Below are 72,089 nucleotides of genomic sequence, written 5' to 3'. Positions count from 1 at the left end.
TCCAAACCACAGTTCCTCTAACAATAAAACCAAACACACCGTCTGCCTTCTTAACGACCTTATCAACTTGGATGGCCACTTTCAGGGATCGATGTGTATGGACTCCAAGATCTCACTGCTCATTGACAATTCCAAGAATCATAACATTAGCCCAGTACTCCTTATTCCTGTTGCTCCATCAAAAGTCAGTCACCTTACAATTTTTCTCATTAAACTCAATTTGCCACCTCTCAGACCAGCTCTTCAGCTCATCTATGCCCATCTGTAACCTGCAACATTCTTCAGCACTATCCACAACTCCACTGTCCTTAGTTCCATCCCCACAAATTTACTAACCCATCCTTCTACGCCCTCATCCAGGGCATTTATAAAAATGACAAACAGCATTGGCCCCAAAACAGATCGTTGTTGTACATCACTAGTAACTGAACTCCAGGATGAACATTTCCCGTTAACGACCACCCTCTGTCTTCTTCCAGCTAGCCAATTTCTTATCCAAACCACTAAATCACCGACAATCTCATGCCTCCGTATTTTGTGCAATAGCCTACCATGGGGAACCTTATCAAACATTTACAGAAATCCATATACACCATGTCAACCACTTTGCTCTCAACCACCTGTTTAGTCACCTTCTCAAAGAACGCAATAATGTTTGTGAGAGACGACCTACACTTCACAAAATTGTGTTGACTATCCCTAGTCGTCTGAACGTTGCAGCTAGCAATTCAATTAAAGGACAATTAGGGATGGAGAAGAATGGTAGTCTATGTAATGAATTAGAAATTATGGGAATGAGGAAATGGACAGAAAGTATATTGGTAGTCTGAGATTTTGCATTTGAATAACTTGGCCAACACAAAATGAAACTGCACATGATGAACGCAGAGGTTACCCGGAATGATGCCTGATATTCTGTAAGTGGTGATGGAAGGATGAATCAGAAATCTGACAGGGGGTCCGATCTCCATTCATTGTTAATGTAAATGAAAAGATTCTCTACAGCCACCTCAGACATCACTATTAACCAGAGAGTGCACAGAATCCCTAGCTTCCAATTGGGTTTATTTTAGAAAAATTCGACAGGACAAAAATGGAATGACTCCCAATATGTAACTGGTTCAAAACATATTACACAAAAACTATTCATGGACAAATTTATTGAAGAGAATTCCGAAGATAAAATATCGAACTTTAATGATAACTGTTTTTCACTCCTTAGTCTACCGAATATTTCCAGCCTTATTTCCAGATTTGTTGATTTAAGCTTCCATGATAATGAAAATGGGTTTAGAGAGACATGCAGCTTGTGTAAAAGGCGCCAGTCATAGACAATCGACAAATGATGGGCGGCATGGTGGCACAGTGGTTAGCACTGCTGCCTCACAGCGCCAGAGACCCGGGTTAAATTCCCGCCTCAGGCGACTGACTGTGTGGAGTTTGCACGTTCTCCCCGTGTCTGCGTGGGTTTCCTCCGGATGCTCCAGTTTCCTCCCACCATCCAAAGATGTGCAGGGTCAGGTGAATTGCCTTTAGTGTTAGGTAAGGGGTAAATGTAGGGGTATGGGTGGGTTTCACTTCGGCGGGTCGGTGTGGACTTGTTGGGCCGAAGGGCCTGTTTCCACACTGTAATCTAATCTAAATCTAATCTAAACGAGTATAATCCCATTTTTTACAGCAATTGATCCTTAGCCTTGTCTGCCTTATCATTGCATGTGCACATGGAAATCCTTCTTAAATGTCGTACGACTTTTTGTCTCTCTCATCCTCAGATTCAGAGTTCCAGATGTCCACCATCCTCTCGATGGCAAACGTTGTTCCTTACACCTTCTCTACACCTACGACAGCTTAATCTGTCCAATTTCACTTCACAACTGAAACTCCCTCGTCCATTCATACACTGGTACATCTCCTGTGCACCTTCCACAATGTTGTCACATCCACCATGTAATGTGGACTCCCAAACTACACGCAATGCTCTCACTTCAGCTGAACCAACATTTTAGACAGTTCTAGTGTAACCTCCCTGCTCTAAAACTAAATGCTTCCAATAATGAGGCAAGTATACACATATGCCTTCTTAAACACTTTATCCACCTACGTACATCCTGTCCACGTGTTCCCTGTTTTGCTCAGTGCTTCATCGGTCTTAACGTTCATCATCATCACCTTGCTTTGTTTGCCCTGCACAAGTGTATCGTTTCACATTTATTTTCGCATGAATTTTCGGCTGGATGCAGATGGATAGTGGTAACAAACAGAATGGAAGGTTAGAATACACGAGCATTGTAATTGGGTGTTGGCACTTTCAAGAAAGCTCAACAAAAATGCTTTGTTGATTGTACACCTTGGTACACACTCACCGGAAACACCAATAATTGCCAGGCTGGGATAGTAACATTTCTCCATAATTTTAAGCATTTGTTGAACCTGAAAAATTGCAGAATCGCTGTAATTCTCGCTTGAGAACTCCGAGTCCATTAATGTATAATTCCAACTGAGATCCATTTATGATACAAACTACTGCAAATCAATGCGTCACAAAAATAGAACATAGAACATAGAAAAATACAGCGCAGTACAGGCCCTTTGGCCCTCGATGTTGCGCCGATCCAAGCCCACCTAACCTACACTAGCCCACTATCCTCCAAATGCCAATCCAATGCCCGTTTAAATGCCCATAAAGAGGGAAAGTCCACCACTGCTACTGGCAGGGCATTCCATGAACACACCACTTGCTGAGTAAAGAATCTACCCCTAACATCTGTCCTATACCTACCACCCCTTAATTTAAAGCTATGCCCCCTCGTAATAGCTGACTCCATACGTGGAAAAAGGTTCTCATGGTCAACCCTATCTAAACCCCTAATCATCTTGTACACCTTTATCAAGTCACCCCTAAACCTTCTTTTCTCCAATGAAAACAGCCCCAAGTGCCTCAGCCTTTCCTTATACGATCTTCCTACCATACCAGGCAACATCCTGGTAAACCTCCTCTGCACCCGTTCCAGTGCGTCCACATCCTTCCTATAGTATGGCGACCAATACTGCACACAATACTCCAGATGCGGCTGCACCAGTCTTATACAACTGCAACATGACCTCAGGGCTCTGGAACTCAATTCCTCTACCAATAAAAGCCAGTACGCCATATGCCTTCTTCACAGCACTATTTACCTGGGTGGCAACTTTCAGCTCCTTGTCAAATTGTATCTGCGTCAATCGGCAAAGGTCTATCCAGTTTAATCCCTGCTTATACTATTACGTCAAGAGCCTTGTAGCTCACATTTTATTCAGGAAAAACTCGAGTACTATTTGAATTTGTCGAAATGGCTCACATATACTCTATCAGGAAGCTCACTGCGTCTCATTGCCTGAAACTATGATTCCTTTGTCTGAGGTTCCTCTGTTTGAAAATGATTTATCCACCTTTCGAATATATTCGAACAGTTCAATCGGGCATGACAGCTTAGCTCCAGAGGTATAACTAGCTTCTCTCCCCTGCCTTGCTGTGCCATCCAAACATTTTGTTCTCAAATCCCACAGTCCGAACATTGTAATATATTGCTTGCAAATTCCAGCCTCTTCCTGCTCCTATATATCCTCCCTCTTTCTGTGGAGTCACTGAATTCCGATCTTCTCAATAGCATTAAAGAATGAAGTTTTGCAAGGAGTCCCTTATCAACACAAGAGTGAAAATGTCAAGTGACACAATCAGGGTACTTAGACATTGATATTACTTCTGCCCATTGAATAAATATGTCGAGTTAACTCATGCCCATCCATTAATTTATCTACACTTGTAAAATACAGTAAATCGCTTCCTATAATACCAGTGAAAGACAATTGTTGCAGAGAAAGCAAAATATGAGTACTGCAGTGGAACAAACACGGGCTGTGTCCTGCAGTGGAACATGCACAGCAGTATCCTGTGGTGGAACAAACACGTGCTGAGATCTGTGGAGGAACAAAGAGGGGTTGAGTCCTGTGGTGGAACAAATACGGGCTGAGTCCTGTGGTGGAACAAACACGGGCTGAGACCTGTGGTGGAACAAAGGGGCTGAGTCCTGTGGTGGAACAAACACGGGCTGAGTCCTGTGGTGGAACAAACACGGGCTGAGACCTGTGGTGGAACAAAGGGGCTGAGTCCTGTGGTGGAACAAACACGGGCTGAGACCTGTGGTGGAACAAAGGGGCTGAGTCCTGTGGTGGAACAAACACGTGCTGAGTCCTGTGGTGGAACAAACACGAGCTGAGTCCTGTGGTGGAACAAACACGGGCTGAGACCTGTGGTAGAACTAACACGAGCTGAGACCTGCAGTGGAACAAAGGGGCTGAGTACTGTGGTGGAACAAACACGGGCTGAGACCTGTGGTGGAACAAAGGGGCTGAGTCCTGTGGTGGAACAAACACGGGCTGAGACCTGTGGTGGAACAAAGGGGCTGAGTCCTGTGGTGGAACAAACACGGGCTGAGATCTGTGGAGGAACAAACATGGGCTGAGACCTGTGGTGGAACAAACATGGACTGAGTCCTGTGGTGGAACAAACATGGGCTGAGACCTGTGGTGGATCAAACATGGACTGAGTCCTGTGGTGGAACAAACACGGGCTGAGTCCTGTGGTGGAACAAACATGGGCCGAGTCCTGCAACTGCAGTGTAGCGACTGGGCGATTCTCAGAACAGCGACGGTGTGAGTCCAGGAATGATGGCGGCAGATGGAGGCAGTGTGGCCTCCTGCTTGGTTTGGAACTTACATACTTAACGTCATTTGTTATAATAAGTTCTGAAACAGTATGATGTATAAAGCCAAAGATGTTGGATGTTTTGGTGGAATTTAACGTGGGCACGGCTTAATGCTGAATGAGGTATATACCAGGCTGGTAGGGGAGATGACGGATGAAATTATAGGGAACTTGTCCTGAATGTTTGAGACAATGCTGGCTACAGGTTATGTACCAGAGTTCTGGGGTACAGCTAACATGATTCACTTATAGGAATGGTGTGGAGATTGGCCAGAGAATTACAGGTTATGAGTCAATCATCCGTAGTAGGGATACACTTCAGAAAAACATCGAAGGAGGAAGTTAATCTCTGTTGCGGTGGAATGATCAACGTGATGCCACTGTTTAAGAAAGGTGCTAAGGACAAGCCAGGGAAATAAAGACAAGTGAGCCTGACGTCAGTGGTTGGCAAGTTGTTGGAGGGAGTCCTGAGGGACAGGATGTGCATGTATTTGGAAAGGCAAAGACTGATTAGGGATAGTCAACATAGCTTTGTGCATGGGAAGTCATGTCTCACAATATTCATTCAGTTTTTCGAATAAGTAGCAAAGAGGATTGATGAGGACAGAGTGGTGCACCGTGGTCTGCATGGACTTCAGTAAGGCGTTCGACAAGTTTCCCCACGGGAGACTGGTTAGCAGGGCTAGATCTCATGGAATACAGTGAGAAGTAACTGGGTAAATTATACTGGAAGCAAAGACTTTATGGTGGGACAGCTGACGAATGGTAGAGGGCTTTCAAAGCAATTTTTCAAAGTGTTCAGCAAAAATACAGGCCAGTGAAAACGAAGAACGGTAGGAAAAGGGGCAATTTGCCATAGATGCCTCAGGAAATAATGGAGGCTGTCAAATTGAAAGGAAAGGTATATAAAGTGGCAAAGACCAGCGGGAAGCTAGAAGATTGGAAAAACTTCAAAGGTCAACCGAAAGCCACAAAAAGCTATAAAGAAAAGTAAAGTAGATTGTGAGAGTAAACTAGCTCAGAATATAAAAAGACAGATAGCAAAGGTTTCTATAATATAAAATGAAAGCAGTGACTAAGGTCAGTATTTGTCTTTTCAAGGATGAGGATTGGGATTTAACAATGGGATATGAGGAAATGTCTGAAAATTTGAACTTTTTCTTCAGTCTTCACAGTGGAGTACAAGAATAACATAGCAGCAATTGACAAGGAGACTGAGGTAAGTGAGAACTTAGAACCTATCATTAGTATGAAGGAGGTAGTGTTGGACAAGCTAATGGAGCTAAAGGTAGACAAGTATCCTGGTCCTAATGGAATGCATCTCAGAATACTAAAAGTGATAGAGGGAGAAATAGCAAATAAATTTGAGGTTATTTTCCAAAATTCGCTGGACTTTAGGGCAGTTCTGGCAGCTTGGAAAACAGCAAATGGGTCACCACTGTTTACAAACGGGAGTGGACAAAAGGTGGGGAATTATAGGCAGGTTAACTTTTGTTGTGGGGAAAATACTTAAATCTATTATCAAGGAGGAACTAGCAAAACACTTGGATAGAAATTGTCCCATTGGATAAGATGCAGCATGGGTTCATGAAAAGGCAAGACATCCTTAACTAATTTACTGAAATTCTAAGAAGACATTACAAGCACCGTGGAGAGCAGGAACCCAGTAGATATGGTTCATAAAGATTTCCAAAAGGTATTTGACAAGATGCCACACAAAAGTCTGCTAAATGAGATAAAGATATGTGGCATTACAGGCATTAATAGCATGATCTATTAGCATGAATAGAGGATTGGTTAACTAACAGCAAGCGAAGAATGGGGATAAATGAGCTTTTTTTTTAGGTTGGTGACCAAGACTAGTGGTGTGCCTCAAGAATCAGTGTTGTGACTGCAATTATCAACAATTTACACGAATGATTTGGAGTTGGGGACCATGCATGGTGTGGGAAAGTTTGCAGATGACATTAAGATGCATGGTAGAGAAAAGTGTGCAGAGGACTGTGAAAGTTTGCAGAGGATCATAGATAGTCTAAGTGAGTGGGCAGAGGTCTGGCAAATGGAGTACAATGCTAAAAAATAAGAAGTTATCCATGTTGATAGGAGTAACAGTAAAAATGACTGCTATTTGAATGATTAAAATATTGCAACATGCTGCAGTGTATAGGGACCTGGGTGTCCTTCTGCATGATTCACAAAAGATTGGTTTGCAGGTACAATAAGTAATTAAGAATTTTGCCTTTCATTGCTAAAGGGATTAAGTTTAAAAGCAGGGAGGTAATGTTGCAGCTGTATGGGGTTCCGGTGAGGCCACACCTGGAGTACTGTGTGCAGTTTTGGCCTCCATACTTGAGAAAGGATACACTGGCACTAGGGGGACGCAGAGAAGGTTTATTGAGTTGATTCTGGAGTTGATGGGTTTGGATTATGATGAGAAACGTAGTTGACTGTGATTATATTCACTGAAATTTAGAAGATTGAGGAGGAATTTTATAGAAACTTATCAAATTATGTAGTGAAGAGATAAAAGTAGAGAGGATATTTGTACTGGCAGGTGAAATCGAACAAGAGGGCATCGCCTCAAAATTAGCAGATTTACGACTGAATTGAGAAGGAACTTTTTTCACTCAGATAGTTGTGAATCTGTGGAAGTCCCTGCCTAATAAAATAGCTGAGGTTTCCTCACTGAATATTTTTTAAACAAAGAAAAATAACATTTTGAACAGTGAAGGAATTAAGGCTTCTGGTGAGAGGGCAGGTTAGTGGGGCTGAGGCCATGAAAAGATCAGCCATAACCTTACTGAATGACAGAGCAAGCTCAAAGGGCCAGTTGGCCTACTCCTGATTCTTATGTTCTTATTGTGTTTTATACTGGATCTGAATATGGGAATGGAGCACATTCAAGGGAGGACCTCTGAGTGAAAACTCTTTGCGGAAGGAGCAGTTACACCATGAGACAATATCATATTCGATCTGGAAATGAGTATTTTGGGTCATAATCAAGTGCGTTTAACTTTCATAAGGAGAATTACAATGAAATGAGTTTCAGATCAGTGACGGTTAACCAGCCAGATTGATTTACAGGGAAGACAGCAACTGAGGGTCAATACTGAAGGAGTATTGCACTGTTGGAGGGTCAGTACTGAGGGAGTGTCACACTGTTGGAGGGTCAGTACCTGGGGAGTGCTGCTCTGTCATAAGGTCAGCACTGAAGGTGTGCTGCTCTGTTGGAAGGATCCCTACTGAGGGAGAGCCGCACTATCAGAGGTTAGTGCTGAGGTAATGCCATACTGTTTCCATTTTTGTCCAATTCCACTCCACAAGCTCCTGATTGAATTTGCTCTCACTGCTCTTTCAGGCAGTATGTTTCAGACCCTAATTCTTCCATCAAACCTGCTTCTCCTACCTTCTCAGGCAGCATGTTCAGACCTTAAATCCTCTATCAACCCTGCCTCCCCCACACTCTCAGGCATTGTGTTCAAGACACCAACCCATGCTCGACAACACTTAAAAAGCATTTGGACAAATACATGGGTCGGAAAAGTTTACAAAGATATCGGCTAAGTCCAGGGAAATATAGTGAGCATGGATGGCCATTTTGGTTGGCACAGATCAGTTTGGGCCAACGTCCCTGTCTCCATGCTGTAGGACTCTGTAAACCTGCTTCCCCTACATTCTCAGACACTATGTTCCTAATCCTAACCCCTCAATTGATCTTGCCTTCACCACACTCTCAGGCACAGTGTTCCTGTCCCTAACTCCAGTGGGAATGGAGTGTAAGGCAATGGAATGTTCCTCCGAACAATGTGGGAAGGGTCACCACTAGTGTCCCTGCTGACTACATCTGTGGGAAGTGCACCCAACACCACCTCCTTGAAAACCGTGTCAGGGAACTGGAGCTGGAGTTGGAAGAACTTTGGATCATTTGGGAGGCAGAGGGGGTAATTGACAGAACTTACAGAGAGGTAGTCACTCCCCAGATAAAAGAAAAAGACAGATGGGTGACAGTTAGGGGACAGAAAGGGAACAGGCAGGCAGTGCAGTGATCCCCTGTGGCCATTCCCCTCAACCATAAGTATACTGTTTTGGATACTGTTGGGGGGGATGACTTACCAGGGGAAATTGGTGAGGCACCTGCTGCATAAGGGAAGTGGGAAGAGGAGCAGAGCAGTCGATAGTTAGGGGGACGGATAGGAGGTTCTGTGGGGACGAGAGAGACTCACAGTTGGTGTGTTGCCTCCTGGGTGCCAGGGTCCGTGATGGGGACTTGAGGCAGAAATTCAGGGAGCTAGGATGGAAGCTTAGAGCTAGGACAAACAGAGTTGTTTTCTCTGGTTTGCTGCCCGTGCCATGTGCTCGTGAGGTGAGGAATAGGGAGAGAAAGGAGTTGAACATGTGGCTACAGGGATGGTGCAAGATGGAGGGTTTCGGTTTTTTTGATAATTGGAGCTCTTTCTGGGGTAGGTGGGACCTCTACAAGCAGGATGGTCTTCTATCTAAACCAGAGGGGTACCAATATCCTGGGTGGGAAACTCACTAAAGCTATTAAGGTGGATTTAAACTAATGCAGCAGGGGGACGGGAACCAAAATTGTAGGACAGGTACAGAAGAGGATGAGAGTAGGGAGTTCCCAAATCAAGTATTTGACACTCGCAAGCGAGAACCTGGCTTGAAGTGTGTGTACGTCAACTCGAGGAGCATCCAAAATAAAGTTGGTGAACTGGCAGCATGGGTTGGTACCTGGGACTTCGATGTTGTGGCCATTACGGAGACATGGATAGAACAGGGACAGGAATGGCTGTTGCAGGTCCCAGGATTCAGATGTTTCAATAAGAACAGAGAAGATGGTAAAAGACGGGGAGCTCTGGCATTGTTGATCAGGGGCAATATTACAGTTGGAGAAAGGATGTTTGGGAACTCGTTAACTGAGGTAGTATGGGCTGACGTTAGAAACAGGAAAGGAGAAGTCACCATTCTATAGACCTCCGAACAATCCCAGAGATGTATAGGAAAGGATAGCAAAGATGATTCTCGATAGGAGTGAGAGAGGCAGGGTAGTTGTCATGGGGGACTTCAACTATCCAAATATTGACTGGGATCACTACAGTACGAGTGATCAGTTTTTGTCTAGTGTGTGCAGGAGGGCTTCCTGACACAGTATGTGGACAGGCCTACAAGGGGCGAAGCCACTTCAGATTTAGTCCTGGGTAATGAGCCTGGCTTGGTGTTAGATTTGGAAGTAGGTGAGCACTTTGGAGACAGCAATCACAATTCTGTCAGGTTTACTTTAGTGATGGAAAGGGGTAGGTGTACTCCACCGAGCAAGAGTTACAGATGGGAGATGGGAAATTACGATGCAATTAGGAAAGATTTAGGAAGTGTAGAGTGGGGAAGGAAACTGCAGGGGATGAGCACATTAAAAATGTGGAGCTTATTCAAGGAAAAGCTCCTGTGTGTCCTGGATAAGTATGTACCTGTCAGGCAGAGAGGAAGATATAGAATGCGTGAGCCGTGGTTTACTAAGGAAGTGGAATCCCTGGTCAAGAAGAAGAAGGAAGCTTATGTTAGGACAAAATGTGAAAACTCAGTTAGGGCGCTTGAGGGTTACAAGTCAGGAAAGACCTAAAAAGAGAGCTCAGAAGAGCCAGGAGGGGACATGAGAAGTTGTTGGCGGATAGGTTCAGGGTTAACCCTAAGGCTTTCCATAGGTATGTCAGGAACAAAAGAATGACGAGAGTTAAAATAGGGCCAATCAAGGATAATAGTGGGAAATTGTGTGTGGAGTCAGAGGAGATAGGGGAAGCACTAAATAAATATTTTTCGACAGTGTTCACTATAGAAAATGAAAATGTTGGCGAGGAAGATACAGAGATACTTGCATCTAGACTAGAAGAGATTGAGGTTCACAAGGAAGAGGTATTAGAAATACTGCAGAGTGTGAAAATAGACAAGCCCCCTGGGCTGGATGGGATCTATCCTAGGATCCTCTGGGAAGCAATCTCTGTTTGTCATTTTTATAAATGACCTGGATGAGGGCTTAGAAGGGTGGGGTAGTAACTTTGCGGATGACACTAAGGTCGGTGAAGTTATGGATGTAGTAGGTTGCAGAGAGACATAGATACGATGCAGAGCTGGGCTGAGAGGTGGCAAATGGAGTTTAATGTGGGCAAGTGTGAGGTACACTTTGGACGGAGTAATTGGAATGCAAAGTACTATGCTAATGGTAGGATTCTTGGGAGTGCAGATGAGCAGAGAGATCTCGGTGTCCATGTACACAGATCCTTGAAAGTTGCCACCCAGATTGACAGGGTTGTTAAGAAGGCATACAGTGTTTTGGCCTTCAATAGAGGGATTGAGTTCCGGAACCAGGTTATGCTGCACCTGTACAAAGCTCTGGTAAGGCCACACTTGGAGTATTGTGTACAGTTCTGGTCACCGCATTATAAGAAGGATGTGGAAACTTTGGAAAGGGTGCAGAGGAGATTTACTAGAATGTTGCCTGGTATGGAAGGAATGTCTTACGAGGAAAGGCTGAGGGACTTGAAGCTGTTCTGATTAGAGAGAAGAAGGTTGAGAGGTGACTTAATAGAGACATACAAGATAATCAGAGGGTTAGATAGTGTGGACAGGGAGAGCCTTTTTCCAAGTATGGGGACGGCAAGCACGAGGGGACATAACTTTAAAGTGAGGGGAGATAAGTATAAGACAGATGTCAGAGGTAGTTTCTTTACTCAGAAAGTAGTAAGGGTATGGAATGCTTTGCCTGCAACGGTAGTAGATTCACCAAGTTTAAGTGCATTTAATTCATCATTGGACAGGAAAATGGACATACATGGAATAGTGTAGGTGGAATGGGTTTCAGATTAGTATGACGACGACGCAACATCGAGGGCCGAAGGGCCTGTACTGCACTGTAATGTTCTAATTCACCCTGCTTTCGCTACACTCTCAGGTAGCACATTCCAAACCTTAACCCCTACTTCCACCACACAAAATCAAGCTATTTTACTGAGACTTGGTGGGTGGCATTAGATTGTCTTCATATGGTTTTAACCTCTTTAATTCTGTTGCACAATGCTCTGACAGTCAGACACGTTTTAGTGACCATTCAAGTTTGGTAGAGGCTGAAGGATGAGAACAATGAGAGGATCGCAGGGACCCAGAGATAGAAAGCGGAAGGATGTCTGTGATTTTGCTCTTCAACATATCTAGGAGCTCTATCTTCCTGTGTTTAATCAACATTTTATATTTCTTACGATTTGTCATTCATGGATTTAATCTTGACGATTACCTGCCTATTCCATATGACTTCAGTGCAGTTGGTTTCTTGCTGCAAAACCTAAGTTGTTGCACAAACACATAATTGTTTAGGTATGCAGCAAATATCAGAAATGTAGTAAAATAACTGAATGCATGAATTTCTTGCATTATGAACAAATAAAACACCTCAGTGTAGCCCACAGGAGGGTGCCATTGTTCCCAGACGATGAAATTATTATTTTTTTTAATTCATTTGTGGGATGTCAGTATCACTGGCTGGGCCCAGCATTTATTACCCATCACTAGCTGCTTTTTGAGAACGTAGCAGTGAGCTGCCTTCTTGAACTGCTGTAGCCCATGTACTGTACATAGACCCACAATATTGTTAGGGAGAGAATTCCAGGATTTTGATGCAGCAACACAAAAGATGACATGATATATTTCCAAGTAAAAAGTGTGAGAGAGTTGGAAGGAAACTTGCTCCCACGTATCTGCTGCACCTGTCCTTCTAGAGGGAAATGGTTGTGGGTTTGGAAGGTGCTGACTGAAGAACTTGGGTGAATCTCTGCAGTGCATCATGTAGATGGTACACTACTGCTATTGATAGTCGGTGTTGGAAGGAACAAATGTATGTGGATGTGGTGTCAATCAAACAGGCTGGTATCAAGATTCGAGTGTTTGTTGTAGCTGCACTAATCCAGGCAAGTGTGGAATATTTCATCACATCCTGACACAGAGTCCTTATATCACTGCAAGGAGAGAGTTTAGCTTGGGAACCTGTTGATTCCCCCTCATGGACAATTCCTTTGGATTGTGCTTAAGAAATGGAATTTCCTGCTGGATAATTCCTCTCAGCTTGGAACCCTCCGTAAGTCTCCTTTAAAATCAAATTCTTCGGAGTGTTCTGACGAAATTAAATAGAATAGTTAATCAGAAAATGTTTCACTATTAATGTCTCACTTCTCAGTAACATATCATCAGACCCAATGCTTATGTCACAGTCATATCAACTGTTTCAACTTAAGAAATTGTGGCAGCCGATTACATGGCATTATCGTCACCCACTTACCAAATAAATAAGTGTCTGGGCTCCCTATTTTTCAGCATCAAACTTCCCAATTCCAATGGGCTGCTACTCCAATGTAGTCTTATCAGAAATTTTGTGTCATATGAAGAGTGAAAATAGTGCAACAAAACTCCCTTGTGTTGAAAGTGATATGCCCTCTGCTGGCTGCCCCACACCACTGCACATGTGTGTTGCAGGGTGAAAACCCTCAAGGATTCAGTCAGAGAGGGAGAGCAGCAGGTCACAGCACATCCAAACAATCAGCACAAACAATAAAGAAACACACTCAGAGACAAACACGGAGACATAGGCACAAGGCTGGCATTCAGAGGGTTGCAATTGGGCTTGAGGTCCCTTGTTGTGGAACATGCATATATGGAGAAATGTTGTGCTCCCTCTGCAATGTGGAAATGATTTGTCTTTGCACAATATTCCTGACATTATACACATTAAATAGAGTGCACCAGACCTGAAATGTTAACTCGAGTTTTCTTCACAAATGCTGCCAGACCTGCTGAGCTTTTCCAGCACCTTCTCTTTTTGCTTCTGATTGATAACATCGGCAATACTTTCAGTTTTTATTTTGCAATGTCAAAGAACACAGACTTTGATATTTCCTCCCAAACAAAATCTGCTGTTTGTGCAGTGATGTGGAGTGTCCAGTAGAGGGTGGCATTTCTTCACTTTAAACTCAAGGTTGATAGACAGAGAAAAAGTGAGAACAAACAGGATTCAGTCCCAAAACAACAGAGACAGAATTGCACAGAGATACTGATATGGAGATACACACAGATAAAGAAGAGAGAGGGAGAAAGGAAGAGTGTGAGAAAAAGACAGACAGGGAGAAAATGACACAAAGAGAAAGAGTGAGAGGATGGAGAAAGAGGGTCAGAGAGAGAAGGACAGACAAAGAGGAGAGAAAGACAGATAGAGAGAGAGGGAGAGAGGACAGAGACAAAGAGGGAGAGAACGATGGACAGGGTGGGAGAGAGGACAAGAGACTGGAAGAAAGAGGGACAGAAATTGAGAGAGACAGCGTAAGGGAAAACTCCAACAGATACAAATAGGAGTTAAGACATGGTCAGATTGAAGGGATAATACTCACTATTCCATTGTTCCCAGCTCTCTCGATAGTTTCTCACACGCATTCTCTCCTAAGGTTTGCTTCTGCCTGGAAATATATCAGCATGTCTCCATATTTGTCATAGAGTCATATTTGTACAGCACAGGAACAGACCCTTTAATCTAACTTGCCCATGGCGACCAGATATCCTAAATTAATCTTGTCCTATTGGCCAGCACTTGGGCGGCACGGTGGCACAGTGGTTAGCACTGCTGCCTCACAGCGCCAGAGACCCGGGTTCAATTCCCGACTCAGGCGACTGACTGTGTGGAGTTTGCACGTTCTCCCCGTGTCTGCGTGGGTTTCCTCCGGGTGCTCCGGTTTCCTCCCACAGTCCAAAGATGTGCAGGGTCAGGTGAATTGGCCACGCTAAATTGCCCATAGTGTTAGGTTAAAGGGGTAAATGTAGGGGTAGGGGTGGGTTGCGCTTCGGCGGGTCAGTGTGGACTTGTTGGGCCGAAGGGCCTGTTTCCACCCTGTAAGTAATCTAATCTAATCTAATCTATGTCCCTCCTAATCTTTCCTGTTCATATTCCCATCCAGATGCCTTTTAAATGTCATTTGTACCAGCCTCCATCACTTCCTCTGGTAGCTCGTTCCATACACACACCATCCTCTGCATGACAAAGCTGCCCCTTCGGTTCCTTATAAATCTTTCTTATTTCAACTTGAACCTGTGTCCTCGAGTTTGAACTACCCTGCCTTGGGGAAAGGACGTTTGTTATTCATCCTGTCCTTAGAAAATCACTCATGATTTTCTATACCATTATAAGGTCACCCATCAGCCTCCGATGCTCCAGGGAAAATTGCCCCAGCCTATTCAGCCTCCTGCCTACACCGCAAACATTCCAACCCTTGCAATATCCTTGTAAATCTTTTAAGAACCCTTTCATGTTTCACAACATCCGTTCCTATAGCAGAGAGATGAGAATTGCATGCAATGCTCAAATCAATTTCATATACAGCCACAAAATAACCTCCCAACTCCTTGTATTGGCAAAAATATCTGGCCCCAAATTTTCACACCCCTCCCAAAATCTATGCCCTTTTCTCAAAATATTTTGCACTCCCAAATATTTGCCTCACTATGTATGCCTCCCCCACCCCGTGAATGGTCTACTGCCACAAATATTAGATTAGATTACATTACAGTCTGGAAACAGGCCCTTCGGCCCAACAAGTCCACACCGACCCGCCGAAGCGAACCCACCCATACCCCTACCCCTACATTTACCCCTTACCTAACACTACGGGCAATTTAGCATGGCCAATTCACCTGTCCCTGCACATCTTTGGACTGTGGGAGGAAACCGGAGCACCCGGAGGAAACCCACGCAGACACGGGGAGAACGTGCAAACTCCACACAGTCAGTCGCCTGAGGCGGGAATTGAACCCGGGTCTCTGGCGCTGCGAGGCAACAGTGCTAACCACTGTTGCTGAGCCTAATTCCCTGGGGCCAGAGGTAAATGAGTCTGTGTGCACTGACTGGTTTAATGCACAGCAAGATCCCAGTGCCAGAATTACAGAAGCTTCACCTCACAATGGGTGTCCTTTTGGGCTCCTTATTAAATGATCCTGGTCCTGTCCATTTCCCCAGGATTTGCCACAGAATGGCCCCGAGTATTCTTCCTGTGGAGACCACTCCTCAGCCCTGTCTCACACTCTGCGTCCTGTGCTCTCTTCTTCCAATTGTCTCTCTCCCTCTTACAACAGCCCCTCCCTCTCACCTCCCCCCCACCCTCCCCCAAATGCCACCATTGAGTATCACTCCACTCAGTTTCTTCAGCCCAATCCCTGCTGACCACTCTCCCCCTCAGGAACTCAGGGGCATGGTAACTGCCCCCTCTCACCTTCCCCTCGAAGACTCACCACCCCTCAGCTGGAGGATGTGGTGCAGAGACTGACTGGCCATTTGACTGACCAAATTAATTCAAATCAAGATCCCTGTCTGCAGCCATCCTCGGCACACTCTCAAAGAGAAAGTTACTTTGTACCCCTTCTTCTTCACCGCCCCAGTTGGATAACAATGCGTGTAAAACCTGGGTGAGATTGGAGGGAAACGTGGATCCCACTGAATCAAGGTAAATGGATGGCTGGAAAATGGGAAGCCAAAAATGAGATAACAAGGTTCCAGATAAAGTATATTCCTGTTAGAGTGAAAGGAAAAGCTGGTAGACGTAGGGAATGCTGGATGACAAGAGAAATTGATGTTTTGGTTAAGAAAAAGAAGGAAACGTAGGTCAGGGATAGACAGGAGAAATTAGGTGAATCCTTAGAAGAGTGGAAAGGCAGTAGGAGTATACTCAAGAAGGAAATCAGGAGGACAAAAAGGGGACATGAGATAGCTTTGGCAAATAGTGTCAAGGATAAAGGGTTCTTATAAACACATTAAGGGCAAAAGAGTAAATGGGGAGATAATATGGCCCCTCAAAGATCAGCAAAGCAGCCTATGTGTGGAACCACAGGAGATGGCAGAAGATATTACACCTGTATTTTGCATCAGTTTTTACTGTGGAGAATGACATGGAAGAATGTGGGGGAATAGATGGTGACATCTTGAAAATTGCCCATATTAAAGAGGAGGAGGTGCTGGATGTCTTGAAATGTATAAAACTGGATAAATCCCAGGACCTGATCAGGTGAATCGCAGAACTCTGTGAAAAGCTGGGGAAGTAATTGCTGGGCCCCTTGCTGAGATATTTCTATCATCGATAGATACACGTGAGGTACCAGAAGACTGGAGGTTGGCTAACGTGGTGCCACTGTTTAAACAAGGTGGTAAGGAAAAGCCAGGGAACTATAGACCTGTGTGACTGACATCAGTGGTGGGCAAGTTGTTGTCCTAAGGGAAAGGACTTACATGCATTTGGAAAGGCAAGGACTGATTAGGGATAGTCGGCATGGCTTTGTGCATTGGAAATCATGTCTCATGAACTACATAAGAGTTTATTGAAGTAACAAAGAGGATTGATGAGGACAGAGCGGTGGACATGATCTATATGCACTTCTGTAAGGCGCTCAACAGGCTCCCCATGGGAGGCTGGTGAGCAAGGTTAGATCTCATGGAATACAATGAGAACTAATCATTTCAATACAGAACTGGCTCGAAGGTAGAAGAAAGAGGTTGTTGGTGGAGGATTGCTTTTCAGACTGGAGACCTGTAACTAGTGGAATGCCACATGGATCGTACTGAGTCCACTACTTTTTGTCATTTTTTATAAATGATTTGTATGTAAACATAGGAAGGGGGACAGTTAGTAAGTTTACAAATGAAACAAAAATTGGAGGTGTAATGGACAGCGAAGAAGGAAAACTCAGAGTACAACAGGATCATGTTCAAATGGGCCAATGGGTTGAGTGCTGGCAAAAGGAGTTTAATTTACATAAATGTGAGGTGCTGCATTTTGTAAAAGCAAATCATAGCAAGACTTATACACTTAATTTTAAGGACCGAGGGAGTGTTGTTGAACAAAGAGACCTTGGAATGCAGGTTCATAGTTCCTTGAAAGTAGAGTTACAGGTAGATAGGATAGTGAAGAATGCTTTCCTTTTATTATTTAGTATTGAGTATAGGAATTGGAGGGTCATGTTACAGCTGAACAAGACATTGATTAGGCCACTTTTCGAATATCATGTGCAATTCTGGTCTCCTTCCTGTTGGAAGGATGTTGTGAAACTTGAAATGGTTCAGAAAAGATGAACAAGGATTTTGCCACGGTTGGAGAATTTGAGCTAGCGGGAGAGGCAGAATAGACTGGCGATGTTTTCTCTGAAGCATCAGAGGCTGAGAGGTAACCTTATAGAAGTTTATGAAATCAGGAGGGGCATGGATAGGATAAATAAAGAAAGTCTTCTATCTAGGGAGCCCAGAACTAGCGAGCATAGGTTTAGAGTGAGAGCGGAAAAGATATAAAAGGGACCTAAGGGGCGACTTTTTCATGCATACGATTGCACATGTATGGAATGAGCTGCCAGAGAAAGTCGTGAAAGCTGGTACATTTAAAAGGCATCTAAATGGGTGTATGAATAGGAAGGGTTTAGTGGGACATGGGCCAGTACTGTCAAATGGGACTAGATGAGGTTTGGATATCTGGACGGCATGGATGAATTGGACCAAAGGGTCTGTTTCCATGCTGTACATCTCAATGACTCTATAACTGTATAGTACCCTGTGTCAATGAGTCCAAGATTTCCCAATGCTGCCTCCCCAGTCACTGGGACAGAGCAGAGGGCTCATGGAGGAAAAAAAGCAAGGGCAGCATGGTGGCTCAGTGGTTAGCACAGCTGCCTCACAGTACGAGAGACCCAGGTTAGATTCTAGCCTCAGGCGACTGTCTGTGTGGAGTTTGCACATTCTCCCTGTGTCTGCATGGCTTTCTTCCTACAATCCAAAGATGGGCAGGTCAGGTGAATTGGCATGCTAAATTACCCATAGTGTTTGATGCATTAGTTAGAGGGAAATGGGTTTGTGTGGGTTACTCTTCGGGGTTGGTGATGACTTGTTGGGCCGAGGGGTCTATTCCCACACTGTAGAGAATGGAATCTAATCTAAAATGCAAGGAGAAAACGATGGAAGGATAGAGAAAGGGAGGGAGAGAAAGGTAGACGGAGATCGCAAGATAGAGAGTGAAATCCTTAGGGATGAAACAGAATGTCAGCAGGTATGGGAAGAAAGTGGGGATAGAGGGATGGAAAACCCAGGAAAAGAAAGTAGGGAAGATGGAGAGAAATCCCAGGGACAGGCATAGGATAGAATCAGCGAGACATTTGCAAAAACAGAGAGGTAGAGCTGAGAGAGTGCTTGTACCACTGCAATGCAGATAAAATGGTCGACAGACAAGAACAGCAAGATTCTACAGAGCTGAGAGAAAGATGCAGAGAGAGATGAACAAAGATATTGGTTTTGGAAAAATTGAACGATTAAGCATTCCTGAAAAAAATGGTGGGGTGACAAACAAGCAGAGAAATGTAACAAGGGAATTCGCAGGGGAATGTGAACAGGATGGAGATGTGAAGGATGAGGAGAGGGAGATTGAAGGAAAGACGTGGGAGAGACAGCTGGGAACGTGGAAGTAAAGACAGAGGGAGTCAGTGAAATCTGTGGGGTTAGCCCCTTTACCATCTTTTTGCCCCTTTAACTCACCCTTTCCCAGAGCTTGTCCCTTGTGGTATAAATCCCAGAGACAGCCTGAACCCCACAATTGATTTCCCCTTGTGTTAATGAAGGACAAGGAGAAAGCTCTTGTCTGACAATTCCTCATGGCAGAATAATGTAATTCTCGCTATCGCTGTATTTGTCAGAGTTTCAGATCCCAATTCAAATGTTGAATCAGTCATGATCCTATTCAATGGCAGAGCAGGCTCGAGACGCTGAATGGCCTCTTCTATTCCTATTTTGGATGGTCGTATGTTCTCAGTGTAATCTTCCAGCTCTTGGCCGAAACACTGGAGTCTATGACTAGACAGGACTGATCTGAAGAGTGCTCCACTCTTCTGAGAGTTTCAGAGTGAATCAGCCTTTCTGGATTAGAGTTCCAGGCTCTGTGTGAGAAGTGAAATCCCCTTGAAGCTCCCCTTAGTCTCTCACTGCAAGGTGGAGCAGGCCAGTCACAGGGAAGCAAATAGCAGACCCGATGTTCTCTGTCCTCCAGCGCAGTTTGGGAAGGACACATGGAGAGACTATTTCCTTCAGTGGCTTCCCGTGGCCTCCCTTATGGCTCGAGCAGGCCAAATGGCCTTGCTCATGGTTCCTATTGAAGTGAAGACTGGCTATAACTGTGTTGTACACGGTGTGCCCCCTGAAGTGAGGTTGGTGAGCTCAGTTGGATGGAGAGTTAGTTTGCAATGGAGAGTGATGCCAACAGTGTGGGTTAGCACGTGGGAGATTAGAAATGTAGCTTCTGCAGGTGGGGGAGGGGGTGTTGTGGGGGGAGGTGAAGGGGAACATTAGACAAACAGTCGCGGGATTTTTGCAGCATACTTAAGGCTAAGATTTTAACGAATATAGAGGCTTTTGTTTAAGAAATAGTTTTAAACTAGGAAATAACTTTCAAGTGTTGTAGTTGACCACAAAAGAAGCAGTTGGGGCATTTCACAATAAAGCTTATAGTTTGATAAGAGAAACTGGATAAAAGAACAAGCTGTAACAAACAAGGAACAAAGAATGCAGACATACAAGGACAGCAGGATGGCCAGATAAGAAAATAATGAGAGAGAGAAAAAAACAAGTGAGGTAATCGGCTTATGATAGGATGGGAAAAGGGAGGCGCGATTCCGCAACTTGCAAACTGAATAAGAATGCTTACGTGCTTTGTTTTCGCGCGCATTTTTGCTTGATTGCAGAGGCGTCCAGTACTTGCAAGGCCGTAATAAATGGTTCTTGTTTCCAAGGCTTTGTCTCAGGCTGATTTGTGAGTGAGTTCTGTTTCTCACAATTGGTGACCTCGTTCCGGGATCCAAAACTCTGACCGCTCGACACTATTGGGACGACGAGGGAGGTGCACCTTGCCAATTTCGGTGATCTCCGACTCCCTTGCATGTCGATCACAGTTTGGGCAAGTACGACCCTGGAAACAAGGCGGGCAGACGCACCGGGTTCGGTCGGGCAACTCTTGTGCACAAGACCCGGGTAGGGAAAGGTCTTTAAGGATATATCCGGGCGACTGGGTGCAGTGGTATTTGCTGCAGGAATTGCCGCGGGACGGGGCACACTGAAATGACCAGGTAACTCTGTGCACAAACCAAGGTAAGAAAAGAGACCTTTAAGTATTGCCTTGGTGGTCGGGACATACACAAGTACAGGGCATTGGCCTAGGAACCCTCCAACCACAAGGGATGAACTCGGATTTCACCAGTTTCCTCATTTCCCCTCCCCCCACCCTGTCTCAGTCAAATCCATCGAATTCAGCACCGCCTTCCTAACCTGCAATCTTCTTCCCGACCTCTCCGCCCCCACCACAGTCTGACCTATCACCCTCACCTTGACCTCTTTCCACCTATCACATTTCCGACGCCACTCACCCAAGTCCCTCCTCCCTACCTTTTACCTTAGCCTGCTGGACAAACTTTCCTCATTCCTGAAGACGGGCTTATGCCCGAAACGTCGATTCTCCTGTTCCCTTGATGCTGCCTGATCTGCTGCGCTTTTCCAGCAACACATTTCCAGCTCTGATCTCCAGCAGCTGCAGACCTCACTTTCTCCTCCGTTATAAAAATAAAGCATATGTGAATGGAAAACAGCCTGTGTCAGAAGGGCTAGTAGCTGAAGGGCTGCTGAGGGTGCACTTCATAACTAACTTATGGCCAGACATCCAGAAAAATATTCAAAAGCTAGAGGAGTCGTTGTGGGAAGCTCAAAGTGTCTGTGAGACATGGTGTCTGTGTGTGTGTGTGTGTGTGTGTGAGTGTGAGTGAGAGTGAGAGTGAGAGAGAAAAGAACTGTACAGCTAGTAGAAAGCTTAACCCTTTGTGATTCGGTTTGAATGCACACTTGTTTGTTGGTGATTGAATGTTAACAATTAATTAAATTTGCAATAATGGGATGCAAGAGGAGTTGCCTGTGTAATGATCGATCTACAAATAACGTTAAAGAGGGATATATCCCGCCCAACAGTTCTTTGGGGAGAATGTTGGGTAATTGGGAACACAACTCCCGGATGCGGGAGAAAGATAAGCCTACAATGATAAACTATTGTTGTTTCATTTGGACTAGAGAAAGTATTAAGGCGTCTAGTATTTTTTGGCCCAAATATGGGTCTGATGAGGATTGGCTGTCAAGATCTTAATATATATGTCAATCAAAAAGAACCATACAATCAAAAAGAGTCCGATTATGCGGCTTGATGGATAGGGAGCGCGCGAGTAAAATTATGTCCAATGAATACGGAGGTATCTGGGAAAGAACAGAAAAAGAATGAACAAGGGAAGCCACAATGGGATCCTTTAACGTGTTTGCCGCCCCGATATACTACTCCCCGGAATGAGCCTACAGCTCCCGAAGTAAAACCGAATCCAGAGACAAAGGGGAATGGACTCTGAACTAAAAGATGCAGAACCTAGGGGACTCAGAATCACTGGAGCCACCACACGTAAAGACAGAAGGAAGAACTGTTACGTGAGGCACAGAAAGTGAATGTGAAAAGGGAAGACAAAAAGCAGAAAGAGAAAGCCAAAATGATGGTGGCGGCAATAGAAGAAATAACAAAAAGGAGAATGGGATCAAGGGATAACAGGAAGGGTAGGGGAGGACACGAAAGACAAGGGTCAGATACCCGGGAAAGGAGGCAACAGGCAGGGTGTTACCATTGCAGGAAAGTGGGGCATTTTAAATGGGAATGCCCGGAATTAGCATGAGAAAGGGAAGCTGTTTCCCGAATGACCCTAGATGAAGATTATGGGGGGTCAGGTGCACCTTCCTCTGAGACCCACCGGGTACCCTTGATAAATTTAAAGGTGGGACCTGAAGGGGAGGAGGCAGTAGTTTTGGTGGACACAGGAGCGGCACGGTCATCCCTAAGTTTTAGACCTACCAGCGTTAAATTGACTAAGGAGTATCTTAAGGTTTCCAGAGTAAAAGGCAAAGAATTCTTGGTGCCTATTTTTGAACCAACCCTAATTAGAAGAAGTGATGAGGAAGTGATAGGACAATTACTATATATTCCTGACATTGGAAGTAATCTATTAGGTAGGGATTTGATTATATTGCTGGGCTTAAAAATTGGGTGGAGGATAGTGCAGTAACTGTAACGATGGCTATGTTAACACCTAGTGAAGAAAAACAAATCAGCCGTGAGGTGTGGGCGAAAGCGGATAACACAGGGCATCTAAATATTACTCCGTTGGTGATTAACGTTGACTCGAGAAGATGAGACGGTTCGGGTTAGACAATACCTGATATCGTTGGAAGGCCATAGAGGTCTGCAACTAGTTATAGATTCTTTAGTTAAAAACTGGACTGTTAGAACCATGCATGTCGCCCTTTAATACCCCTATACTGCCCGTCCGCAAACCAGATCTTAGGGTGCAGGATCTTAGGGCATTGAACCGATTGGTTCGAACACGACACCCAGTGTTACCTAGTCCATATACTTTGCTCGGCAAAATACCGTGTAACCACCGCTGGTTTAGTGCAATAGATTTAAAAGATGCATTCTGGGCTTGTCCTCTGGCCCCAGAAAGCCGCGACATGTTTGCTTTTGAATGGCAAAACCCATACACTGGTAGAAAACAACAGTTCCGATGGACAGTACTTCCCCAGGGATTCACAGAATCACCTAATCTATTCGGGCAAGTACTGGAACAGGTCCTGGAACAACATAAAATGCCTCGGGGAACGTCATTGTTACAATATGTGGACGATTTACTTGTATCAGGACAAAAGAGAGATGACGTGAGTTTAACCACCAATAGACTGTTAAATCTCCTAGGGCAACAGGGTTTAAGAGTATCTAGGAATAAATTGCAATATGTAGAGAAAGAGGTGAAATACTTAGGACACCTTATTAGTGAGGGCACTAGGCGCATTAACCCTGAGAGAATTAAAGGGATAGGAGAACTGCCCCTTCCGACCACCAATTACGGACGTTCTTGGGGCTGGTGGGCTATTGTAGATTATGGATAGAAGCATCTGCCCAGAAAACGAAGGGGTTACATTACAAATTGACAGAATCTGAACATGAAAGACTGCACTGGACAGAAGAAGAAAAGGAAGGGTTACATGAGTTGAAGCGTAGTCTAATACGAGCTCCGGTGTTGGCCCTTCCCTCCCTAGATAAACCATTCCACTTTTTTGGGACAGTAAATGATGGAGCAGCCTTCGAAGTGTTAACCCAGAAAGGAGGGGGAAAGAGACAGCTCATAGCCTTCCTATCCAAGATCTTGGACCCTGTCTCGAGAGGATGGCCTGAATGTATACAGGCAGTAGCAGCCACTGCCATACTGGTAGACGAAAGCCGTAAATTTACTTTTGGAGGGGCACTAGTCGTTAGTACCCCCCATCAAGTTAGAACGGTGTTAAACCAAAAGGCGGGAGACGGTTGACAGACTCACGAATCTTAAAATATTAAGTCATCCTGATGGAGAGAGATGACTTTGTGTTAGCAACAGACACCTGTCTAAATCCAGCTACCTTCCTATGGAAAGGAGAACCTCTGGACAAACGAGAATTAGAACATGACTGTCTGGATATCATAGAGTATCAAACCAAAGTTAGACAGGACCTAAAGGATATCCCCTTACATGACGGGGAGAGTCTGTTTATAGACGGGTCATCAAGAATAGTACAAAGAAAAAGACACAATGGATTTGCGGTAGTGGACGGTAATGTGAATCGAAAGGTTGAGGCTGACCGGTTGCCTAACACATAGTCGGCCCAGACTTGTGAGTTGTATGCATTGAACCAAGCTTTAAAACAATTAGAGAACCAAAATGGGACAATTTACACTGACTCTCAGTATGCCTATGGGGTGGTACATACCTTCGTAAAAATATGGCAAGAACGTGGACTAATCAATAGCCGGGGAAAGGAATTGATACACAAAAGGTTGATAGGACAAGTGTTGAAAAATTTGGAATTACCCCGGGAAATAGCTATAGTCCATGTATCTGGGCATCAGAAGGGGAACACTCCAGAAGCAAGAGGGAATAGGCTAGCAGACGAGGCAGCCAAAGAGGCAGCTATGAACCATACAGTAACAAAAATACGGGTTCTCACGCCCATAGTGGAGTCCCCTTCCGTGAACCCCGTGTACACGGAAGAAGAGGAAAAGGAATTCCAGGAAATGGGGGCCACTAAGACAACCCAAGTAATATGGATCATCCCAGAAGGAAGGGAGTTACTAAGTAAACCAGTCATGAGAAACATCCTAACCACCTTGCACCAAGGCAGTCATTGGGACTCCCAAGCTATGTGTGATATAGTGTTAAGGAAGTATGGATATCAAGGGATATACATATTAGCCAAGGTATGCGCAGCATGCCCGACTTGCCAAAAGGTTGATAAGAAAGTAACGAGAGGGGGGGCCAAGAGGTGGAAGAAATCCTGAGGTAAGACCTTTTGAAAGAATACAGGTAGATTACACAGAATTACCCCCAGTAGGAAACAAAAGTACTTATTAGTCCTAATGGATCACCTAACTGGGTGGGTGGAGGCATTTCCAATGTCCTCAGCTACCTCGAAGGGAGTATTGAAAACTCTTTTAGAACATATAATTCCTCGATATGGAGTGGTGGAAAGTATAGATTCAGACCAAGGTAGCCATTTTACCTCTAAGATACTACAAGATGTAATGGCGGGATTAGAAATCTCTTGGGTATTCCACACTCCTTGGCACCCGCCATCCTCTGGATGGGTGAAACGAATGAATCAAACCTTAAAGAAGCAATTGTCTAGGCTAGTCCTACAGACTCGATTACCTTGGACAAAATGTTTACCTATGGCGTTACTACACATTAGGACTGCGCCTAGGCATGATATTGGCCTCTCTCCTTATGAGATGATGTTTGGATTACCTTTCTTGGGTGGAAAAGGGGAATTACCAACTGTAGAGTTCAATGATAAGTTTTTAAAGAACTATATTGTGGCGCTCGGCTGTTCTTTGTCTGTCCTTAGGAAGAAGGGTCTGTTGACCCAGACACCTCCACTTCAGTTTGCAGTACATCGGATACGACCGGGTGATTTGGTCCTGATCAAAACCTGGAAAGATACCAAACTGCACCCAAGCTGGGAGGGACGGTTCCTAACCCGCCTGACTACTGAAACAGCCATCCGAACTGCTGAAAAAGGGTGGACTCATCACACTCGTGTTAAGGGCCCCATGGACGCTCCTTCCCCTTCGGCAGGGTGGCAAGCTCATCCTACAGACAACCCTCTGAAAGTCAAGCTGAGCAAAAAGAATGGATTGAGATAAGAGACTATTAAGTATTGGTTAAAAAAACTGTATCCCAAAACAATTGTAAGTGTTGCATGGACTCACTACTCCCTGGTATTTAAAGCTTTAGGGAATAGACAGATAGGGTTGTGAGCTGAAATGAGTGTCCAGCTTTATATTGTCACGATAATATTGGCACTAGCTGCCAAGGGGGGTGGGAAAAATCATTTTACCACTTTATATCAGAATTATGCTAAATTAAAGGGGCATACCGACTGTTGGGTATGTGCGGAGATCCCACACCATTGGGAATCTGGAATTCCTCTCACGGTAATACCACTTACCAAAGAAGAAGTGTACGATGTACAACAATTTGACTCGGGCTCAAATGATACAATTTGGAGATTTGAAAGGGGTAATTATAACTTTGCGGGATGGTTCCCTCAACCAGCCCCAAAACCTCTGGGTGCTATCGATGGCCTTAGAGTTTTCCCATTGAAAGTAGCAGTAAATACCACTTGTTTCTGTAATCAGAATGATACCGCACCCTTCCGATTAGGAAAATCAAATTGTGTCTACACCAGCCAAGCCACTGCCACGACCATTCCCCGAATGTTAAACGGAACATATTGGGTATGCAGCCTGAAGGCCTATCCATTTATTCCCGGGGAAAAATACATTCGCGTGACCGAATGTATACGAATGCATGCATGTCGAGATGTTGATCAAACACTGCCTCAAAGCCAGAAAGGCTGGAGTGGCTGCTGCTACCTCGCCTATATAATTCCCTACTTGAGGCTATTAAAGAGAGCCCCAAAAGTACCTCGAAATAAACAGGGAGGAAGGCGAGTAACCCGGAAAGTAACCAAAAGAGATCGCCTCCTTTGGACTTTGATACCTGTGTATGGGACCGCTCGAGCAGGAGTAGAAATACAAAAGTTGGCGGCTTCCCTGGAAGAGTTGGCCAACAATACTGCTGATGCATTGGCCGAAACCCAATCCCAAGTAGCAGCCATAACGACCGAAATTATTGCCACTAGACTAACGACCCTTCAGAACAGGATGGCTCTGGATTATGTTCTAGCAGAGAAGAGTGGTACCTGTACACTAATTGGAGAGGAATGTTGTACGTACATACCTGAGGTCTCCTCTAACATTACTGATATCTCCAAGCATGTGCGAGACAAAATTGCCAAGATAAGGGAGGCTGGTAATCGGTACCGGAACGAAAAAAGGATGGGAATGGAGGATTGACTGGTTGGGGAAGGTGGTTAGTCAATCTGGCTATCAATGGATTATAGATATTAGTGGGTCTGGTGGTAGGGTTCAATGTCCTGAAATGGGTAATGAGCCGACTGATGACATCCCTTGTGGAAGGAACCCAAATAAATCATCAGATGCTTTTACAATCAGCAGGTGATATGCAACAAAGAGAAAGTCAAAGAATGCTTCTAGAGTTCGAGGGACGAACAGTACAAATGTAAAATGTAAGATTGTGAACCTCATCGCCAAAAGGCGGAAGAGGGCAGATCATAAAAAAATGGATTAAAGGAGACTTAATAAGTGCAGAAACAACAGTTTAAAAAAAAGGAAAGGGGAAATTGTGGGAGATTAGAAATGTCGTTTCTGCAGGTGGGGGAGGGGGTGTTGTGGGGGGAGGGGAAGGGGAATATTACACAAACGGTCACGGGATTCTTGCAGCATACTTAAGGCTAAGATTTTAACCAATATAGAGGTTTTTGTTTAAGAAATAGTTTTAAACTAAGAAATAATTTAAAGTGGTGTAGTTGACCACAAAAGAAGCAGTAGGGGCATTTCACAATAAAGCTTATAGTATGATAAAACTGGATAAAAGAACAAGCTGTAACAAACAAGGAGCAAAGAAAGCAGACATACAAGGACAGCAGGAGGCCAGATAAGAAAATAACGAGAGAGAGAAAAAAACAAGTGAGGTAATCGGCTTATGATAGGATGCGAAAAGGGAGGCGTGATTCCGCAACTTGCAAACTGAATAAGAATGCTTACGTGCTTTGTTTTCACGCGCATTTTTGCTTGATTGCAGAGGCGTCTGGTACTTGCAAGGCTGTAATAAATGGTTCTTGTTTCCAAGGCTTTGTCTCAGGCTGATGTATGAGTGAGTTCTGTTTCTCACACCATGAAGGATTCTCAACCTCTCCCCTCACCTGGGGCACGCTGACCCTCTGATCCACCAGCCACGATATGAAATGGTGTTAGACCAAACAGGTGAACGGTCACATTGAGGGGACTGAGTGTGGAAGGTTCTTGTCCCAATGGATCAGGGATCGCCATAAGATGGAACAGCAGAAGGAAGTGATTCCCTCCCAAAGTCTGCTCCACCTTTCACTCAGACCATGGTTGATCTGATCATTCTCAACCCAACTTTCCTTTCCCCATCCCCATAACCCGCTGCCCCCCACCCCATTACTGAATAATATCCCTATCCTTCACGTTGGAAGATCACATTCCCAGTTCTCAAGGAGGACACTTACTCAGAACACTTACAAAAATAAATGTCCCGGGAGATTTTCCAAGACAGTGAAATCTTTGATTGTCTGCACAATAAGTTAATGAAGAAGGGTTGTTGTTTTTCCGACCTGCTGTCGGTTGTGACGAAGGGTGAACGGGCAGGAACCGTCCCTTTGCTTTAATCGCACAGAAGCTGCCGAGTCTCTCCAGGGATTCACCTCCACTTGGCGGCACCGCAAGCCCTATTGGCCGGCACCATGAGATTGACAGAACCCTTACCCAATCGGAGCCGGCTGCTGAGTTAAATACCGCCCTTCGGTGTTTCGAGCTGCGCCGTTTAACCGACACTGCGCGAGGGAGGGATGGGCCTTGCGCATGCGTAACATTTCAAACCGGGACCCGCGCGACGGCCGTTGGTTCGTCTTCTCTGGGATTTCGGCTGCACTGGACTCTGAAGGTTTGCTTAAAACCAAAATCCTTCCCGTGACGGTATTAAAATCAAAAACACTGTTAATGTTCGGATATAGACTGTGGGGGAGGTCACACCAAGCAGCTTATGTTCCCCGGGCAGGGACAGACGGACTGATGGGAGTCAGGGAGGTCAGAATGCCCCACAGCACAGGCCCCAAAAACACACAATCACAACTGAATGGAAAAGCTCCGCGGATCTGGCGCAGTTCACGGTTTAGGTCGAGACATTCTTCCTCAGAAGCGGAGGTGGTTACTGCAGATGCTGAAGATTAGAGTGGTGCCGAGGAGCGTGGACATCCTGATGAAGGTCTTTTGTCCGAAATGTTTATTTTCCTGCCACGCGGACGCTGTCTGAGCTGCTGTGCCTTTCCAGCACCACTCTGAGCCTTCCTCAAAGCTACCTTTGGCCCAACCCCTCTGTGCTGATCGGACTCCGTATTGGCCGGAACCACGGCGATTGACAGGTGACCTGACCATTCGGATCCGGAGATAGTGCTAACTCCCGCCCTGAGGGATTCTGCGCAGGTTCGAGGCGCTGTTGTTGATCTGAGTCTGCGCGGAGGCGGGGCGATTGGCAGCTAGGAACTGCACACGCGCGGTGTTTAAACCCGGAACTGGGAATGTCTTCTGCGTGGTTTCGGCTGAGAGCACTGAGAGTTTATGGTTTTCTCATCCTTCCAATGAGGGTGAGAAAACATCTTTGATATTAGTTAGCAAATAATTTGGGTAGGAGATCACATTATTCCCGGTGAGGGGAGGAGCACGATGAAATCAATAGTCATAGTTGTACAGCACAGAAACAGACCCTTGGTCCGGCTCGTCCATATAAACCAGATATCCCTTATTAATCTAGTCCAATTTGCCAGCGGTTGGCCCATATTCATCTAAACCCGTATTCATTTTTTCCATCCAGATTATTTTTAAATGGTGTAATTATGCCAGCCTCCTCCACTTTCTCTGGCAGCTTATTCCATATATGCATCACCTTCTGCGTGAAAAAGCTGCCCCTCAATCCCTTTTAAATCTTTCCCATATGTCCTTAAACCGCTATCTTCTAGTTTTGGACTCCTCCACCCTCAGACCCTGTCTATTTAACCTATCTGTGTTCCTCATGACTTTTATAAACCTCTTTAAAAAGTCATCCCCAGCCTCAGGCGCTCAAGGGAAAACAGGTCCAGTCTATTCAGACTCTCCCCATAGCTCAAACCCTCCAACCCTGGCAAAATCCTTCTAAATCTCTTCTGAACACTTTCAAGTTTGAAAGAATAAGAACGAAGTCACACTGCACACAAATAGGCTATTTGGTCAATCCGCTAGGAGAAAGTGAGGACTGCAGATGGTGGAGTTCAGAGCTGAAAATGTGTTGCTGGAAAAGCGCAGCAGGTCAGGCAGCATCCAAGGATGCTGAGTCCTTCCTGAAGAAGGGCTTATGCCCGAAACGTCGATTCTCCTTGGATGCTGCCTGACCTGCTGCGCTTTTCCAGCAACACATTTTCAGCGTATTTGGTCAATCTGTCTATCACGTCCGGATTTCCTAAACTGAACTAGCCCCATTTGGCTGTGTTTGGCACGTATCCCTCTGAACCTTTTCCTTTTGGGTGACATGGTGACTCAATGGTAAGCATTGCCTCACAGCACCAGGGTCCCAGATTTGATTCTACCTTTCACCGACTGTGTGGAGTTCATATGTTGTCCCCCAGTCTGTGTGGGTTTCCACTTGGTGCTCCATTTTCCTCCCACAGTCCAAAAATGTGCAAGTTAGGTAAATTGGCCATGCTAAGTAACCCATAGTATTCAGGGGCGTATAGGTGTGGTAGCCATGAGATGTGCAGGGTTACAGGAATTGGGTAGGGGATGTGGCTGGGTGGATCGGTGTCAACTCGTTGAGCCGAATGGACTGCTCCCACAATGAAGAGATCCAATCCAATCACTTGTCCAGTTTATGTTGGCAATTAGATGTAACAGGACACCAGAACTGGATCTGATGCATCGAAGGATTTTGCATGAAGTGAGAGGAGAAATTATGGGGGCGCTAGCCAGAAGGTTACACTCTTCCCTGCAATCTGATGAGGAAACAAGACTCAGGATGTATGTTGCAGCTTCATAAGATCTTGGTTAAGTCACAGTTAGTGTTGCATTTGGCTTTAGAGTGGGTGCAGTAGAGGTTTACCAGGATGCTGCCTGAATTAGAGGATATGAGCTCTTAGGAGATGCTTGAAACACTTGGATTGTTTTCTGTGGAGTGCAGGAGGCTAAGGGGAGACTTGAGAGAAGTCTGCTGCCCGATCTGCTGTGCTTTTCCCGCACTGCACTTTCAACTACAAAAATTAATTGTTTGGATACGCTTGACAGTGATAATCTTTATTCCAGAATTGAAATGTCTAATACAGAGAGGCATGCATGTAATGTGAGAGGGGAAAGTTCAAAGAAGATGTGAGGAAAAGGGTTTTTAGAGAGTGGTAGGAGTTTGTAACATGCTGCCAGGGATGGTTTTAGAGGCAGATACAATGGGAGCGTTTGAGATTATAAGATAAGCACATGAATTTGCAAGGACTGGTCAGATATGGAGCAAAGGTAGGCAGAAGGGATTAGTTTAATTTGGTGTCATGTCTGACGCAGCACAGTTGGCCTAAGGCCCCATTGCTGTACTGTATAGTTCTATGGTCCGACGGTGAGAGATTCTGAGCAAATTTCCATTAAATGCCTCATGCAGTTTAATGTCTGTCACTTCAAAGCAGCTACTAAAGTAGCACTATTGCAGCACAGTGGTACTGCCTCTCTCTCAAAACAGAAACGAACACAGTTAATGGTAGGGCCTTGGGGATTACAGTTGAAGAGGGAGACCTTGGGGTGCAGATACATAGTTCCTTGAAAGTGGTAGACTGGCTAGTGAGGAAAGCATTTGGCACGCTTGCCTTCATTGTTCAGAACATTGAGTACAGGAGTTGGGACATCATGTTACAGGTGTAAGGCCACATGTGGAGTACTGGGTACAATTGTGTTTGCCTGCTTTAGGGCGGATATTATTAAATTGGAAGTTTGCAAAAAAGAATTACGAGGATGTCACCGAGATTAGAAGGTTTAAGTTATAAGGTGAAAGTGAATAGGCTGGGTTTTTCTTTAAACCTGAAATGTTGGAGGCTCAGGGGTGACCTTATGGAGGTTTATCAAATCATGAGGAGCATATCCAAAGTCGTTTCCCTCACTTAGGGGATCCAAAGACATTAGTTCAAGTTGAGAGGGGAAAGATTTCAAAGAGACCTGATGAGAGATCTTTTCAGACAGATGGTGGTGCGAATATCAAATGAGCTGCCAGTGGAAGTGGGTACAGTTACAAGATTTAAAAGAGATTTGGACAGGGATAGGAAAGATTAGCAGGATATGGGCCAACTGTGGGTAAATGGGACTACTTCAGGGGTGCATAGGTCAGATGAATTAGCCATATAAAGTGCGAATATGGTAGATGGGTGAGTCTGGGTTGGATTTTCTTTGGAGAATCGGTGTGGACTTGTTGGATAGAATCACCTTGTTTCCACGTTTTTGGGATTCTATTGTATGACCTCCAGTTCAGGAAATCTGGTTGGAATGGATAAGTTGGATCTGTTTCCGTGTACTGAGATTCTGAGATCAGACAGTGTGTGACCTGGGTGGGGGTGGAAGGAAAACAGAACTCACTGTATTTCAACATCTTTGTTGCATGATATACATGAAAACAGACCCCTCAATTCAACTCGTCCTTCCTCACTATCCTATCGAGCTGTGACTCCACTTTCAAGGAACTATGAACCTGCACTCCAAGGTTTCTTTGTTCAACAAGACTTACCATTAAGTGTTATCAAGACCCATCCTGATTTGCCTTTCCAAAATGCAGCACCTCACATTTATCTAAATTAAACTCCACCCCTTGGCCCAATGGCCCATACTCTAAGGTAACCATCTTTGCTGTTCATTGCTCCTCCAATTTTGGTGGTGTTTGCAAAGTTAAGAACCATACCTTCCATGTTCACATCCAAGTCACTTGTATAAATGATGACAAACAGTGGATCCAGCACTGATCCTTGTGGCTTGCCGTCGGTCACAGGCCTCCAGTCTGATAATCAATTCTCCATCACCGCCCTTTGTCTTCTACCTTCAAGCTAGTTCTGTATCCAAATAATTCTCCTTCTATTCAGTGTGATCTATCCTTGCTAACCAGTCCACCATGAGGAACTTTATCGAACATCTTACTGACGTCCAAAGATCATGTACACCACTGTGCCCTCATCAATGCTCTGATTCTTCAACAAACTCAATCAAGTTAGTCAGACTGTATTTCGCACGCACAAAGCCAAGTTAACTATCCCTAATCAGTCCTTGCTTTTCCAAATACAATACATCCAAATACTCAGGATTCCCCCCAACAACTTGTCCACGACTCATGACAGGCTCACTGGTCTATAGTTCCGATTGAATTCTAGAGCTAACTGTAGTTGCACTGACATGGAGGAAAGTTGAATAGGTAATTTAATATTTTCAAAAACCTTTCAATTTTTTTTTATTTCAGGACATCATCACTTTTAGGGAAGGTGTAACGCTGCCATGGCTGAAGGTTTGAGCAAGAGAGAAAATTAGATATCTTCAACAATAATGGGAATAGACACAGGTATTTTCTGAGAATGAAAAAATGTTTTCTCATCTCGAAAAAGGCTGCTGAACTTAAGCAAAAAGTTGACATAGTACGAGGCAATTGGCTAGGTGCTCAGCAGGATGAGGGAAGGAAGTGGCCATTTAGAATAAACTTGTCTATTAAATGGCCCAATGACTGGAATAAATGTGGACTTCTGTCCCAGCTGTAGAGACACTTCCTTCTGCACTAATAGACCCAAGGACAGCATTGCTTATTTATCATTCTGTCCAGTTCCAAGGAGTTCTAAACAGCCTCTATTAGTCATTCCAAATACAGATGAATGATTTTGCAAGGAGTTGCTCTTTCACTCGGGCAATTTCTCACCCGTGAGCCCAGTAGCAGCAGCAACAGCAATTGTGGGAGAGAAAAGGCCTCAGGCTGGAAAAGCATCATGCCTATATGAACCTCCCTACTTTAAGTCAGGCTGGGATTTGGACGTGAGGTGCAGCAGTGCTTGAGGCTGCGGAGCAATGAGAGGTGAGTGTGGGCCAGGAGGCCACCTGGGTAGGTGAAGGCAAGAAGCTGAGATTTGGCGAGTAGGGGGAGGCTGCGAGGTAGTGAGTGGTTGAGTGTGACTCTCCATGTACATGTGCCAGCCATCTGAAGGATGTTGATATGGTGCTGTGGTTTTCCTGTGTCACTGGAGAGAAGGAATGCACCTCAATAGGGTTAGAGATTGGATGCATATAGAACCATAGGAATAGGAGTGTATGCTGTGGGTGAGAGGAAAGATTAGGAGCCGGAGTAAGCGATTGAGCACTGGTAACTCCTTTTCAGTTAACTTCTTACATTCATGGCAAAGTTACTGTTTAGTTATGATACATAGAGAGGAAAATGTATGATCTGTGTCAGTTGAGAGTGGTTTACAGGCATATGGTGCGGGTGTGTGGCTTGTGGCAACAGTCTTCTGTTCAAGTGTTGGGTCCCTCTTCCGCTTGGTGTTTTCCCCATCTTCTTGGCCTCTAAAGAAAGCAGCTGTTTGGTGAGGACTGCTCCTGGTCGCCAAGCACTAATTTGACTGAGCAACAATGAAGTGACAGCAAATTCCTTCCAAGCCTTCATGGTGGATGACTTGGAGGGAATCTTGCAGATGGTTCCATACATTTGATGCCCTTGTATTTCACGATGACAGAGGTTAGTAGTTTAGAAGGTGCTGTCTAAGGAGCCTAGATGAGTTATTGCAGTGTTTCTTGTCAATGGTGCACGTTACTGCCATTCAGTGTTGGTTGTGAAGGGAGTGAATTTTGAAGGTGGTGGATGGGATGCAACATGTGAAACTGATTTGACCTGTCACATGTCAAACTTTTTCAGTGTTGCTCATTTAGGCAAGTTGGAGATTATTTCATAACATTCCTGACTTGTGCCTTATAGATGGTGGATGCTTTCTACATCTAATCTGCCTATCTCTTTAAGAACATTGTAACATAGTTGATTCTTCTAATCTTCAGAGAAAACATGCCCAGTCTCCTCAATCGCTAATTTATAGGACAGTCCCACCAACCCAGCAATCAGTTTAGTGAACATCCCTATACTCCTTCTTATGTAAATAGGCAGGAGGACCAGAGTGCACACAATACTCCACGTGAGATCTCACCTCTACAAAGGAAACCAACAGCTAACACCTAATTTGCCTTCTGAATTGTTTTCTGCAGTGACATGCTAACGTTCAGTACCTTGTGAACAGGAATATCTTGGTCCTTCTAGACCTCAATATTTTCAAACTTTCCCAATTTTAAGAAATGGTCTGCATTGTCAGGCCTCCAACCTTGTACTTATTCACATTCTCTTCCATCTCCCATGCTGTTCTGTATTCACTCGGCCTATTTAAGTCTACCTGAAGCCTTTTGGCACTTTCCTCAATATTTGCAATCTCACTAAATTTAATGTCATCTGCAAACTTGGAAATATTACAATCAGTCCCCAGAACAGGGCCCCAATCACTCATCCTTCTGGTCACAGCTTGACAACCTGAGATGACTCTTTCAATATGATCTTATTAAATAGCGGCACGGCTTGGAGCACCAATTGGCTTCTTGCTTGTATTTGCTATGGCATTGTCAGGACAATGTGTCGATTTACAATGAGATAACTGGAATATGGGTTGGGTGGTTCTTATTAAAGATCCAAGGGAAAGTAGCACCAACATTGAACTTTTCATGTTGAGTACAGAGTGAAATCAGCTGATTATTGAAACAGTTCTTGATCCTTGTCCACTTTCAAGTTTTTTCCTTAACCGATTCAGTTGCTGCTCACAGGTTTATTGAAGCTGAAAATAAAATCTGCACCAATTTATTCAATAGTAATTGCCAAAATCACTATTTGGAATGGTATTTGGAAATTGTTGTAATGATAATATAGCTAACATTGAGAATGCTATCTCTCTGTTCTAGCTGAAGGTATTCAGTAGAAACACAAGGAGATACTCCAGGTACAAACTGAAAAGCTGTGTGAACACCATCTGAAGAAACCAGTTTCCAGCTGGTTGATCGATATGCTGAGTTAATGCTAATCGCTAATGTACGAGATTGGACATTTGGAGAAGATGAACGTCTGGTAAGAGGCTGAGTCCGTGAAGAGTGGAGAGAGAAACATCCCTGGAGAGAACTAGAAAAAATACAACTGATCAGTTGTTCCAGAACAGTTATTTCCTCCCCAGAGAACTTCCACATCTGGGAGTACGGTAGCAGTGATTGTGGACCCAGGGCATGGAAAAACAACAATGGTAGAAAAGACTGTGATTGGGCCACAGGGAAAATATACCCAGAATTTTAATCTGTTTTCCTTTTTAAATTTTGGGATTTGAATGCTATTCACTCAGGAATGCTGGAACAGTATCCTTACTTTGGGAATGATATGGGAGAGGTCTGGAAGAACCCAGAGGGATTGCTTTATATATTTGATGGTTTGGAAGAAATCAAAGACAGTATCGATTTTTCTGATGGTCTGAAAAGTAGACCCTCAGTTCATGTGCTCTGATCCTGAATGCTGGTGTGACAGTTTCTGACATTGTGTACACTCTAATCCAGCACAAGCTGCTCCCGGGATGTTCAGTGCTCCTGGCCAGCTGTCCCATTTATTGGAAATAGCTGAGATCAGTGTCTGGGCTGAGATCAGTGTCTGGGCTGAAATCCTGCGATTTGTTGGTGATGAGCGGGATGAATATTTCAACAGGCTTTTTAAAGATCAGATGATGGCAGCAGCTGTTTTCAAACAAGTGAAGGGGAACAAGATCCTATGTACCATGGTCTACAACGTTTTGTACTACTGGATCCTCGATCTGTTACTGAGTTCCTTTTATCACATAACAAGACAGGAAACTGCAGCAACTTCCCAAGATCATCACCCAACTATATTCTTACTATAGTTACAACATTGTGAAAAGCCATGGCTGAGAGAGTGAAGACCCTGTTTTATGTTACTGAAGCTTGGTGAGATGGCTTTCACAGGATTCTGAAGAGGAAGGTTGTGTTCAGGAATGAAGTTCCTGTCTGGGTTCCTAATGGAACTACTGGAGAGAGATGATTCTGTGCACTGTCTGGTTTACACATTCCCACACCTCGCCAGCCAAGACTTTGTCGCTGCCCTCTCACAAAGCCTGATCCCAGATCCCAGGGATATTTGAAGATCTGCAGTGAAGCCCATAGCAAGGAAAATGAGCTTGATGGATTGAGGCTGTCTCCTGGTGGATAGTGAATTCTATGACACAATTAACCACCTCAACATACAAGACAATTCTGAAGGATTCCAATATCTAGCTCCTGAATGCCAAGTGTTGAGGTAATGCTATGCTGGTTCTTAAATCCTTTCTAAATCTTCTCTAGTTAAGTAATATCCTTCCTGTAGTAGTGTCGCCAGAACTGCCAGACGGGAGGGTTATGTTGTCTCATTTTAACAGAGATTGGAATTAAAGAAGAAACAGAAATAGAGCAAATTTTGCGGTCGTGATCATTAATACCTTGGAGAGTATTTCTGATAAGGGTTTAGAGTGAACTGAGGGGGATTGAGAGGTTTTACAGGTGATGGTACATTTGCATAGATCTTATGAGCTAAGATGAATGTTGGGATCTTTTGGAAGATCTGAAGCATGGACTTTGGTGTGAATTATCCATGAATTTTGAACTTGTTAATGGGCAATTTCCCTTCTACACGCGACTCTCTGTAGAAACCTGCAACTCTGGGATAGAGCAGAAAGGGTTTGCCAGTTCTGACGCATTTACTTGATTAGTTCTCCAGGAAAAAGATAGTATGAAGCCTAGTCTTAACTCCTGTCAGATTGTAAAACTGAATTCACAGTCATGGCATGAACACTCTATTGCCCACAAATCTTGGAATCATGGAGTCATGCAACATGGAAACAACAGATCCTTCTTTCTAACTGATCCTCGCTGACCAGGTTTCCCAAATTAAACTAGTCAGATTTGTCTACAATTGGTTTATATTCCTCTGAACCTTTCCGATTCACATACCTGTCCAGATAGCTTCCTCTGGCTGTTCATTCTGCATACAAACCACCCTCTGTGGAAAAAAATTGCCCCACGCATTCCACCTCCTCACCCCCAATCTCTCAGTCTCTTCTCGAAACACTACCCAGGGCTCCACCATTAACTGATTAAATCCTGCCCTTGTTGTACAAAAATGTAATAAACTCCATCTGCCACTTCTCAGCCTATTTTCCCAATTGATCATGATCCCTTTGTAATCTCAGATAACCTCCTTCGCTATTGAGCATATTAACAAAGAGATAGGTGTAAGGAAGGGGCTGAGCACTATTTCTGAAGCACTAGCATGGACAGTAGTATCAACAGGACAAGGAAATGGCGATGGGGTGGGGAGCATGATAGGTATCGGAGTCTGTGAGCTTATACATGCAAATGACAAGGAGGCAATTGTCTGAAATGGAAGAGGAGAAAGTGAAGACAGGAGAAAGGTACCACAGAAGGTCCACCAAATAAAGGGCATTTGTGGAAACTGAAAATAGGTCAAAGAATTTACTCCATATCCAGCTGATTGAAGGGGATGGTGTAAAGACAGTAATGAAAGTACTGGCTATAGAAAGATAGCTGAGTAAGACTGGAACAAATACAAATACACACAGGCAGCAACACCAGTGCGTCCTACACCAACACTATTTAAGCGGGGATGCTCCAGTGTTTATACCCAGCACCCACACAAACACCCCTTACAACAGCACATGGGCTAGCAGCAGGAACAGTGATATTTTTTTCATTTCCAGATCAGAACTGTTGTTTAACAGTTGATTGTGTCAATGAGCTGAAATGAATCAAGTCCAAATAGGGCTCTGGGACCCACAAGAGATGGTTGAAGGAAGCTGAAAGGGAAAGGGATTGATGGGTCCTTCTCAGGGAAGATCCCAAGCACTGATAATTTTATTCAACTTTATAAACTGAGCTTTACACCAGTTAGAGAAAGGTCAACATGGACAAGAATGTGAGTGAACTTTACACAAACACACAAAACTTACTCTCAGTCTGACTGCACCCCTTCATCAATCTTGACAAGCCCTTGAACTGACTGTCTCCTGACCCAAACTGACTAATTTTGACTAACCTCAGGGACCTGCCACCCTCTGCATCCACCACCATCTTAACCTACCACTGTAGTCACTTACCTCACCCACATGCCCCTTTTGTGAACTCACTCACAAGATGTGAGCATTTATCATCCATCCCTAGCTGCCCTCAGGAGGGTAGTAGTGTTCTGCATTTTTGCGCTGTTGTAGTCCATTCACTCATTCGCTGATTCAGTTGTTCATTCAGGCAGACATTCAGACACATGTGCCAAAATGAGTTGTCTTCTGCTTCCCTTGAGCTACAGCATATCAACAAAGATATCCAAGGGATGCTAGACTTCTCACTTCTGGAGAAGCCAGGCTTAAACGACACTCCTAGAAATACCAAATAACATCTGGGAATGGAAACGTTTGAGCAGTTGGCTCTCCATTGATTGTTGCTTTGCAGAAGATCCAAGTATTTAATAAATGACAAAAGAGGTCATTTGCAAAAGAAGTAAAGGTGAAGTAAGGTAAAACATCGTCACTTAGCAAATAGTTGATGTATGGATTGTATATCTGGGAATATGGTGAAGGCAGGTTCAATCGAGGCATTCAACAAGGCATTTGATGATCATTTGGCTAGAAATGATGTGCAATGATATGGGGGGAGAAAAGCAGGCTATTAACACTAGTAATGATGCTCATAGAGAAGGCAGTGCTGGCACAATGGGCCAAATGGTCTCTTTCTGCACTTATGCACTTCTGTGATTCTGCGTGATATCAGACTTCACCACAGCATAAGACCAGTGATAGTGAATTGACAGCCAGTCCACTTTGTTCTTGTTTCTCTGTTCCATTGGCTTGGGAACTTGAAATTTCATTGAAAGTGAAATTGGGTGAGGTATAGCTCCAGTGATGGGTCTTTAGTCAAATCTCATTGTTACTTGCCATTTATTAATTGCAGTAGAACCTTCCAATTTGTCCTGTTGAATTGTATTTTTACTTCAAAAAAGGTTTCATTTGACTTTTTCGTGTTTCCTGTAATACTCAAGACACAAACTTTGCATATATTTTGGTTTGACTGTATATGTTTCTCGCTACCTTTGTTTAGTCTCCAGAGTAATGACCCAGGAGATTCAGGAATAAAATTACATCTGTGGTTGAGAGGAAACCAAACTGCAAAATACAGGGACTGGAGTAAGTAGAAGAATGTGAGATGATTATAATGGCTAGATATCTGACAATGTACACTTAATAAAATGTGTGCAAGTTTAAGCATATCAGGAATGACATTAATAGCAAACAGTGGATGTGAAATTGGACAAGAGTGGAGAGGTAAAACAGATGGCATCATATTTGCCAGCTTTTCCAGGCCTACCCAGTAATCAAACTCTGAATTGATTGAACCTAAAATCCGGCTGTGCATGGTACAGAAGAATTGGGCAATCTCCTGTATTCTGTATCTGTACCAGTGAAAGGACTGTATGTGACTGAGGAATACAAACTGTAAAATACACACACTGCAGGAAGTACCAGCCTTTGTGGCATTGTGTTTGACATTGTCTGACTGTACTGTATCAGCAACGATTAAAAAGCAGTGGATTTCTTAATATCAACAATACTTTATTCACAGTACTCAGTGAGAATGATAAATTCGGTACATTGCAATTAATAAAAATGGTATAGTATTGGTATTGTTAAATAAGGTGCACTTTTGTTAGAATTGATAATCGTACAAATATACTTCTATCAGTAACATTGTTCTGTAAAGACTGTACATAGCTGCACTTTCCTTGTCCATACTGAATTTTATACATGCTATCTTTTCTGCTTTCCATTATTTCCCTTGTTTGATCCAATTTCTAGCATTATTGGTGTCCGTGACAGATTCTGGGACCTAGGATCTCATCTCTGCTCTCATGGCACATTGATCAGTAATGGACCTGGCCCAAAGGTCCAAATGAACAACTGTTTGTAGCTCTGGGGATTCCAAACTGTAAAATATAGATTCTGAGGTAAGTACCAGATTGCGTGATTATAAGAAATGAATATCTGGCACAGTGTGATGATGACTGACAGTAGTTATTTCATTAACAACAGTGCATTATTGTTAGACCTTGTAATGACTTATTAATTAAGCTGCCCACTATTTGTGTTAGTGATTGTGTAATTTGAAAGAAAGTACTTAACCAGCAGAAGTAGTAGTGGCATTAAACAGTGCGACAATTCTTATCAGCAAAATTGTCAATAATAATCATTTTGTACATTAATAGTTCTATTACACATTAACAATAATTAGCACGTTGCTATTATCAGTGAGTTAATAAATTCCATAGTATTCATGTCAGTGACAGTAATTAAAATATTTTAAATATTCCACATTAAAGGAACACTGTACATTATTATGGTCAGTGATCGTGTTGTAAAATGTTATACATTGTACGTCATTAAGACATAAGTCCATAAGTAGTAACAGGCCATTCAGCCCCTTTAGCCTCCTTTGCCATTCAATAGGATCATGGCTGATCCGACATTTCCACTTTTCTGCCCTTTCTTCATAATCCTTGATTCCCCGACTGCATCATTGAAATTTGCATCATACATAGGGTGTTTAGAAATGCGTTTGGCATGCTTGCCTTCGTTACTCAGCCTTTTGAGTAGAGGGGTTCAGAAGTCATGTTAAAGTTGTGCAGAATATTGGTGAGGCCTCTGCTGGAATGCTGTGTCCGTTTATGCTCGCCCAGTTATAGGAAGAATATTATTAAGCTGGAGATGATTCAGAAGAGATTTACTAGGATTTTGCCGAGTATGGAAGGCTTCAGTTATAAAGAAAGGCTGGAATTTTTTTCCACTGGATCATAGGAGGTTGAGAAGAGACCTGACAGAATTTTATAGGATAATGAGTTAATCTGTAGTTTTTTTTTTACCGAGGATGGGGGATTTTGAGACTCGGGTGCGTATTTTTCAGGGAGCAGAGAGATTTTGTGAAGACTTGAGAGCAACTTTTTTTCCACAGAGGGTGGTTCACATGTAGAATGGATTTCCTGAGGAAGTGGTGGATGTGGGTACAATTGCAATGTTTAAAATACATTTGGATGGGTAGATGAATAGGAAATGTTTGGAGGGATGTGGGCCAGGAGCATGCAGGTAGGGCTAGTTTAGTCTGGGATTGTTTGGCATGGACTGGTAGGACTGAAGGGTCTGTTTCCATGCTGGATGACTCAATGATTCTGCCCCCACAGCTCCCTATGGCATGGAATTCCAAAGAATTCCTCCGAGAGGAAATTTCTCCTCATCTCTGCCTTAGAATAAAGGGGCGCCAATTTAAGACTGTCCTCTGGTTCTAGACTTTCCCATGAGGGGAAACGTCCTTTCAGTATTTACCCTGTCAGGCCCGTTAAGAATCCCATTTGTTTCAATGAGATGACCTCTCATTTTTCTAAATTGCACTAAGTAGTGTCCCAGCCTGTTAAACGTTTGCTTTTAAGACAATCTCCCCATACTACAAATCATCCAAGTGAATCTTCTCTGAACTGCATTCAATGAAATGAAATCTTTCCTGAAAGGAAGCAAAGCTGCTCACAGTTCTGAGGGGAGCTGTGAATTGTGAATTCCTGAAGAAAGGCTAATGCCCGAAACGTCGATTCTCCTGTTCCCTAGATGCTGCCTGACCTGCTGCGCTTTTCCAGCAACACATTTCCATATCTGCTCACAGTTCTCCCAATGTAGTCTCGTCAGCATCTTGTGCAGCTGCAGTAAGACTTCCTGAATCTTGTACGTCAACCAACTTGAAATTAGATCAAACATTCCATTAACATTATCTACTGCACCCTGTCTGTTAGCTTTGTGTTTCCTGCACAAGCTCCCCTCCGTTTTTGTGTTGCATCTTTTCCCTATTTAAATAATACTGATCTATTGTTTCCCTTCCAAAATGAACACTTTTATTTGTATCGGAGCGCTCATGACAGATTTCATGTCTGCTTCACTTTAATTTCAATTTTCCATTTCTTTTCTCTCTCTCCATCTCTAAACCCAAGCCTGACAAATGCTGGCGCCTCAAATTCTGGTGCTCATGATCTTGTTTCTGCTGTCACTACAAATCAGTCACTAACATTTCTGAAGCTGATCAGTAATGAACTGGAAGGTTCAGGAGTGGAAATATTGACACCAAACTGAAATTCATAGATAATACGGGTGGGGGGGTGGGGTGGTGGGGGAGAGGGGAGAGAGAGAGAAGTACTGGGCATTCATTCATAACAACTGGGTGGCTACAATTATAGATTAATATTTGAGCCACATCATTTGCATCATTGAACCTGTTACTAATAAAACCATTGAGAGATTACTGCAAGAAAGAATGCCATTCAAACTGTGCCAACTTTCCTCACAAACACCTGCAAAGTTTTATTTGTCTTCCTTCTCGCTGTCAATTTCCGCATTTTGCTTTTACGAAAATAATCCTTTGCTGTCTTGAATGCCTGATTTGTACCGACCTTACCACACCCACAGGCAGAACATTCCAGATTCTAACCATTTAATGCCAAAAATAATTTCCATATGTTGCCATTGCTTCTTTTACCACTTACCTGAAATAAATACTTTCTGGTTCTCTATTCTTTCACCAATGGGAATGTTTTTATCCCATGTATTCTAAGTTAATGGATATACTAAGTTCTGAAAATATTTTATGCTGTCTACTTAATTTTAGAACTGATTACCTTCACTACGCACAGAATAATCAAGAAAATTGAAATATTCCTTTGAATTCAATCTGATGAGATTTAAGGAAAGTATTAATGTAACCTTCCTTACTTTGACTTGGCCCTCAGTAATGACAATTCCACGTTTTTTACTGTTGGTAATGCAGAAATTTTCTGCACTTAAAATCAAGATGAGTTAATATTTGAATTAACATTTTGAGGTTGGAGAACTAAAGCAGTTTGTTCTGTAAGTGGGACTAAGAGCTAAACATAAATCCTAGTACATGTTTCTATATCCTTGTGCACTTGATTGACACCACATCTGCATGCATCCCCAGTCCCTCCATCATCGATGCTCAGTAGCAGCAGTGCGTATTATCTACAAGTTGCACTGCAGAAGTTCATCAAAGATCCTTTGACAGTACCTCTCAATCCGTGACCACTTCCATCTAGAAGGACAAGTGCAGCAGATACATAGGAGCACCACCCTTGAAAATTCCACTCTAAACCACTCACCATCCTGAGTTGGAAATATCACTGTCAGTGAGTGAAAATCCTGGAATTCCCTCCCTAAGATATTGTGGGTCAACCCACAATGGACAGTTAGACTGCGGCAATTCAAAAATCTCATCCCCGTGTTTTGAAGGTGACAACTGGGAATGAGCAATAAATGCTGGCCCAGCCAGCGATGCCAATTCCCATGACTGAAAACAGAGAAAAGCTCAATTGGGAATTGTGATTTATTGCTCTTGATGTCCGGGAAGGCACTGCTTGAGTTCTGATGGGATGCTCCCAGGCTTATCATTGTCATCTATGTCATTTCAGGACCTAGGAACATTCCACCTGCTTCCTGTCTTCAGTTTACTGGAACAGAATATCACATATTTTACAGTTACGTCTGTCAGAAATACTGCTGTTTAATAAACTTTAGTTCTTGTTCTTTCTTTGTCTCCCCTAGGGTATGTTCTACTGCCTTCTCAGAGCTTTGTGCTGAGAAACTTGCCCTTGCTTTCAGTACAAACCAGTCACTGATGGAGTTGTCCATCTCATTAAACATCTTAACCAACAATTCTGTCCCCTCATTGTTCCACCGTGTACAAACTGCAGAGTCTGCAATGGATCAAGTGAGTGTTTATGAGCTGCTTTAGTATTAGAAATTCAATATAGATTAGGTTCAATATGTTTCTGTATTTATTATTGAGCACCACCCCCAATCTCTCCATTATTTACACGGTGTTTCCATCTCTTTAGTTTCTGTTTAATCTTCAATGTGTTTCAGATTGTGGGGAAATGGAGTTCACTCCAAATGGGAAGTCGCTCCCATCCAGACTGAGAGGGACTGTGTGAATCTTGGAAGTTATGAGCATCACCACTGTTGTCATTTGAATATTTTTCGCTGATTCTGCACCCTACCCCACTTCCTTCAACCGGCTGTGTTCAAGGTTGAAATTCTATTGACCATTTCCCAGTCTCCACTCGAGCTAAGGGAGGGCCATCTCTCATTGTGAGGTCAGAGGCCCAGTCATAGGGTCATGAGACTCAGGGGCCCGGACTCGGTGTGGTTTCTACAGGATATCTTTGCCTCATTGTGACCTGCTGGGGACATGCATTGGCATGAAGAAGCCAGAGTGGGACTCTGACTGGACTGCAATGGAACAGTGACAGTTACACTCAATATTCGTGCGTCTGTGGGGTACATTACTCCAAGTTCCTGCTCAGTACCTTGCCCAGTAAGCCTGCTGGAAGGTTTAGATTACTTACAGTAGTGGAAACAGGTCCTTCGGCCCAACAAGTCCACATCGATCCTCTGAAGAGCAACCCACCCAGACCTATTCCCCTACATTTACCCCTTCGCCTAACACTACGGGCAATTTAGCATGGCCAATTCACCTAACCTGCACATTTTTGGACTGTCGGAGGAAACCCACGCAGACACGGGGAGAATGTGCAAACTCCACACAGAAAGTTCCCTGAGGTGGGAATTGAACCTGGGTCTCTGGCACTGTGAGGCAATAGTGCTAACCACCGTGCCGCCCTCTGAATCTGTGTCGGAGTGAAAGGGGACTGTGCCTCTCACCTGAGATGGATTCCTCTGCCAATAACATCCACTCTCTGGATTCACTCAGAGTGACAGCTTTGTCTTGGATATTCTTCGAATTGGACTCCACAACTAAGCAGCTCCAGGGAGAGAGAAAAATAAAGGATAAGCTTGAGAATGGAACATTGAGCACAAAACCCCGGCTTCCTGGGTAACTGCACAAGCCAATGTATCCGCTAGAGTAAATTGCAGGACTTTGCTGGGAGTTAATTCTCAGAGTGACAGAATGTTCCTACTTTGTTAGGATGATCTCCTCACTCTGTTGCATTATGTTGAAGTATTTGCAGTATTGCTTTTTCTTTTGAAGAGAATATTCCATCAGTGATAGTTATAGTGTCTGGAAATGGCAGAATCCAAGCATGAATGAGAACCAGATATTAAAACAAAACATTCTGATCACACATTTTGTCGAAGGATTGTCACATTTCTTTCTGTGTCACACCATGTTCCGAATACAGGAACTGGTTGTAAAAGACAACATGCCAGTGACAATCAGACAACAGTGCAGAATAAAAACTAAGAACTGTGGATGCTGTAAATAAGAAACGAAAATAGAAGTTTTTTGTGCCTCACAACACACTTCTCATTCAACAACCAGATATACGAACAAATCAACGGAACACCCATGGGCTCACCGATCTCTGGACTCATCGCAGAAGCAGTAATGCAAAGGTTAGAACAAACAGTCTTACCACAAATCCAACCCAAACGCTGGGTCAGATATGTTGATGACACCTTTGTAATCATTAAAAACACAGAAATAGAGAAAACACACCGGATCATCAACGCCACACTCATAGGAATCCGATTCACGAGAGAAGAAGAAAAGGCTAACCAACTCCCATTCCTAGACGTGATGGTACAGAGAACACCGAACGGAGAATTCACCACAAGGGTACACAGGAAAGCCACACACACAGACCAAGTCCTGAACTATGAAAGCAACCACCCCAACACACACAAACGAAGTTGCATCAAGACACTATTCAAAAGAGCCACAACACACTGCAGCACACCAGAACTGCAAAAAGAGGAAGAGGAACACCTGTACAAGGTATTCGCCAAAAACGGATACCCGCGCAATTTCATCAACAGATGCCTAAGAGAAAGACAACGGAACGAGGACATGCCGCAACCCAAAGGACTAGCCACACTACCATACATCAGGAGCATTCAGAACTGACAGCCAGACTACTGCGACCACTAGGACTTATAACAGCACACAAACCAACAGCCACCCTCAGCCAACAACTCACCAGAACGAAGGACCCGATACCCAGCATGAGCAAAACTAATGTAGTGTACAAAATCCCATGCAAGGACTGCACAAAACACTATATAGGACAAACAGGAAGACAGCTAACGATCCGCATCCATGAACATCAACTAGCCACGAAACGCCATGACCAGCTATCCTTAGTAGCCACACACGCAGACGACAAGCAACATGAATCCGACTGGGACAACACTACCATTATAGGGCAAGCGAAACAAAGAACAGCCAGGGAATTCCTAGAAGCATGGCACTCATCCACAAACTCCATCAACAAACACATCGACCTGGACCCAATATACCGGCCTCGACAACGGACAGCTGAAACTGACAACTGGAAGCGGCAGGGACAGGCCACTATAAATGCCGGAGGAAACACCACAGAAGCGCTTCACAGGAGGCTCCCAAGCACTGAGGATGTCACCTAGATAGGGGACGAAACGTTTGCAACAAAAATTCCCAGCTCGGCGAACAGAACCACAACAAAAATAGAAGTTGCCAGAAAAGTGCAGCAATTCTGGCAGCATCTGTGGAGGGAAATAGTTGTGACGATGGGTCACTCTATCCGAATTGTTAACACTGATTTCTCTCAACAAATGCTGCCAGACTTGCCGAGCTTTTCCGAAAATGTTTAGTTTTGTTTCAGAAGACAATGCAGGCTCACTGAGCCTTCACTGGTGATGGTGTCTATTACTGGAGCATTGCTTTACTTTCAGGGATTCACAACTTGTTTGATATTTGGTGTCTTACCCCATTTAGAGATACAATGGATAACGGGTTGGCTGGCCAGGCTAGAATTTTTGTCCAACCCTAATTGCTCAGTGTGTAATTAAGAGTGAACCACATTGCTGTGCGTCTGAAGTCACATGCGGATAAGATGAGTTTTCTTCCCTGGACGTCAATGAAACTGGTGGTTTTATTTTTCCTAATAAGCAATAATGGTTTCATGGTCCTCATTAAACTCTCCATTCCAGGATTTTACTAAATTCTGATTCCATCATCTGCCATGTTAGAATTTGAACCCAGTTCTTAGAACATTACCTGGGTCACTGGATTCCTGGCCAGTCATGTCCATATCCTGTGAATAAAAAGCAATTGCCTTGCATATTGTGGTCCATGTGGGTATCAAGAACGCGGGGGGACAATGAAAGGGATTGTGCTGAGGGAACCTGGCCATCTGAGGTTTAAATTAAAACACAGGATGCCAATTTGAATAGACTCTGCACTGCTGTGGTGAAATTGTAATGGTTGAAATCAGATCATATTTTGGCATCTGTAACTCAATAAATTGATGTAGGACAAATGAGTTTTGATTCATGGGACACTGACACCAGTCCTGGGTGAAAGAGCATGATGAACTGTTGGGGCAGTCTCTATCTTCATTGAACATAATTTCTCTTTGTAATTCTTTTCCACAGAGAGCAGCAGATGCTCAATCGTTATTGAGAATGAGTTTGACAGAATTTGGATCTACAAGGGAATTAATTAATGGTTGTGGGAGTGGAGGTGGTGTCAGCTAGAATGTTGAGAAGATGAATTTTCTTTTATGGGGAGGTTTAATTGCCCCCATGATGCTCTGCTGCTTGTGGTGAGGTGACATGGGAGGCGTGAGCTGGCTCAGTGCTACTGTGACAATTGATATTTTGTTACATGGTTGTGCTGAAATTAAGCTTGTTAATTATTCCCTTTCAATAATACTAATTACATGAAGGTTTTTTCACTCCAAGCACACCCACCACAGTCCGAACTCCCAACCATAGTTTATTTAAGTGAGTGGACTGCAGCAGTTTCATTAGTAGAAGTACTCACTCCACCCTCCTCTAAGTCCTCTCTGACCTCGAGCTTTTAAAGATGCACTAAACCAGCACAATCTTGCAAAATTGACTGCTCTCCTCTCAAGCTGCTTTAAGCAGAAATCAACACTGTCCTCGTGTACCACATCCTCTCAATCTGTTTCAGTGATGCTGACCTGGAGCACACTCCTCGCAGCCTGCTTCACGGAGCTACTGATTTGCTGCACACTCAGAAACATAGAAAAAAGTTGCAGAAGTAGGCCAGTCAATCGTTCGAGCCAGCACCATCATTCAATATGATGATGGCTGATCATCCAATTTCAGTATCACATTCCTGCTTTCTCTCCAAACGCCTTGATCTCTTTAGCCACAGGGCCATTTCCAGTTCCCTGAATATATATCTAATGACCTGTTCCCAACAGCTGTCTGTGGTAGAGAATTCCACAGGTTCAATGGCCACCCCCATTGTCCTAAATTCCAGTGAGTACAAACCCAGTTGATTCCGTCTTTCTTCATATGTCAGTCCTGCCATCCTTGAAATCAGTTTATTGAAGTTTTGCTTGACTCCCTCAATAGCGAGAATGTCCTTCCTCAGATTAGGAGACCAAAATACTACACAGTACTCAAGGCATAGCCTCCCAAATGCTCTGTATAACTGCAAGAAGACATCAGTCGTCCTGTATCAAATCCTCTCGCTATGAACGTCAGCATGCTGTGAGCTTTCCCCCACTTCCAGCACCTGCATGCCAGCAGTGAACTGTTCCACCATAACACCCAGGTCTTGTTGGACTTCACCTTTTCCTAAACTGCCACCATTCAGATCATAATCTGCCTTCCTGTTTTTGCCACGAAGTGGATAAACACACATTTATCTGCATTATGTTGCATTTGCAAGTATGTACCCATTCAGCCAGCCTATCCAAGTCACTCTGCAACTTCTCAGCATCCTCCTCATAACACATACTACCACTCAGTTTGTGCTGTCTGCAAATTTGAAGATGTTGCATTCAATTCCTTCGTCCACAGCATTAATGTATTGTGAACAGCTGGGGTCCCAGTACTGAACCCTACGGTACGTCACTGGCTGCCACTCGGAGAATTACCCACTTATTTCAACTCTCTGCTTCCTCTCTGTCAACCAGTTCTCTATCCACATCAAATCACTACCTCTGATACCATGAGCTTACTTTGCTTACTAAACCTTGTCAAAAGCCTTTCGAAAGCCCAAAGTCACAATATCAACCCTTGTTGACCAGACACATCCTCAAAAATTCCAAACAGCATGATTTCCTTTCGTGAATCCATACTGACTAAGACCAATCCTGTCACTGCTTTCCAAATGCTTAGTTATTACGTCCTTAACATTTACTTCAGCATTTTCCACTCTTATTGATTTCTGGCTTACCGGCCTATAATTCCCCATTTTCTCTCTCCGTCCTTTTTTTTTTGAAAAGTACAGTTACATTTGCTCCCCTGCAGTCATAATCACTACAGTGTGAAAATAAGCCATTTGGCCCAATAAATCCACACCAACCATCTGAAGACTATTCCACCCAGACCCCATTACTTTGCATTTCCCTGACTAGCGCATCTAGCCTACCCATCCCTGAAAAATTTAGTATGGCCAATTCAACAAACCTGCACATCGGTCGACTGTGGGAGGAAACAAGAGCACCCAAAAATCCCCACACAGACAATGTGCAAACTCCACACAGACAGTGGTCTGATACTCGAATCAAACCCAGGTTCTTGATGCTGTGAAGCACCAGTGCTACAACCAAGCCATCGTGCTTTTAGAGCTCTTCCAGAGTCTACAGAATGCTGGAAAATGATCATCAATGCATCCACTATTTCTCGGGCCACTTCCTTAAGGACATCCTTAAGGGTGGAGAGCACAAGGCCATGGGGATTTATTAGATTTTATTCCCATCAATTTACCCAATACCATTTCATAGAGTCATGGAGTCCTTCAGCATTGTGCCAGATCTTTTGGCCCAAACTGATTCATGCCCGACCAACACTAACCTCCACTAGTCCTCCAAACTAACTCCATTTCGTTGTTCTTGGCCCATATACGTCTAAATGTTTCCTATCCATGTATTTGACCAAATGCCTTTTAAATATTGTTAATGTACCCGTTTCGAGCATTTCCACCAGGAGCTCATTCCATCTTCGTACCACCGTCTATGTAAAACCGTTTCCCCTCAGTTACCCTTTCGTTCTTTACCCACTAACATTAAAATGATGCCCTCTAGTCCTCAATTCCCCAACCCTGGGAAAAAGATTGAGTGCATTCACCATTTCCGTGCCTCTCATGATCTTGTACACTTCTATAAGATCCATCCTCAGTTTCCTGCGCTCTAAAGAAAAAAAAATGTCCTAGCTTATCCAACCTCTCCTTAGAACTCAGACAATTGAGTCCTAGCAACATCCTAGTAAATTTCAGTTTAGTAACATCCTTCCTGCAGCAAGGTCATCAAAACTGAATGCAATACTCCCAAGAGCAGTCTCATCAACGTTTTGTAGAACTACAACATAACTTCCCAACAGCTATGTTCAGTGCTGTAACTGATAAAGGTCAGTGTGCCAAATGCCTTCTTCACTGCCCTGTCTACCTGTGACTTCACTTTCAGAGAATTGTGCACCTGAACTACAAGGTCCCTCTGTTGCACTACACTCCTTAAAGCCCTAACATTCAGCATGAAATTCCTGTCTTGATTTGACTTTCCGAAATGCAAGACCTCAAACTTTGAATCATAGAGATGTACAGCATAGCCATGCCAACAAGATATCCCAACCCAATCTGGTTCCACTTGCCAGCACCGGGCCCATATCCCTCCAAACCCTTCCTATTTATGTACTCATCCAGATGTCTTTTAAATATTGCAATTGTACTAGCCTCCACCACTTCCTCTGGCAGCTCATTCAAACACACCACCCTCTGTGTGAAAAAGTTGCCTCTTAGGTCTCTTTTTTATCATTCCCCTCTCACCTTAAATCTACGATCTCTAGTTCTAGACTTCTCAACCCAGGGAAAAGACCTTGTCTAATTACCCCATCCATGCCGTTCACGATTTTATAAACATCTATAAGGTCACACTTTAGCCTCCGACGCACCAGGGAAAACCGCCCCAGCCTATTCAAACTCTCCATCTAGCTCCAATCCTGGCAACGTCCTTGTAAATCTTTTCTAAATCGTTTCAAGTTTCACAGTATCTTTCTGATAGGAAGTAGACCAGAACTGCACATAATACTCCAAAAGTGGCCTAACCAACATCCAGTATATCTGCAAAATGACCTTCCAACTCCTATACTCAATACTCTGACTCACAAAGGAAAGCATACCAAACGCTTTCTTCACTATCCTATCTAACTGTGACTCTACTTTTAAGGAGCTATGAACCTGCATTCCAAGGTCTCTTTGTTCAGCAGCACTCTCTCGGACATTACCGTTAAGTATATAAGTCCTGTTAAGATTTGCTTACCCAAAATGCAACATTTCACATTTATCAAAATTAAACTCCATCTGCCACTCAGCCCATTGGCCCATTTGATCAAGATCCCGTTGTAATCTGAGGTGACCTTCTTTGCTGTCCACTACAGCTCCAATTTTGGTATCATCTGCAAACTTACTAACTATACATCCTATGTTGACATCCAAATTATTTATATAAATGACAAAAAGTAGTGGACCCAGCACAGATCTTTGTAGCACTCCACTGGTCACAGGCTTCAGTCTGAAAAAGAACTCTCCATCACCAGATCTTCTACAATCAAGCCAGCTTTGTATCCAAATGACTAGTTCTCCCTGTATTCCATGAGATCTAACCTTGCTAACCAGTCTCCCATGGGGAACCTTGTCAAACCCCTGACTGAAGTCGAGATAGATCACGTACACCACTCTGCCCTCATCAATCCTCTTTGTGACTTCTTCAAAAACCTCAAATAAGTTTGTGAGACATATTTTACATGCACAAAGACATGTTGACTATCCCTAATCAATCCTTGCCTTTTCAAATACATTTAAATCCTTTCCGTCAGGAATCCCTCCAATAACTTTCCTACCACCGAGGTGAAGCTCACCGCTCACTCTGGCTTGTCCTTACCATCTTTCTTAAATAGTGGTAGCTAACTCCAGTCTTACGGTACCTCACCTAAGACAATGATCTCAGCAAGGGGCCCAGCAATCATTTCCCTAGCTTCCCGTAGAGTTCTAGGGTACACCTGATTGGACCCTGGGGATTTACTTATATATATTAAACTCTATATGCCATTTTTCTGCTCACTTTCCCAGCTGATCAAGGTCCTGCTGCATTTTCTATAATCTTTCTCACTGTCCACGATACCACCTATTTTAGTGTCATCAGCAAAACTGACTACTCATGCCTTGTACACTCATCCAAATCACTGATATAGTTAATAAACAGCAATGGACCCAGCAACCACTCCTGAGGGACTCCAATAGTCACAGGCCTGCAATCAGACAAGCATCCTTCGACTACTACCCTCTGCTTCCTACTGTAAAGCCAATTGTGTATCCAATTTGCCAGCTTGCCCGGGATTCCATGAGATCCAACCTTCCAGAACAGCCTACCATGTGGAACCTTATCAAAGGCCGTAAGACTCTATTTCTGTTTCCCAGTTATTGTTTGACATTTATGGGGATCACTTCAAAACTTCATCATCCCTTTGAATTCCATCTTATTCCCAATTTCCTGGAGGATCTCTTACTGTGACATGACTCATTTACTCTGCTTCATGATGCAATGCTGGATCTGAAACAGGTACATCCCCAGTCAGTGAACAATGTTGTTGTTCCAACAAACCCTGACAAAAACATTCCACAAACTCCATCCAGACTACGTCTTGCTGGTCACTTCATCGAAGAACTCTTAACAAATTTGTGAGGCATGATCTCCCATCCACAAAGCTATGCTGACTGTTCCTAATCAAACCCTATCTTTTCAAATGCATGTACATCTTATCCCTCGCAATCGTATCAGGTAATTCATCCACCATAGACGTTAGGTTTACTAGTCTATAGTTCTGAGGATCTTTTTGCCCAAAAATTAGTAATGTCTTTTTATATTCCACCAAGAAATTAGAGAAAACATTGATGCCATTTCCCTATTCTCCCATATCCCCAGGTTTGGAGGGATGCTGTTGATTGGGGGAGGTCTCTGGGTCTATAAACCCCGCCCCTCCCCCAGGCTATCTACAGGAGCGCGCCCCCAAATCCAGCCGCACCACGTCGCTGCGGCTGGGGGGAAATCCCACGCGTGCACATTCGAACTCCCCGCCGTTGGCCACCAACCGCCGCACGTCGCGTGTGCGCCCGTCAGAACTACAATTCCCATTAGGCCCCGTGGGTCGATCCTCCACGGCACCAAGCTCACCAGCCCTTACTACGCAGGCGCTCGCTACCAGGGCAGCATGGGTAATGTAGTCCACCAGTGTGTGCTGCGGGAACTGAGTTGCTGAGGGACGTTGTGAGGAGAGAGAAACAGTTAATGTCGAGAGTCTGATCTAACTCTTGTTCAGAACTGGAAGGAACTGCTGGGGTTTGGATTGTAGAACGAGGGGAACAGATGGTGAGAGTGCCCAGAGCTAAAGATTTGGAGATGCCGGTGTTGGACTGGGGTGTATAAAGTTAAAAATCACACAACACCAGGTTATAGTCCAACAGCTTTAATGGGAAGCACACTAGCTTTCTCCTACCATTAATACAAATCTCCTGAACTGCTTAAAGTTCTTCAACCAATATCCTTCCCTCCATGTGTGACTTGCTCCAGTCTCTACTAAACTCACTATTCGTGTGATCTCCTGAAGCCACTTTGACCCTCCCCAGGCCGGTCACCTCATTCAGTCTCTACAATCTTCTCTATCTCTCACCTCCGACCGTTGCTACAGTGCTCCCTATCTCGAGTTCCTCCAGTCATGACTAGCCATGTAATCTCCTGCAGCCTCGAAAACTATCCATGTTGCTGTAACATTCTCTTGTTTGCTGTAATCACCTCCAGTCCCTACAGCTGTCTTTTTGTCACCTCCTTCAGTCCTCCATTGTCTACAGCCCTCCATGTCACGAACCTCATCCAGTCTTGACAACCATCCCTATCTCTGTAATCACCTGCAACCTTCCTATTGTTGTAACCTTCTTCCGTCCTTCCAATAAACAATAATTTATTAACCTCTTTCTATGCTACATACTATGACTGCTTCTACCCCGTTCCTGCAACCTTTGTGAACTCTGTAACCTTATCCAATCTGTACCTTTGTGTCTTATTGTCATACTGCATAGAAACAGGTCCTTCAACCCATGATGTATGTGCAGACAATCAGCAGCAATCTACACTAACCTCATTTCCCTGCACTTGGTGCATAAGCTGCTTAATTCTGGCATATTAATTACGCATCCAGATGCTTCTTTAATGCTGTGAGATTGTCTGCCTCCACCACCTCTCAGGCAACACGTTCCAAGTATTTACTATCCTCTGAGTGAAAAAAGTACTTCTCAAAACTCTTCCAATTCACCTGCTCCTCACTTTAATCTTATGCCTTCTTGTGTATGACAGTATGCAATGGGGAAGAGATTCTCGTGATCTACTCATAGGTTTGGAAACATCAATCAAATTCCTCGCTCAGCCTCCTCTGCTCCAGCGAAAAAATCTCAGCCTATCAGTCACCCCTCATAACTGAAACCTTTCATCCAAGGCAACATCCGGATGAATCACTTTTTCACTCTCTCCAATGCAATCATGATTTTCTGACAGTGAGGCAAACAGATCTGGGCACAGTACTCCAGATGTTGTCTCACCAATGTTTGCTTCCTTACTCATTCATTCCTGATGAAGAGCTCATGCTCGAAACGTCGACTCTCCTGCTCCTCGGATGCTGTCTGACCTGCTGTGCTTTTCCAGCACCACACACTCGACACTTGATAATGAAGACAAGTATCCCAGATGCCAGCTTTGTCAAACTGTCTACCTGCACTGATCCCTTCATGGATCTATGGACTTGGACGCCACAACCCCTTAGTACTCCATTCATTGTGTATGTCCTTAATTTCCATTTGCCAGTGCCCTGCCCAATTTACCAGCTGATCAGTATCTGACTGGGACTCTCCTCCTCACTATCAACAGCACCACCGATTTTTGTGTCTTCTGCAAACTTGTCAATTCCACCATCTGCATTCACACAGAGTCAGAGAGTAATACAGCATGGAAACAGGCCCCTCAGTCTCAACTAGACCATGCTGATTATGATGCCCACAAAGCTTATTCCAAGTGCCCACAATTCTTCTATATCCCTCTCATGTCTTCCCATGCCATGCACCTATAAAAATGCTTTTTTTAAAATATTGCTATGGTACCCGCCTCAACCATTTCCTCTGGCAGCCCAGTCCATATACACACCACTCTCTGCGTGACAAAGATACCCCTCAAGTTCGTCTAAAACCTTTCCCCTCCCACCTTAAACCAATGCCCTCTAGTTTTTAGTTCCCCATCCCTGGGAAAACAACTATATGCATTCATCCTATTTGTGCCCCTCGTGATTTTATATATCTCAGTATGGTCACCCCTCATTCTTTGACATTCCAAGGAATAAAGTCCTATACTGGCCAATCTCTCCCTATACCTCAGGCCTACTTGTCCTGGCAACATCCTCAGATCTTCTTTGCACTCTTAGCAGTCTTCCATGTCATTAATTTAAATAACAAGCAGCAAGCATCCCAGCGCTGAACAATGTGGCACACTGCTGGTCAGAGACTGCGAAGACAATATCCTTTGTCTCATATTTGTAAGCCAAGTTTGAATCCAGTTTGCCAACTTGTTTTGGATCCTTGTGTCCTTTCGTTTTGTTCCAGCTTTTCATGTAAGACCTTGTCAAATGTCTTACTTAAGTTCATGTCAACCACATCAACTGCACTATCCTAATCAATATATTGAGTTTTCAAAAAACTCAAAATTAAATTAATCTTCCTCCAGTCCTGTCATCCCTCTTTTTCACTTTGCCTCATTCCTACTACCCTCCCTGCCTCAGTAAATTCTATAATTCCTAAAATACTTCTCGTCGATATGAACCTCTGTTCTTGCAATGCTCCATATGACTGTAAACTCTTACCATCCTGAGAAACCTTTATGACTCGAACATTTGTCATTCATTACAGTATTCCCCATTCACTGTTTACTGCACCAGCCTCTAAAACTGTCCCTGTCTCTCTAAACCGCATCTAGCTTGTACAAACCTCCCTTTGGCTGCAACCTTCCCCTCAGTCCCTACAAAATTCTCTATCTGAATAATGTTGTCATGTCTCGACAATCCTCTTGATCACTGTAAACTTTTCCCATCTCTCCAAACTTTGCTGTGTCTGTAACCTCTAGTCCATACACACATCCTATCCCTGGAAGCTTCTTTAGTCTCTCAAATATTCTGTTTCAGAATAACTTTATCGAGTCAATACAATCATTCCTACCTCTGTAAACACCTCTGCCAATACAAACCTCCCTATCCGTGTATTCACCTTCAGTCCCTACAAACTTCCCAGGAAGTTCTTGCCACAAGAATCTGTTTTGGGACCACTGTGGTTTGTCAATTTTATAAATGACTTGGACGCAGGCAAAGGTGGATGGGTTAGTAAGTTTGCAGATGACACTAAAGTCGGTGGAGTGGTGGACAGTGTGGAAGAATGTTGCAGGTTGCAGGGGGACTTGGATAAACTGCAGACATGGGCTTAGGAGTTGGAAATGCAGTTCAATGCAGATAATTCCGAGATAGTTCAATGTCGGGGTGGTGAGGGAGGAGAGAGCGAGGGGGAGAGGTGGGAGAGAGACAGACAGACAGCGAGCAAGAGAGAGAAACAGCGAAAGAGAGCAGACAGTGATAGAGAGAGACAATGTGTGTGAGACAGAGAGAGGAACAGCAATAGAGGGAGAGAGAAATGAAAGAAAGAGAAAGACTCAGACAAAGATAGAAAGAGTGAGAATCAATGAGTGAGTGAGAGAGAAAGTGTGACAGAGAAAGACAGAGAGAGAAAGAATGGCAATAGCAGAGGCTCAGAGAGAGAGAGTGGGAGAGGGAGGGACAATGGGAGAGGGAGGGACAATGAAAGAGAAAGGTGGGGAGTTGAGAGTGAAAGAGATACAGATAGTGAGATATAGATGGAAAGAGTTGATCAGAGAGAATGAGAGTGAAAGAGAGAAAGAAAGGGAGATACATAGAGAGTGTGATAGAGAGACAGTGAAAGAGAGAGAGACACTGAGACAGAGTCAGAGCAGGTTTATAAGAAAGCAGAAGGAGGGAGTGATGAAGTAAGAGACAGAGACTGGCAAAGTCAGTTAGAGAGAGAAAGACAGTGTGAGAGAGACACTATTAGAGAGACAGAGCTAGGAGAGAAAGACAGTGAGAGACGACAAGATAGAGAAAGAAACACAGAATGAGTGAGAGAGTGAAAGTGAGAGAGAAAAATCACAGAGAACAAAGCAGACAGAGAGACAGACAGAGTGATGATGACAGAGACAGACAGACAGTGAGTGATATAAAGAGTGAAAGAACAAGAGAGAGTCAGGGTGTGAGAGCGAGGTAGTGAGAGTGGTAGAGCAACACAGAGAAAGAGAGAGAAGGGGTGAGGGAGATTGTATCAAATGGAGACAGGCAGAGAGACAGAAAGGTTTTACCAACCTGAACCACCTCTTCTCTGAATTAATTAATGACTCTGTCCTTGAGCCCTCAATTGATGTCACTGTCCCTGTTGACCCATTCATTCTTTTGAATTAGCCAGACACTTACATATTGTAAAACAACCATCTTGGCCAGATGAACCACAAACATCCAGCCACCTCTTGCGTCAACAGTGATCGAATGCCAAGCGCAAAAGATAATTTAGATTGCAGTTGTATATTCCTTTCGTTCTGACCCATTTGATTTCTATAACCTGATACCTGGTTCCAGACTGTCCTAAAGCAATACATTTGTTCATTGTTCAAACATTCAATGGAAATGAGATGCCTCTGTATAAGAACTTGTCAGAAGGCAATACTTCATACTTTTATGTTGATCTCTCCACTGGCAGCATAACCTTCCCTCATAAGATCAGCGATACTGTGCACTTTACTCAAAGACACAACCCAGCTGACATCTGGCAAGTGGACAACCTGACAGTGAAGCATTGCCTCCCCCCAGCTCCTGATAATGCGACAATCTGTATACACTGTAGTCTGGTTAGCTTCCAGTTCAATCGAAAATTTTAAAGATTTCATCATTTGTAACAAATTTGAGTTCCAATCATGAGCGAAAGCCTAAAAGAGATCCAATCATGGAATACAGAGGAAGGTAAAGAGTGTTGTTAATTAAAGGAAGAGTTGTACAAAGCTGATGTTGGGTTGTGGGGAGCATTTTCTGGTGCAGTGGTGATGTGCTAAATGCATAAAATATATATAAAGCTGACGTTAAACACCGAGCCTGGGGACTCGGAACATTTTCTAATCCTGTAAAGCAGGGACTAACAAAATAATGCATAGAATTAAACTGGTGAGAGATATAAACATGTGTTTGAAACCACTTTCTATAGATAAAACAAAATGTGCTCAGAAAAGTCAAATATGTGCACTCGATTGGCAGCAGAAGAAAACCTGCAATTGGGACAAAGTGAATAACAGAGAAAAAAAGATGTTATTTTGGGTCTGTCTTCAGAGGTGAAAATTTGCTAAGTTTCTCAACAATACAATAGAAGCAATACTCTCGTCAAAATCAGGAAATAAACGAATTGGTCAATGGCGAACAGAGGTAGTACTGGAGAAAATAATCCTGGAATCTGAAAACCAACGTCTCATTATCGATTGCAGTCATCGTGCATAATCGTACATATGTTGCTGGTTATCTTTCCAAATTCTGTGATGTTGGTATGGCATCAACCCCAGTGAAATATCAGAATGCATTGTAAACGATGATGTAAGTGGACACTTAAAAATAAAATGGTCTGATTGGATGGAGTCAATGCAAATTTATGAAGATAGACATTATTTCACAAACTCTGTTGAGTTTCCTCCTTGGAAGAATTAACTGGCAGAATGCTTACAATGTAAATAGGGAGGGTTTGGTATCCAATGTGACAGAGAGCATGTAACTGTGGGTAACAAACTGGTTAGCATTCAGCATTGTTTAATGGGCAGCAAACAAATAATAGGAATACAAATGCCATTCCTCGGGTTAGCTTGTTGTGACCAGAATGCTTCCAAAAGGACCAGCCTAACTCGTCCCAATCAGTATGCATAGTTTAAATTTCACCATAAAACCATAAGACATCAGAGTGGGAGTTAGACTATTTAGCCCATCGAGTCCACTCCGCCATTCAATCATTGCTGATGGGCATTTCAACTCCACTTACCCATCTCCCTTAATTCCTTGCGAAATTAAGAATTTACCAATCTCTGCCTTAAAGACATATACCGTCCCGGCCTCTACTGAGCTCCATGGCAGTGAAATACACAGTCCCACCGCTCTCTGGCTGAAGAAATGTCTCCTCATTTCCGTTCTAAATTGACCCCCTCTAACTCTAAGGCTGTGCCCATGAGTCCTACTATCCCTGTTTGATGGAAACAATTTCCTACTGTCCACCCTTTCTAAGCCATGCACTATCTTGAGGTTTCTATTAGATCTCCCCTCAACCTTCTGAACTCTAACAAATACAATGCCAGGATCCTCAGCCATTCATCGCATGTTAGGCCTGCCATCCCAGGGATCATCCGTATGAATCTCTGCTGGACATGCTCCAGTGCCAGTATATCCTTCCTGAGGTGTGGGGCCCAAAACTGGACATAGTATTCTAAATGGGGCCTAAGCAGAGGTTTATAAAGTCTTAGTAGTGCCTCACTGCTTTTAAATTCCAACTCTCTTGAAATAAATGACAACATTACATTTGCTTTCTTAACCATGGACTCAACTTGCAAGTCAATCTTTAGAGAATCCTGTACTAGTTCTCCCATATCCCAGTGTACATTGTCAGACAGCCAATCCTCAATCCATGACAGTAGCTCACCTCGAACACCACGGGCCCTCACCTTACTCAGCAGCCTCTCATGAGGCACCTTATCAAAGGCATTTTGGAAGTCTCCGTAAATAACATCTACTGGGTTTCCCTGGTCTAAACTAATTGTTACCTCTTCAAAGAATTCTAACAGGTTTGTCAGGCATGACCTCCCCTTACTAAATCCATGCTGACTTGTTCTAATTCGACCCTGCACTTCCAAGAATTTAGAAATCTCATCCTTAATGATGGATTCTAGAATTTTACCTACAACCGAGGTTAGGCTAATCAGCCTTAATTTTCCAACTTTTATCTTGATCTTTTCTTGAACAAGGGGGTAACAACAGCGATTTTCCAATCATCTGGGACTTTCCCTGACTCCAGTGATTTTTGAAAGATTACAACCAACATCTCCACTATTTCTTGAGCTACCTCCTTCAGAACCCTACGGTGTAGCCCATCCGGGCCAGGAGGTTTATCAATTTTTAGATCTTTTGGCTTATCAAGTACAGAGGAACATCGATTATCCAAATTCCAATGATCCGAAAATTAGCCTGCTCCCTTGTGGGCTCTATCACAAGCTGTTCCAAATGCCATCCTGTAAGCATTCCATGAATTCCCTTTCTTTGGATCCACTGGCAACATAATTCATTCAGACCCAATTGCATATTTAAGCCCCTATGATCACCATGACCTTGCCTTTCTGACATGCCCTATCTATTTTCTGGTACATCTTGCACCCCTGGTCCTGACCACTGCTGGGAGGTCTGTACATAAATCCCATTCTGTTTTTTTTTTGCCTTTGTGGTTACTCAACTCCATCCAGATAGACTCCACATCATCTCACCCTATGTCATTCAGTGCCATAGATTTAATTTCATTCTTAACGAACAAGTAATCCCGCCCCCTCTGCCCACCTCACTGTCTTTTCGAAAAGTTGTAAATCCTTGGATGTTTAACTGCCATGTTTAAATGGAAGCTAGGGAACTTGGGGAAATAAATGTCTTGAAAGCTGTCCATATTACAGAGGAGGAGACGCTGGAGACCTTAACATCAATAAAGGTAGGTATTTCCCCAGGACCTGATCAGGTAATTCCAGAACGTTTTAAGAAGCGAGAGAAGAGATTGCTGGGCACCTTCCTGAGATAGAGGATGGTAATAGAGGGTTATTTTCCTGAGATAGAGAATGGTGATAGAGGGCTATTTTCCAGATTGGAGGCCTGTGACCAGGATCAGTGCAGGTTCCACTGCTTTTTGTCATTTATAAAAATGGTTTGGATATGAATATAGGTTTGTAAGTTTGCAGATAGCAGCAAAATTGGTGGTGTGTTGAACAGTGAAGAAGGTTGTCTGACAGTACCACAGGACAATAGGCTGAGGAGTGGCAGATGGAATTTAATTGAGTTGAATGTGATGTGTTGTATTCTGGTTAGGCAAACCAGGTCACGATTTATACATGCCCCTCCCCTCGCAGCATGTTGTGGCTGTGACTCTGTCCCTCTTCCTTCTTGCGGCATGTCACGGCTGTGTCGCCGTCTCGGTCCATCCTCAGATGTTTTTTTCACAGATGCTGCCAGATCTGCTGAGCTTTTCCGGCAATTTTCGTTTTTGTCTCACACTGAGGCTAAATGATCTCTACACTTCCCAGTAACTATACACTAATTATAAAGAGTCTCGGAGTGATTCTGGCCTGCTCTCCACAACTCCCAGTAACTACACACTGACTGTAAAGGGTCTCACGGTGAGCCTGCCCTCATCTACACACCTCTGTGTAACTGTACAGTGTCTGTAAACAGTCTCACACTGAGTGTGGCCTCATTTACACACCTCCAAGTCAGTACAATGTCAGTGTAAAACAGTCTCTCAGTGAAACTAGTCTCATTGACGCACCACCCAGTTACGATATGATGACTGTAAACAGTGTCATTGAGAGTCTGGCCTCATCTGCACGCCACCCAGTTACTACATGGTGATTGTGAACAATCTAACATTGAGCTTGGCTTTTTCTTTTAAAATTTCAAAATTATATTTGATTCATCAAAAACATCTTTCTATATATACATGATATATGTGTAAGGTCTCTTACACGTATATCATTATATATATGGGAGACACTGGGAGGGTCCGATAACTGAATGAACCCCCATTTCCCTTCAGCAGGAAGACCTCAGACAGTGGTCTTACCCCCACTGCACCTTGGCAGCAGTTGCCCCAAGCTTTAGTCCATCCCTCAGCACATAGTCCTGGACATTAGGATGTGTCAGTCTGCAACACTCAGTCAGGGTCAACTCCTCGCTCTGGAAGACCAACAAGTTCCGGGCAGACCAAAGAGCATCATTCACTGAGTTGATGATCCTCCAGGCTCAGTCGATGTTTGACCCAGTAACTATATGGTGACTGGAAACAGTCTCACAGTGAGCCTGTATTGTTCACCCTCCTACCAGTGTCTGTTGCCTGTTTCACAGTCAGCCTAGCCTCATCCTTACTTCCTGTGAGTCAATCCTTTGTATCCTCTTCCATTTAGCCCCTGCCTTTGGGAATGCAGCCAGAGATCTCTCCAGACCACATTTCATTCTCCTCACTGTCTTAGTGTTCCCACGTACACCACTTGTCTTTCCCTCTCCCTCCTGACTAGTTTTTGTGAACCCCAACCCTCTTCCCTGACCCCACCATCCAGCTGCAATGTTCGAGAATCCCCACCATGGACGCTGCCATTACTTCTCCAGCTCATTCATATTTCTTCACAAAACAGAAACATAACTCATTGACAGGAATAAGTGGCAGGTGAATGAGATAAATCATACATCTGTAAACGGATTGCTGTTCAATGGTGAGATTAACTTTATTTTATGTGTATAAATGAAAAGCAAAAAAATCACGTGTAGTTCTGCATGCAAATCATTTCATTGAATACAGCTGTGCAAAGAAATGATATCTCTGCTGTTCAAACCATTCCAACAGTACAACATTGGAGAGAGAACATTTGGAAATGATGCAGAAACTGCAGATCAATTAAGGGGAAACTGAAGGCACGCTCTGCACCAAAACTCTTAATCCATTTCACAAAGGAAATACTTCGTTCAGGCGATTACATCTGTTTTTACTGGTCTCTTTCCCATTCAATTTTCTTCCACTTTCTGGGTCACCTCAAATGTGTGACTCCCTTTCCTCTCCAGTATGGCCTTACCCCTTCCTTTTCCCCGGGTATGTAACTGTTTCTCTTTATTTCCAAGGGAAATATGAATTTCAGTGGTTGTGACCAGGACAGCCAGCTGGACCTCATAGAATATGAGCTCCCTGATTGGGGCTGTTAATCTGGACCAAGCAGGGAGCCCTGGCTGACAGATGAGAAGGGTCAATGTCAGAGATGCGGTCTCTGAATGAGGTAGTGATAAAGTCAAGGACAGTTCATGTCTAAATAGAAGGGGACTTGGAGAAGGCCACAAGCCTCAGTGCAGATTTCTTCACATCCACCTCCAGCACTGGGTTTAAACATTACTGCATACCCTTCCTTTTAGAGTCACAGGCATAGAGTCACAGAGATATACAGCACGGAAACTGACCCTTCTGTCCAACACGACCATGCCAACCAGATATCCTAAATAAATCTAGTCCCATTTCCAGCATTTAGCTCATATCCTTCTAAACCCCTCTTAGTCACATACTCATTCAGATGCCTTTAAAGAGCGGTGAATATGATCTACATGAACGTCAGTCAGGTGATCGACAAGGTTCCTCTACTGCTCACCCGTGGACTGCTGAGCAAGGTTAGATCACATTGAACACAGGGTAAAAACAAGGACTGCAGATGCTGCAGTGTGGAAACAGGCCCTTCGGCCCAACAAGTCCACACCGACCCGCCGAAGCGCAACCCACCCATACCCCTACATTTACCCCTTACCTAACACTACGGGCAATTTAGCATGGCCAATTCACCTGACCTGCACATCTTTGGACTGTGGGAGGAAACCGGAGCACCCGGAGGAAACCCACGCAGACACGGGGAGAATGTGCAAACTCCACACAGTTAGTCGCCTGAGGCGGGAATTGAACCCGGGTCTCCGGCGCTGTGAGGCAGCAGTGCTAACCACTGTGCCGCCCACCAGCCTCTCCCTATAGCGCAGACTCTGCAACCCTTGCAGCATCCTTGGAAATCTTTTCTGAACCTTTACAAGTACAGTAGCGCCTCGACATACGAACGACCCCGTTCACTAACAAATCGGTTTACGAACAGGATTGTACGTAAAAGTTTGCTTCAACGTACGTACAAAATTCAAGGTACGAATGCAAAAAGCCCGTGTGCGACCACGTGGTTTCATTATTCTGCTTTGCCACACGCTTGTTGAACGCAAAAGCTCTCGGGCCCCGCATGATCTCATTCAGTTCGTCTTTGGCGCGTGCGCTGTGAACAACTGTCCAAGCATTCTTACGCTATCCGAGCAATGGGAAAAATTGATTCAGTTCGCGAACCGGGTCCCAGAACGGATTAAGTTCGTAAGTCGAGGCGCTACTGTACTGTTGTCCAACATCTCAGTTTCAGTAAAGCGTTTGATAAGATTATCTACGATAGGCTATCACGGAAAATACGGAGGCATGGGATTGAGAGTGATCTAGTGGTTTGGATCATTAATTGGCTGGCTGTAAGAAGACAGAGGGTGGTGGTTGATGGGAATTGTTTCATCCTGGAGTTCAGTTACTAGTGGTGTACTGCACGGATCTGTTTTGGTGCCACTACTGTTTATCAGTTTTATAAATGATGGCATAGAATGATGGGTTAGTACATTTGCGGATGCCATTAACGTTGGTGGAGTTGTGCCAAAGTATGTTGTAGATTACAGTGAGACATAGATAGGCTGCAGAGCTGGGCTGAGAGGCGGCAAATGGAGTTTAATGCAGAAAAATGTGAGGTGATCCACTTTGGATTGAGTAACAGGAATACAGAGCACTGAGCTAATGGTAAGATACTTGGTAGTGTGGGTGAGCAGATAGATCTCGGTGTCCATGTTAGAGCCCTGAAAATTTCCACCCAGTTTAAAGGATTGTTAGGATGGCATACAATGTGTTAGGTTGTATTGGTAGAGGGATTGAGTTTTGGAGCCATGAAATCATGTTGCAGTTGTACAAAACTCTGGTGTGGCCACACTTGGAGTTATTGTGCACAGTCCTGGTCACTGCATTATAAGTAGGATGTGGAAGCTTTGGAAACAGTGTAAAGGAGATTTACCAGGATGTTGCCTGGTACAGAGGGTAGGTCTTATGAAGAAAGCTGAGGGACTTAATGCTGTTTTGCTTAGAGAAAAAAAGGTTAAAAGGTGACTTGACAGAGGCACACAAGATGATCAGAGGAATAGATAGGGCAGACAGTGAGAGTCTTTTTCCTCGGATGGTGATTGCTAGCACGAGGGGGCATAGTTTAAACTGAGGGGTGATACATATAGGACAGATATCAGAGATACATCAGTAGAGGACTCGCTAACTTTAAGGGCATTTAAATGATCACTGGATAAACATATGGATGATAATGGAATAGCATAGGTTAGATGGGCTTCAGATTGATTTCACAGGTTGGCAAAACATCGAGGGCCTAAGAGCCTGTATTGTGCTGTAATGTTCTACGTTCTAACACACCCTATCCCTGTAAGCTTGTTCAGTCTCTCAAACATTCTGTATCTATGTTCTATCTCTGTCTGCAGTGAGCAGCAGGGTGAGAATAAGAGTGATACTGAGAATGTGGGACCAGTATTGGGTTGCATTTGCAGATGTGTTGATGGACAGGAAAAAGAGGTTGTGAATGGAATTGATTTTGACTGTGAGGGATTCTTGAATTTATTGAGTTGATAATTGACTTTTATTCTCTGATGACATCTCATATGATTCATTGAATGTTAAGCAGAAAGGATATGTTGGTAAATTTGGATTTTTATATTGTTTTGAAATGTGATAGATGTATTTGAATAGGCACTGCACCCATTTACAGAAATTCCCAGATCCCTTAGTATGTTAAATCAATTCTTGGAGTCTGTTCGATGCAGTATTCTGGAGTGGAGCATTCTTTACACCTGATTGGGTATTCTATAGCACACCTTCTGACATGAAACCCGGTATTCTCCACTGCAGCCAGCTTTTCCCGGATTTCCTGGTGTCACCTCTGATCTACATCATGTGCAAATATTTTACTGAAGACAAAATGCTTGTGAACGTCTGGTTCAATGCATATGTCCCGAAATGGGGATTTTTGCAAAGCAGGGATGATCTGACAATTCCCCGTGTTACTGAAACAGTGATCTATAGTGGGCTGTAGGTGGTGTAGAGAATGATACAGCTCACTGGCTGGTTATTGTGCTGGGTTCTGTTATTCAGCAGAGTTTGGAAAAGCTGAGCCGCGGTGCGGTTCCCGTTGATCTGGGCAGGGTTCAGCAATTTACTTTCTGAGCAACGACTGCTGCTGTTCGGGAAGACAGCGAGGTCATTTCTACCTGGGTAGTTTTCGAAAACGTTCACATCGGAGGTAATGAAAGGATGTATTGATATGCTGGGGTTCAAGTCTATATATCTATTGGAGTTTCCGCACTGGGAAGCAGGTAAAGCCACCAGGAAGGTGAAGTGTTCTCTCCCATAATCAGACGCCCGGTGCCCAGCACCAAGCGGAAACTGAAAGGGGTAAAGTCAGGGTGTGAGTCAAGGGACGGACTTCAGGTGAAACATTCTCTGTGCAGTGTTAGTGGGCCCTGTTTGAGATGTGTTACTTGGAACAATGCATATCATATTAAAGAAAAGGGGAAACCCTGCAATTCACATTTCAAATTATTGCATGGGAAGGTCAATGTTGCTATCTCAGTGTAGTAAGTTCTGGGATCAGTGTCAGGTTTAAAGACAGAACCAGGGTGATGCGATAGAAAGCAGAACATTGTTACTTATTTTTGTACAAATCCTCCTGCAATGAATCACAGAATGCCACAAGCCTTCTTGATAACTCACTGTACCTTCATCATAAGGTCCTTTGACTGATGCATTACTCGATGCTCCATGCCATACGTATTGATTAGAAACAGAGAGAGATGGGGAGAGAGAAAGAGAGAGACAATGAAGGCTACATGAGCAGTGAACTAGAACTGGAGGTAGAGAGAATCCTGGAAGAATTGGAAAACAGAAAAGGTTTGGGGCATAAGGACAAGGTGTGGAGCAACTAGAAAGCAAGGGAACAGAAGAAAGGGACAGAGAGAAAACAAAGACTTGCAGACTGACAGGAAATGGGAATAGTAGTGAAGGAGACAGAGGGAGACAAAGGGAAACTGAGAGGTGGGTGAGGCGATTCAGTAAACAGTAAAATGTTGCCTGTGTGTGGGATTTGGGCATTTTCTCCAAAAATCACTCCGATGTATTTCACTGTCTCCTTTATTTCAGGGTCAGTGGATGCTATCGATTTCACTCTTAGTGATGTACAGCACACCCCCCCCCCCACCACAGCTTTTTTTTTTAGATTACCAACAAGTCCCACACCGACCCGCCAAAGCACAACCCACCCAGACCCCTACATTTGCCCCTTCACCTAACACTACGGGCAATTTAGCATGGCCAATTCACCCGGAGGGGAGAATGTGCAAACTCCAGTCAGTCGCCTGAGGCAGGAATTGAACCCAGGTCTCTAGCGCTGTGAGGCAGCAGTGCTAACCACTGTACTACCGTGCTGCCCTGATCAGGTAAGATCTGTTTCACTGACACTTACCTTTTAAAAATGCCAGTCACGGCATGGTTATCCAGTACAGCCGCATCTGACATGGGGATTGTGAGCAGCACCAATAGGAACAGGCAGAGTGTCTGCATTTTTCAGATTTGTCAGCACCCTTTAACCGTACTATAGGGAACACACAGACAAAACTGGAAAAGATTAAAGAAAAACTTGTTCAATTCATAACTACATTGGCGAGAGCGTGAAAGATATGCAGGGACACACATGTTGGCAAACAGAAACTGTCGCTGTCGTCCTGGGCGGTGTTTGCCATTAATTAAGCAGAAGGTCTGGTTACCTCCCATGGGTACAATTTACAGGTGAAGATTGGAGTTTCTTCCAGGAGTTATGGGGTATAGCCAACCTTTCAGAATAGGTGCAACAGGCCCACAGCTCTCTTGGAGGGGGTCGGTGGAGGAGATGTGTTCTCAGACTCCAAATACAACAGGACCTTGAAAATGTCCAAAACAATGTGCACTTACATAGAACCTTTAAAGGATTGAAACATCCCACAGGATATTGCACAGGTTCCCAGTATTATACACTGATCACAAACTGACTCTGGTGCAGGTCCAGTTAATCACAATACATATCACCAATTTGGATGGGTGAATCAAGTATAAAATATCCAGGTTTGATGACAATTCAAACTTGTGCATCATTGTGACCGATGTACAGGAGGTAAGAAGGCTTCAGAATAATATGAACAATTTCAGTAAATTGGGAAACACATGGAAGGTGCAAATGGGAAATTGTCCACATCAGTAGGAAATAAGATACATATTTGTAGTGTATTATTGAAATATTGATCGAATGGAGCAATATTGGCTTCCATAAGGAGAGGAGGGATAGGCTGGGACATTAATTCACTGAAATGTAGGAGGTTGAGGGGTGACCTTAGAGAGGTTGAAAAATCATGAGGGGCATAGATGAGGTGAATAGCAAGGGTCTTTTTCTGAAGATAGGGGAGTTCATAACTGGAGGGCACAGTGTTTAGGTGAGAGGAGAGAGATTTAAAAGGGACCTGAGGGGCAAAATTGTTACATAGAGGGTGGTTCGTGTGTGGATTGAACTGCCAGAAGAAGAGGGAGATGCATGTACAGTTACAACATTTAAAAGACAATTGGACAGACACATGGATAGGAAATGTTCAGAGAGATATGGGCTAAATGCAGCGCAATGGAACTAGGTTAGTTTGGGAAACCTGATGAGTGTGGACGCATTGCACCGAAGGGTCTGTTTCCATGCTGTATGAATCTATGGATGTCCTTTTCCAGAGGTCACTGAAATTCAAAATGAAGGTGCAGCTGGATAGCAACATGTTAGAAAGACAAACAGCATTTTGGCCTTCATTGGCTGTGGATTTCAGTACAGCTTGAAAGCTTATCCAGTTGGTGAGACCACAGCTGGAGTATTTTGTACATACTTGATTCAAGTACCTATGGAAATTGATACCTACTGCGAGGAGACAGCAGTAAGGGTTTATCAGAATAATTGTTGCTATGCCAGGTTGGTCCTATGAGGAATGTTGGGGTTCGGTGGGCCGGCATTCACTTGATGGTATCAGAAGATGAAGTGTCTCAATGATGTATATAGGATTCTGACAGGGCTCAGGATGCAATGATGATGTTTCCCCGGCCTGGGAATCCAGAGAAAGGGGCCAGGGTCTCAGCATACACACGGGACACCATTCCTGACTGAGATGCTGAGAAATGTCTTCACTCAGACAATGGTGACCATCTGGATACCTCTACCGCAAAAGGCTCTGGAAGCAAAGTCACTGTTTTTTTTAAAGAAAGAACCATATTGATTTCCAGGAGCTAAAAGTGTCAGTGAGAAAAGAACAGGTATGTGACTGTGTGATAAAGGATCAGCCAGGGTCATATCGGAAGATGGAGCAGGGCTGATGGGAAGGTCACCCTTTGTTTCATTGTCCATTCTCACCTATTCTTAGCATCTATTATCACATATTCAACTTTTTTTCTATCCTGGCCTGCTCTCCATTATCTCCTTGTTTACCCAGCCCTTTCATATTTTATGGAACAGACCAAATGCCCTGAAGACTATCAAGGGGATAGCCGAGACTGTAACCGTTACCTTATTTTGAGGCTAGTTTAAGATGCTGCATTCCGGATGTGATTTGATTAGTCAATCTCATCGGATTTAAGCAAAAGACACTTCGTTCTTACCCCACAGTTAGAAAATACGCAAAACAAAAAAATGGCTAATTTTAATTCTGTCGAAATACTTAACAAAATAATGTATTATTTAACTAATACTCATCAGCGTCCTAGTATATCAACATCGCATAAATGCAGCCTTGGCCAAGGCAAATCCAGCAAATTCTAGTCCAGGAGAAGGAACACTAACAGCAGGAATCTGGCAGCAGCGAGAGGGAGAGAGACCTGTATCTGGCAGCTTCAATTACAAAACCCCCAACTGCAACAACTGAAAGCAACCTCTAAAACCCTGGGTCTGTGCGTGAGGCTCACTGCACCCATTCATGCTTCGGTCCTTTCCCTTAAACTGTGACACTTCTCTCACTTTCACAAGGTTGTTTTGACCTCGGGTTTTTTTCAAGAGACGTCTTAAAGGCAGAGGTGCTGATGGCTCTGGAAAGAGCCGAGTTTAACAACGGCGGATAAGTGGCCAGTTCTCCCAGTTCAGGGTTTTTTTTTGGAGTTTTGTTTAGCAGGCTGTCTGAAGATGATGGATTCCAGGGAAGATTGAAAACTTCAGCAGATGATGCCTGATTGCCTTTCTCTCTGAAATCGCTTTGGAAGTTATTCCCCCCTCTCTGTAAGAAGCTGTGTTGCAATTTACCTTTTTGCCAAGGGGTGTGTTGACGAGGTGTTGCTGTACTGGACCAGTTACCTAGTAGGAGTTACTGTATTGTGTCGGTTAATGTTTTCCATAGTTTGGTTATTTTAAATTCCGTTTTGTTTAGTTTGTGTTTCAACTGTAGGGTTTAAATAAATTCTGTTTTGCTTAAAGCTCAGTTATTTGAGCAATTGCTTTTCACCGGGAATATCCACTTCACATCTGCCTTTAAAACAGGATGAAGTTAGGGTCTCGGCTACCTTAAAACATTTTGAGGGGTTCTGGCCTGGCCTGTAACAAAATAAAAGCTACTTACTCTGCTTTCTATGGAGCAGACATCCCAGCATCTCTTGAAAAGAAACAGAACAGAACCAATCCCTCTTAAATGCGCATGTTAACACACACATCTCTCTCTCTCTCTCTCTCTCTGGGCTTCATCTCCAGCTATCCACTCAGA

At 43.8% G+C, this 72,089-nt stretch overlaps 1 protein-coding gene and 1 long non-coding RNA gene across 5 annotated transcripts; both read left to right on the top strand.

Annotated features, from left to right (window-relative positions):
* The first annotated feature begins 24,789 nt into the window (after nt 1-24,789).
* Nucleotides 24,790-27,398, top strand: LOC148136485 (uncharacterized). Its single transcript, XM_087983435.1, has one exon. It carries the CDS (start codon nt 26,221-26,223, stop codon nt 27,313-27,315), a length of 1,095 nt encoding a protein of 364 aa, XP_087839561.1. The 5' UTR covers nt 24,790-26,220; the 3' UTR covers nt 27,316-27,398.
* Nucleotides 27,399-29,207: 1,809 nt separating this feature from the next.
* On the top strand, nt 29,208-48,571 carry LOC122546507 (uncharacterized). 4 transcript variants are annotated; one of them, XR_015754486.1, is made up of 7 exons: nt 29,621-29,705; nt 33,563-33,661; nt 36,076-37,462; nt 40,309-40,394; nt 41,064-41,212; nt 44,856-45,021; nt 45,177-48,571. It is a non-coding gene; the product is annotated as an uncharacterized LOC122546507 (long non-coding RNA). The 4 variants fall into 4 exon arrangements; XR_015754488.1 differs by lacking the exons at nt 29,621-29,705; nt 33,563-33,661 and adding an exon at nt 29,208-29,483; XR_015754489.1 differs by lacking the exons at nt 29,621-29,705; nt 33,563-33,661 and adding an exon at nt 29,208-29,544.
* The last annotated feature ends 23,518 nt before the right edge of the window (nt 48,572-72,089 follow it).

The sequence above is a fragment of the Chiloscyllium plagiosum genome, unplaced genomic scaffold (assembly GCF_037043375.1).
Source record: "Chiloscyllium plagiosum isolate Xiang-an unplaced genomic scaffold, Cpla_swu_hap1 HiC_scaffold_45, whole genome shotgun sequence".
NCBI lineage: Eukaryota > Metazoa > Chordata > Chondrichthyes > Orectolobiformes > Hemiscylliidae > Chiloscyllium > Chiloscyllium plagiosum.
The sequence above is the reverse complement of the archived record's forward strand: the minus strand, read 5'-3'. Positions and strand labels throughout refer to the sequence as shown.

Bases quoted from the DNA above. Each gene is read 5' to 3' on its own strand.
- LOC148136485 (XM_087983435.1), top strand. From the start codon at position 26,221: ATGAGTGTCCAGCTTTATATTGTCACGATAATATTGGCACTAGCTGCC.